Here is a 71,708-nt window from a genome sequence, read left to right on the forward strand (position 1 = left end):
ACCCTGACCTGAAAATGAAATGAAAACATGTGCCTTCCTATTTGGAGTTTACAGGATGGTCAAGGATGTAGCAGCGCAGCACTGGCTAGTCTAGAATCCTTTTATTGGGAACTAAGGAGACTTTTTAATCACATGTTTCATTTAGAGACAAATCTAATCTACAAATTACTTAAACATATCCATTCTAGTGACACAGTATTAGTCCCCATTCTAAAATGAATGTAATTAACATTAACCTACAATTCTTTCATATAATTATTAAATAATCATATTAATGATTACAAATGCAGCACAACCCAGCTTTTGATTTCCATATAACTAGAATAAATATTTTACTGGTATTAATTTTGAGTATCAGTCTCAGTCGTTCTGATTTTCTGCATTATAATTCACTATTTAAGAATGGACGTTGGATATTGCCTGTTTAACATACACTGATCAGCCATAACATTAAAACCACCTCCTTGTTTCTACACTCACTGTCCATTTTATCAGCTCCACTTACCATATAGAATCAATTTCTAGTTCTACTATTACTGACTGTAGTCCATCTGTTTCTCTGCATGCTTTGTTAGCCCCTTTTCATGTTGTTCTTTATTGGTCAGGACCACTACAGAGTAGGTATTATTTGGGTGGTGGATCATTCTCAGCACTGCAGTGACACTGACATGGTGGTGGTGTGCTAGTGTGTGTTGTGCTGGTATGAGTGGATCGGACACAGCAGCGCTGATGGAGTTTTTAAACACCTCACTGTTACTGCTGGACTGAGAATTGTCCACCGACCAAAAAAATCCAGCCAACAGCGCCCCGTGGCCAGCGTCCTGTGACCACTGATGAAGGTCTAGAAGATGACCGACTCAAACAGCAGCAATAGATGAGTAGGAGTGTCTAATAGAGTGGACGGTGAGTGGACACGGTATTTAAACACTCCAGGAGCGCTGCTGTGTGTGATCCACTCATACCAGCACAACACACACTAACTCACCACCACCATGTCAGTGTCACAGGCTAAAAGTATGTAGAGAAACAGATGGACTACAGTCAGTAATTGTAGAACTACAAAGTGCTTCTATATGGTAAGTGGAGCTGATAAAATGGACAGTGAGTGTAGAAACAAGGAGGTGGTTTTAATGTTATGGCTGATCTGTACAGTATATGCTTACAGACACACAATATTTCCATAAATGTGCACATTCAGACATTTTATTTAACATATTTTAGTGGAATATGTTCCATCACTGTAGACAATGTAGCCTGCATTCACCGACATGGTTCATAATCTATCATTTCTTTAATGGCAGCTCTGCGGACAAGAATCCTGCCAAGAAATGAATAGCATGACCAAAAATGCTGACATGGCTTACTATAAATGAAAGCCAATAGCCATCAATTAACATGATGTCTTCTGCAAAGTGCCCACTGATGGATAGTAGCTGTTGGTCGTTTTTTATCTTTGCTAGCGTTTCTCACACTATAAAATTAAAAAAGACAGTAAATCAGCACTTTTAAAAGTGTGATACGTTTTATCCCTGGTACATATTTATAGTATTTAAGCGTTACATTTAAACAACTGTGCAAAGGATGTTCTTTAAGGCTGACTGTGTCTTGATGACAGAAGGAGCCAGTTGCACCCATGTTATTCATATTAATAAATAAAGGACTAATTGTCATGTGATTTTCATTTCGGGTGCAACTGTAACCCTGTCTACATTAAAAAAAACTCATAAAAAGCTAGGGCTGGGCTTCCGACTGGGCTGGGCGGCTGCATGAACAATGATTGGCTGTTGTTCAGGGTTAGAGGGTAAGAAAGTCAGATCATAGGTCCTCATAACTGAGGAATAATGCTGATGGGGGTGTGGCCCTCCGTACACAGTGCCCGTCGGTGTATGAACTCGACTCGTGCAGGTGAAAAATGCAGTCTTGTACTGACCGTACGTGCCGGAGGGGGCGTATGTCAGTTGAGAGGCGTCCTCGGTCAGCGGTGAAGGGTCGAATCAGTATAGAGGACGAATTCAGGGTAATTGGACACGACTAGATTAGGGGAGAAAATTGGGGGGACAGCTAGGGCTGTCACTGTAACGTTAATGTTTTTAAATCGATAATTATAAAAGCTTAGTCAGTAATGTTACGTCATGTCACGTCACATCACTTTGCGACGTTTGGTTGCACAGGTGGGTCAGCTTCTCTAAATGCCCTCTGTCTCATGTGGCATGTAGCAGAATAGCCCCTGATAGTGCAATCCATGGTCTAGTCCTTCCACAAGTCCTGTCATAGTGCTGCCTTCAGTGCTGTCATGTGGGTGGCTCATCACATGCATAAAGTAATGTACCATAGTCAGTAATATGTTCAGTAAAATATAACAGCTACACCAGGGCGAATGAAATGTTAACACTGATGCCAAACTATGTTTTTATGGGACACGAGAACACATTAGCAAATTGCACGTAATAAATAGTCTACAGTCTGCAGGAATGAAGAGTGACTATGAGACTGTAAAAGAAGGGAGGGGGGGGGACCCTAAGGGTGCATTTACATGAGATTTTGTGCCAGCTGTGCTGTTTTTACCTATGGAGTGTGGCGCACTTTTGCCACGTTTGGCTCACAATCTTTGCGCTTGCCTTGGCGCTCAAAGTCTCAAAGCCAGTTTGCTGCTGACCTTTTCAAAAACCCTCCAATGAGACGAACTGTTTGATATGATGAGGTGAAAGAACGAACAATGCTTATCGTGAACAAAGCTTAACATGACTTATTGTATTAAAACAACAACAGCAGTAATACAGAGCAGTAATAATTAAGAGAAGTTTAATGTTCCTGTGTCATTCTTTTAATACATTAAACCTCATTAAGCTTTTTTAACGATAAGCAATTTAGACTCTTATGGAAAAGCTGATTCTCACAATTTCTCAGCACCTCGAGCTATAATACAAGTTTAAAAGTGAAACAGTGAAGAAAACACAGCTAAATATAGATGTATGTGGACGCTTTCAGAGTGGATTTGATGGTTATTCCACACAAATGCAGATTCGTCTCATATTCGCACTTTGATGACGTTTTACCACACCCTAATGCGCCCTACGAATGCTTAGCTGGAACACCTCTATAGGAGAAGGGAATGATGGCTAAACATATATGCAGTCAATTAGGACTGGTAGTTTTAGTCATGTCCTTTTCTCCCACGTTACATTATTTCATAACTCTGTTATGTGTTTTGAGTACTATACCTGCAGCAATGCATTATGCACACACTCAATTCATAAGCCTAAAACCAAATGAAACACAGCCATACATGTCAGACCAACTTACTCATTGATTAGAACAGACAAATAAATAATCAGCAGAAGACATCAGATCTAGGGAAAGAGTGTAATACAATTCTGGTACTATTTTTCTCATGATTGGTGCAGGATGTGCTTAGCTAATGTAAACTATTTGTCTTATATCCACCTAACGTGGAAAACGATCGGCTATGATGCTGTATGTGTGTTTAGTCCACCAAAGACCAAAATTACTGTCACAAAAGCATGACAGCCCTAGAAGAAATAACAACATTGTTAAAATAATACAGAGCCAGAGTTACTTTGAAGGTACTTTGTCCTAAAGGTGGCTTTCCATGGGTGAGACAATGCTCACTACTTAGAATTATAGATGTAAACTCTCATGGTTAAAAACAATCACCAGATAACTCAGATAACTTAGCAGATAGGTGTAAAGTCTGTGAGGATGCAAAGAATCATCAGAAGGACACAGTTAAAGAATCATGCCACTCTGCCTTGCCATTTACGTCTGGCAGAAGGAACATGAAGGTGCAGATGATTGAATTGTTGATTCCTCTTTGTTGAGCATTAATTCTCACAGTTTCTTCCTCGGGCGGCACGGTGGCTCTGTGTGTAGCACTGTCGCCTCACAGCAAGAAGGTCCTGGGTTCGATCCCCAGGCGGGGCGGTTTGTGGAGTTTGCATGTTCTCCCCATGTCTGCATGGGTTTCCTCCAGTAGCTCCGATTTCCTCCCACAGTCCAAAAACATGCAGTCTGGTTAATTGGAGAAACTGAATTGCCATATAGGGGAATAGGTGAATGTGTATGTGTATGTGCGTCTGCCCTGCGATGGACTGGCGCCCCGTCCGGGGTGTTACTGTGTGCCTTGTGCCCATTGAAAAGCCGGGATAGGCTCCAGCCCTCCCCGCGCGACCCTAATTGGATAAGCGGTTAAGAAAGTGAGCGAGTTTCTTCCTCACAGATGCCCACTTCTCTGTTGGCAACCTGGTTTACTCAGAAACTGTGATGTCACGCAAGATCCAGTCTGGCTTTTTGGGGAACTCGACCGGTGTTGATGCACTAATCAGCCATCGTGAGAGAACCGCCATGGATAAGCGAGCTGCCCCAGAGGGATGGATCCACACTGGGCATGAGCAGGGCTAGATGTTGGATTGGCGCCCCGCTTTCTCATTGCTGCCTCCGACTGCAGAGTTTTCTTTCTTTCCTCTTGTTGTAAGAAGCTTGTTGACACAGGGGCTCTGAGCAGCTTGCCATATTGTGTCATGTGTTACTTTGTTTGTTTCTATTATTCTGGCCCCACATTTTCCTTTAGTCCTGTTGTTTGTGGTAGTGTTGTTCTGCCTCGGTTAGGCGTCCTTCAAATTGGGTTCATTTTCGATGTCTTGCGAGTGCGGAGCTATTCGATATATTGAAGGAAGGGGGGGGTGGACGGAGCCCTGTGCTGGATCGGCACCATGTGCAGGGTTTTCCTGCCTCGCTGGATGAACCGCTTGATGCAAATGAAATGAAATTAATAAAGAAACCTCAGAATGGTGACATTGTTTTGCTTGTTGTTATGCATGACACTACTCGGGCTTTAAACAGAGAATAGAAGCAGCACTTATTACACATATTCAGCACAATTCACAGCAAACGTTCGCTTAGACTTTTTAAACATCATCTTGTTAGAAATCGAAGATGACCTTGTCAGACTAAGCAAGATTAAACAGAATTGAGTAACAAACAAACTTGTCATCCATGTCAGCCATGATTTTAAAAGTTAACATTTCCGGAAAGTAAAAGCAAAATATACCCTGTTTATTAAATGTGCACCAAGGTGTTAAATTCGGTATGTGAAAACACCCTGCGATAATTTGAGAGCAGATATGTGCTATCAAATCTAACAAACTAATTGTCTAAGATTTCCCCGTTGGGGAAGATTATTTAGTGCTATACAGAATACACTTAGCTATAGGTCTAAGCTGTTTAAAGAAAGCATGGATTGTTTCATAATCAGATATAAACACCATAAATACCTCTCTCTACACCTAAAATACCTTTATTCATACGTGCTTACGCTTAGGCCTCAGATTCTGATTGGTCTGTGGTGATACTGCCATTCTGTTCCCCTACAACCGACTGGTCCTGGGTATCTGTAACTTCCCCGCCGATAAACGTCGGCGCGCTTCCATCTTTTCCATCGGATTCCGAATCGGTGGGTTTTCCTGATTGATCTGTGAGATCGGGCCCTTCCCATTTTTCTTCATCAAGCCGGCTGGAAATTGACCAGTAAAGGTGAGATTCCAGTCGAGCAGCAGCCAACGCGAGCTCTCGTGCAGAGCAAGATGGTGTGTCCACCTATAGGGGAGATGGGATGTAGTTTGGTTCAATTGTTACAAGAAAAATACATACGGGTTTGTTGGCACATTGATAACTGGGTCATTTATTATTTATTTATTAGGGTTTTGTTGGGGGCGGCACAGTGGCTAAGTGGGTATCACTGTTACCTCACAGCAAGAAGGTCCTGAGTCTTTTCTGTGTGGAGTTTGCATGTTCTCCCTGTGTCTGTGTGGGTTTCCCCCGGGAGTTCCTCCCACAGTCCAAAAACATGCACTCGGGTTAATTGGAGACATTGAATTGCCCTATAGGTGAATGTGTGTGTGTATGTGTGTTTGCCCTGCGATGGACTGGCGCCCCGTCCAGGGTGTTACTGTGTGCCTTGCGCCCGTTGAAAAGCTGGGATACGCTAGTTACTGGTTACACATGATTCATCAGTTCACAATGGACAATACAGTCCATTACATCATGGAAAGATTCAGACATTCTGGCCCACTGTGTGCAAAATATAAAAGCCAATATTACATTTTTTATACCTCAAAGGTGTGATGGAAGGCACCGTAGTCCACATCGAAGAATCCCTCAGCCAATGACATCATCGGGCTAAACCTGTGACCCCACAACAACTCTTCTGCTAAATAGGAACTCCGTGCCTGACATGTCATACCTGTAAATCAACGAAAACAAACAAATAGCTAGACATATGATAGATGGATGGACTGACTAACTAATTGAGTATTTCATTGACTGGCCAACTGGCGGCTGGCTGACTGAATGATTGATTGAGGTAGGGGGCAGCACGGTGGCGCAGTGGGTAGTGCTGTCGCCTCAGCGCAAGAAGGGCCTAGATCGATTCCATGGTCAGCGTCCTTTCTAGGTGGAGTTTGCATCTTCTCGTGTCTGTGCAAGTGCTCTGATTTCCTCCCATAATTCCAAAAACATGCAGTTAGGCTAATTGGAGCAACTAAAAGTTGCCCTAGGTGTGAATGTGTGTGTGTCTCTGCCATGTGATAGACTGGAGATCTATCCAGGGCCTTTTCTGCCATTTGCCCAACGAATCGGACCCTCAGTGCCATTGCAAATGTGATCTCTGCTGACTGGTCGAGACATCTGCATGAGCGGTGGAGTGCAGTTATAGCACAGCCATCAATGTACAGGACTAGTAATCTGAAGGTTGCTGGTTCAAGTCCCACCAAGGCACTAGCAGCAGAAGAAAATGCATTTGGGAATTTAAGTGCTGCACAGCAACATGTGTTGAATTCACCTAATTTAAATTGCCCCTTAGTGTGAGTGATTGGGTGAATGTGTGTTACTCTTAGGAAGTAGGCTGCTTTCAAAATTATGACATTTAGGGGTCCCTCACCTGTAGCCTCCACCATGCCCTCCAGGATTACGACAATCTCGAAGTCTTCCTTCTCCAGCTGGGAATGAGACATGTCCCAGAACGGTGAGTGGGAGTCGATCTCGTGAGAGATGACCAGCGGCGACACCAGGAACAGACGATCGTCCCCGGTCTCGAAACCCACACTGATGTCTGTCTGATCAAGAGGAATAAACTCACCTAGAGAGGAAGAAGAGACATTATGAATGAAAAGGCGGTTTGTGTACGTTAGGCTCTTTTAATTAGCCATGAACTGGTCCTGTGGTGACCATGCCTTTCCATTAATTCCACATTGGTTTAATTAAGAAAGGCTTTACTGGGGTTGAATGGAAACACAGAGTACCACTCAGTTCACCTCTGGCAGTATCCAGGGATTCAGATTTCAGTAATGAACAGCTTTCAGAAGGCTTTCAGAATTAATCATTTAATCTCAGTTTGTTTGCTTGTTTGTTCGATTCTTGAATTCATTAATTAGGGTGTTTGGGTCACTGTGAGGGTGTGGAGTTCCTTATGGTGTTTCTAAGTCCTACTGCTAATAAGAAAGGGGGGGGGGGCTGAGGTGAAGATTTCTTTAGGGTTGTTTGTATTGTAAAATTTTGTTCTGGTGTTATTCATCTTTTGGCATGAGTAGAGAATATGTTTAACAGAGGTTCTTGCTCCACAGAGGAGGCAAGTGGGGATTTGATCTTAGTACATAAGCAACTGCTGGTGAATACAACACCAGAAAATGCAAGAAAATGCACCAGAAAATGCAAGAAAATGCATTTGGGAATTTAAGTGCTGCACAGCAACATGTGTTCTGTGGACTTGTGTTTGGTCTGGGTTTACCCCTCCTCCCAAAAATATGAGATAGATAGGTTAATTTAATATGCGGTGAATTCACCTAATTTAAATTGCCCCTTAGTGTGAGTGACCTCTAGCTGTAGCCTAGTGGTTAAGGTGCTGGTCCAGTAATCAGAAGGTCTCTGGTTCAAACCTCACCACTGCCAGGTTGCTGTTGGGCCCTTGAGCAAGGCCCTTAACCCTCAATTGCTTAGATTGTATAGTGTCACGGTACTGTAAGTCGCTTTGGATAAAAGCGTCTGCTAAATGCTGAAAATGTAAATGTAAATGTACAACACTAGGGTGACGTTACCTCTGTAGTTGCATAGACTCAGCCGCCACCAGATGGCACTCAAGTATTCATTACCGTTTGCTTTAAAAAGTGGCATCTTATAACAGTGCCATGTTGAAAAGGTACTGAGCTCTTCAGTCTGGACCATACTACTGTAATGTTTGTCTGTGAAGATATTGATAGATTGTATACACCTGGTAGCAAATGGTCTGGTCAAAATAGCTACATTCACTTAATAAGTGAATGTTCCTATACAATTGCCACTGTACTATATTGTATAGTCGTTAATCTATGAAGACGCTGCTGGAATCTCACCCTCCAGTGTCTGTTTGGACTTGATGAGCTTTGCTCTCATGTTGGCTCCCACAATATGCGAGGATCTCAGGTCGCCGACTCTGAACATGAGACACAGCTTATCATCCCGCAGAGAGATTACTGCGTTTTTGGAGAACACCAGCGTCTCTGCTCGCTTGTTTGGCTGGGAGATCTTCACAAACATGCAGCCAACCTAAGAGAATCGAAACACACGGGTGGTACAGAATCAGACACTGAGACTGCACTCTGTTAGACCCATCAAGTGCTCTAATACAGCTGCCAAACAGCAAGATTCCCAACTGTTTCCTGGATTTCAGCATAAATTCCTCACGAAACTGGGTCTGATCTTCATCCAAGTCATAATTGTAATTAATAACACAATTTAACTTATGTCTAACATGTACAGGGTGGGCCATTTATATGGATACACCTAAATAAAATGGGAATGGTTGGTGATATTAACTTCCTGTTTGTGGCGCATTAGTATATGGGAGGGGGGAAACTTTTCAAGATGGGTGGTGACCATGGCGGCCATTTTGAAGTCGGCCATTTTGGATCCAACTTTAGTTTTTTCGATGGGAAGAGGGTCATGTGACACATCAAACTTATTGAGAATTTCACAAGAAAAACAATGGTGTGCTTGGTTTTAACATAACTTTATTCTTTCATGAGTTATTTACAAGCTTCTCTTTGTTTACAGCCATTGACATGTCGCAGAGGTTAACATGTGAGGAGCGGATAGAAATTGTGTTGATGTCTGGTAAACGCAGTACCCCAGCATCTCAACGAGGATGACCCAGATCGGCGCACTGAATTTGCAGAATGGGCAAAACAAAAATTGGAACAGGACCCTCAATTTACACAGAACATTTTGTTCAGTGATGAGGCAAACTTTTATGTGAATGGTGAAGTTAACAAACAAAACCACCGCTATTGGTCTGACACTAACCCACATTGGATAGATCCCTCCAAGACTGTTGGAACACAAAAATTGATGGTATGGTGTGGTATATGGGGTACAAAGATAGTGGGGCCATTCTTCATCAACGGAAACCTCAAGGCCACTGGATATTTGAAATTGCTACATGATGATGTGTTTCCCTCTTTATGCACTGAAGCTGGCACGTTCCCTGAGTTTTTCCAGCAAGATGGTGCACCACCACATTATGGGTGTCAGGTCCGAGCATTCCTAGATGAACAGTTTCCTGGAAAGTGGATTGGTCGTCGTGGGCCAGTTGAATGGCCCCCAAGGTCTCCCGATCTGACCCCCTTAGACTTTTATCTTTGGGGTCATCTGAAGGCAATTGTCTATGCTGTGAAGATACGAGATGTGCAGCACCTGAAACTACGGATACTGGAAGCCTGTGCTAGCATTTCTTCTGCGGTGTTGCTATCAGTGTGTGAAGAGTGGGAGAAGAGGGTTGCATTGACAATCCAACACAATGGGCAGCACTTTGAACACATTTTAGAAGTTACGTTAAAACCAAGCACACCATTGTTTTTCTTGTGAAATTCTCAATAAGTTTGATGTGTCACATGACCCTCTTCCTATTGAAAAAACTAAAGTTGGATCCAAAATGGCCGACTTCAAAATGGCCACCATGGTCACCACCCATCTTGAAAAGTTTCCCCCCTCCCATATACTAATGTGCCACAAACAGGAAGTTAATATCACCAACCATTCCCATTTTATTTAGGTGTATAGATATAAATGGCCCACCCTGTATTTATCGTATTTATAAAGTCTTTTATCTATGCAGTATTCCACAGGTACAGGCCACACTTTAAGTGAATGAAGACGGATTATGAGACTGTAAGGGAAAGAGGGGAAAATGTTGGACTGAAGTTCAGGGTGGTTCCCTTTTTGTGCTGGACAACCAAAAGGTGGGTCTGAGGATTCATCAAGGAGGAGAAAAGGGATGATGGGTGAATATACCGTCAGTCAGTTAGCAGTCAGTAGGAGATACAGCCATGTCCTTTTCTCCCAAACTATCAGCTCCACTTACCATATAGAAGCACTTTGTAGTTCTACAATTACTGACTGTAGTCCATCTGTTTCTCTGCATGCTTTGTTAGCCCTCTTTCATGCTGTTCTTCAATGGTCAGGACCCCCACAGGACCCACACAGAGCAGGTATTATTTGGGTGGCGGGTCATTCTCAGCACTGCAGTGACACTGACATGGTGGTGGTGTGTTAGTGTGTGTTGTGCTGGTATGAGTGGACTGTCACTGCTGGACTGAGAATAGTCCACCAACCATATCCAGCCAACAGCGCCCTGTGGGCAGCGTCCTGTGACCACTGATGAAGGTCTACAAGATGACCGACTCAAACAGCAGCAATAGATGAGCGATCGTCTCCGACTTTACATCTACAAGGTGGACCAACTAGGTAGGAGTGTCTAATGGAGTGGACAGTGAGTGGACACGGTATTTAAAAACTCCAGCAGCGCTGCTGTGTCTTATCCACTCATACCAGCACAACACACACTAACACACCACCACCATGTCAGTGTCACTGCAGTGCTGAGAATCATCCACCACCTAAATAATACCTGCTCTGTGGTGGTCCTGGGAGAGTCCTGACCATTGAAGGGCAGGGTGAAAGCACGCTAAAAAGGCATGTAGAGAAACAGATGGACTACAGTCAGTAATTGTTGGACTACAGTCAGTAATTGTAGAACTACAAAGTGCTTCTATATGGTAAGTGGAGCTGATAAAATGAACAGTGAGTGAGAAAATATATATTTAAGAACTTTTAACAGCAACACTATTTTAGATCAGTCTAGGATATGGGTGATGGCCTACTACTTGACTGTAATTTGTTTTATAGAATTTTAAAGGTGTTGGTTCCTCAGTAATAAAAAAGCTTTCCAAGCACTGAAAGAGCAAAAAGCAACCCCAATTGTTTTGGTGTGCAGTTTCCATTTTTGCTTCAAAAAGGAATCAGTAAATCATTTATAATAATATATTATATATTAAATATAACCAGCTTCCACCAGGGCATTGCATCTACTGTCAATCTGCATCCCCGTCCCAAGAAACAGATGTGGATCAGTTTGTTCTGATTATGTATTACGTGTGTACGTCAGTCAGTGAGTGTGTGTATGTGCCGTGTGTTCTGCTGCCTATTTGTGCTTGTCCAGATGGGGATGTGCGTGTGTGCTGCCTGCTGAAGTGTGAATATGTCCCCAAAATAAATGGGTGAACCACAGCCTGGGGAGTGGACATTAAATCAGGACGAATTGACTCCAGATTTAACTGACTCTGGTTGCAGAGTGAGCGAGCATTAGTTTCTGAAAGAATATTTGAGTAATGGGAAAAAAAATACATTCGCTGGGGATTTAGAGAACAAAGAGGAAAATAGACAAAGAGGGCAAGATCAGGTGAGAAAAGAGATAAAAAGAGAGTTAAAAATGACTCATCTGGGTAGTCGGAAATAACACACACATGCGCGCACACACACACACACACACACACACCTATACATGCCATTTTGGATGAGCTGTAGAGGGATGAGAGGTGATTGCATCGCTTAGAGCAGAAAAAGCAGCTCCATATAAAAAATTACAGAAACAAAAAAAAAAAGATACAAGAGAGAAAATGAGAAGGTGGATCTTCTTCATGCTTGATTTAGCATGATAACGCCTAGCCACATTATACTCTGTCGAGTCACATTATTATGACCATTTCCTACTTTCGACGGCGGCAGCTCATAGCTCATGAAGGAAGTCACGTTTCGTGAGCTTGCTTGGCGGGTGTGGAAGGCACTCCCAACAGTTCTGGGCATGAATCCATCCTTGCAGATCATGTACACCCATACATGCCGGATGGGATCTTCCAGCAAGACAATGTGACATGTCACATGACTAGAAATGTCCAACATTGGTTGGAAGAACGAGTCTCTGACCGAGACTACCCTGGCCCCCTAATTCCCCAGACTTGAATCCAATTGAGCATCTGTGGTACCGCCTCGATCGTCGTGTTTGCTCTATGGATCCTCCCCCACACACCCTTCAGCAGCTGTCTATTCAAGTCAAGTCAACTTAATTTATATAGCGCTTTTTACAATAGACATTGTCTCAAAGCAACTTTAAGAAAATCCAGGACCAACAGATACAAAAAAAAAACCATGTTGAGCAAGCCGAGGGCGACAGTGGCAAGGAAGAACTCCCTTAAAATTACAGGAAGAAACCTTGAGAGGAACCAGACTCAGCAGGGACCTCCATCCTTCTTGGGTAGCCTGGAGAATACTTTAAATAAATAGGATTTACACAAATCATACCAACACAGAATTAAAATGAACTAAAAGTTATAACTAGCAATAAATAAATAAATAATAATCGAGTTATTATTCAGTCCAGTCTGCATTGAAGTCTGTAGTGACGGTTCTTGACATTCTTGGTGCAAACACGCCAGGTCCCGTCACATCCGGCAGGAATGGGATGCACTGCAGTCAGCATGCCTCCAGACACCTGTGACGACCTACCAGGACCTTACTGAGTCACTCCCAGACCGTCTGTGCTGCACACGGCGGTTACTCATGATATAAGCTGATGGTCATAATAATGTACTGTATATGTGTTACAGTAGTGTGTCTTTATAGTAAGAGAGTGCAGGTGCTAGACTGGCCTGTCTGTCTTCTGTTGAAAACATGGTGCGTTATGAAATGCAATATCCAACAATTGAGACCCTGGACTGTGCAGCAACTTGTTATATTACTTATGGCTGTTCTTACTAAAACATATATGAAAGAAACATAATATAATAAACACAGACCCAACTTAGCCACAATCTATAGGTGGCTTTACTCTAAAAGCTTAAGTGAATGTTAATGTAGCATGTAAATGACTTCAGTACTGTTTACTACTAACCATTTCGGATACCTTGAACAATTATAGTCCTAAACATTGATGAGTTGTGTGTTCTTACCATAAAAGCATTGACCATAGAGCCCAGTATAGCCTGCAGCAACAGAAGCATAGTGCCTACGGGACATTGGTCAGTGATGACACGATGGCCATAACCGATAGTGGTCTCTGTCTCGATGGAGAAGAGGAAAGCAGAGATGAATCCGTTAACGTTATTCACGCACGGGGTCCATGTCTCATCGCCCAAATGATCCAGATCTCCCCTAGACATAAAAAACAGAGTGAAAGAGACAGATCATTGTGCTGAGTAGTAAATGTTGGGATTTTTGTTAACTTAACCTAGCATTAGATTATTGTTAAGATAGCTTCAGCAATAGACTGGGATCGTCTGACCCGATGATTATATATTTAATCAAATTATCAATTAATACTAAAATAATTGTTATAATTCACTGGGGTCCTTTTATGCTGGACTGTGGTAGTGCTCGTTCAAACACCTAGATTTAGCTAGAGAGGTTGAAAGCGTGGAGAGTGGGAGCGAGTCGATTTCATGTTTTCTAGTACCCACCCACTCGAATGACAGCAGGTTAATCATAGTTGGGTATCAGTGCTTGCTTCATGTGTTTCACACGCATGTGTGTGTTTAACGGGGCACCTTAATAATTCCTGATAAAAATATCACATTTAAATACAGAGGGTGATCAATCTTACCACATCTTCACTCCTTTAGAAAATGTTCTCATACAAGTCCTGAATTGAGACTTTTAATTTTCTAAGAGTTGTGGGTGTATAAAGGTTTAATAAAGATTATTATGGGCTCTTTATGGATCTTATTGTAGTCCATCTGTTTCTCTGCATGCCCCCTTTCATGCTGTTCTTCAATGGTCAGGACCCCCACAGGACCACTACAGAGTAGGTATTAGTATGAGTGGATAAGACACAGCAATGCTGATGGAGTTTTTAAACACCTCACTGTCCCTGCTAGACTGAGAATAGTCCACCAACCAAAAATATCCAGCTAACAGAGCCACGTAGGCAGCGTGAATATGACCGACTCAAACAGCAGCAATAGATGAGCGATCGTCTCAGATTTACATCTACAAGGTGGACCAAATAGGTAGGAGTGTCTGATAGAGTGGACACTGAGTGGACACGGTATTTAAAAACTCCAGCAGCGCTGCTGTGTCTGATCCACTCATACCAGCACAACACACACTAACACACCACCACCATGTCAGTGTCATTGCAGGGCTGAGAATGATCCACCACCTAAATAATACCTGCTCTGTAGTGGTCCTGTGGGGGTCCTGACCATTGAAGAACAGCATTAAGGGGAACTAACAGAGCATGCAGAGAAACAGATGGACTACAGTTAGTAATTGTAGAACTATAAAGTGCTTCTATATGGTAGGTGGAGCTGATAAAATAAACAATGAGTGTAGAAACAAGCACCTTATCTTTATAATTAGAACTAGTGTCCACATACATATCCTGAGTGACCAATGAGTGGACACCTGATCTAACAGTCAAATAGCTACACAAACATTGATGGGGTGTAAGGTGACTGAGATTGTTAAGGGTGTGTGTACACACACCTGCAGTACGCGATAAGGTACCATATTGCTCCGAAAAAGAGCCAGGTGACGGCATAGGCCATGACGAAAACGAAGAGCGAACAGCGCCAGTTGAGATCCACCAGCGTGGTGAAGATGTCTGTCAGGTAACGGTAGGTTTCGCGCATGTTACCATGCTGCACGTTACAGCGGCCGTTCTTCTCTACATACCGCTGCCTCTTGCGCTTACTGCGTACTGGGGAGAGAGAGAGAGAGAGAGAGAGAGAGAGAGAGAGAGAGAGAGAGAGAGAGAGAGAGAGAGAAGGAGAGAAAAATGCAGCAAAAAAGCAAGCAGGTGCATACAGGAATAAAATTATCAAGGAGAGCAGAATCTCAGCAGTGCAATCGACCGGCCAGGCAGCTACACAGACATTACTGGCTGTGTCTGGGGGAGGACGGGATGGCTGAGGCCCTGCAATAGATGTTCATGGTATTACTGCTTTGCGGCCAGTGTTTCCCAGTGGACACTTTCAATCACTCACTCACTTACTCGCTCACACTAATGGGTCAATTAGAGTAGCCAATCCACCTATCGCATGTTTGTAGGACATAACCCCGTACAGTGACATAAGGTGAGGATCAAACCCAGGTTGACGTTTTTACCATGCATAAGTGCCCGTTTCTACATTTTAAAACCTCTTACCCCAGCCGAACCTTCCCCGCTCCTGCACCGCCCCCTGCAGCTTCTTGCGGTGCTGATTGGCTTGTGCCTCCCGGGCGGCCATCTTGTCCTGGAATGACTTGCTGTGATTTGTCGTGGGTTGTGGAGGCAATAATGTCTCGGTGGTTACCACGTTCCCGAGTTCTTCCGAAACGTTAAACACGCCAGTGGATGGGGCATCTTTGCTGGCATCCTCGGCGGGACTCTCTCCTTTCTCTGGGACGGGCAGGGAGAGGGACTCTGGACGAGAAGAGGGAGTGGAGTTTTCCTGTGCCATTGTGTGTGTGTGTGTGTGTGTGTGTGTGTGTGAGAGAGAGGCTTAACGGCTGAGTGTGTGCGTCCTAAAGTGTTAATTATGTTTTGGTGTGTGATTGTAAATTGCAGGATCACATCTGTGCCAGCTTGCTTTATGAAGAGACACTGGAAAGGAAAAAAACATGAAAGAGCTCCAGTTAGTAAAAGCAAAAGCATCTGAACTGTGATTTACATGATTCTTTAGAATAAATATTGACGTTATTTTTATTTAAACACGTAAAAATGCAACAAAGGGTGTCACTAGGAGAACCAGGGGGTTATGGGGGAATAGTGTCTCCTCTAATGCCCCACCACCACCAATAAATAAATAAATAAATAAATAAATAAACTGTTTGATTTTATCAATTTTAGTTCTATGAATTAAACATATAACATTCAAGACTGCATATTAGAAGAACATATTAGGTGCTGTGTCCTTTTAACACCGCTATCTGGCAACCCTTGTCAGAAATTACAGTCTAAAATATGGTGCTGTGTAGTCACAGTCCAGTCCACAGTTAAAAGCACCTACATCTGTACATCTGAGCAATGGGAGGAGGAAAAGCCAGCGGAAAAGATGGCAACAGAAGGCACCATACAACAATCCACCTGACCACATACAAAAAGTAAAGGATTTGGTACCAGGATTGATAACAAAACTTGCCACACGCTGCAACCAGAGCTGGATTCCGGATACATGGTATCGAATCCAGCTCTGCCTTGCCGGCTGAGGCTGAGCGGCCACATGAACAACGATTGGCCTGTTGTTCATATGGGCGGGACTAAGCCGGATGGGGTCTCTCTCTCATGACTGGTGCAATTACGACCTCTGCTGGCTGAGATGAGAAAAGAGTGCTCTTAGGGTGTGTCCCTCCGTACACGCAGCTAGGCTGCACTGCACTCGTCAAAGTGTAGGTGATGAGGCGCATACTGCATGCTGCCCACGTGTCGGAGGGGGCGTGGGTTAGCTTCGTTCTCCTCAATCAGAGCAGAGATTGGCATTGCTGGAGAGGAAGCATGATGCAATGGGGCAATTGGACGGGAGAAAAAGGGGAGAAAATGCATAAAGAAAATATAATATATATATAAAAAAAGGAAAGATTAAACTTTATTATTCTACATATGGCCTGATTCCAGTAAACTAAAATGAGCTCTTTATGGTTATTGACGGTTGCTTTAAAGCTATAGCAAAGAACACTTTTAACAGAATAAAACCTCTCAAGAAATTATAATATAATAAACAGGACCACTTTATTATTTTATTAATTTTCTCTGATGTTTTAGAACAAAGTACATTTAATAAACTACACATTTAAGAAGAAACGGCTGCCTTTGGCAAAGTGGTGTAACAGTGGGAGGGGTGTTCTACAGGCAGCATGCCAGTTTCTTTTAAAATAATATTAGACAAAGACCTGGATCCTTATCTGCTTTCAGGATCAGGGAGACAGAAGCTTCTGTTGATGTCTGAGGCAAAGTTCCTGAGTGCATTAAAGCTGGTGCCTAGCTGGTAGGCATCAATTAGCTTTATTTTGCAGATCCTCATGCAGTTGCTCAGCTGAGACTATAGTTAATGACAATTTGTAATAACAATTCCTGACCTGTCTAATGAGGCCTGACGAGTCAATACTGGCCTAACAAGTCCAAACTTTTGCCCAAGTCATATTTAAGGCTGATTATCACTAAGTATGTATGGCGCCACCAACACCTTGTGTAGATTAGGCCATCCGTCTGAACTGGATGACCAAGACAAAAGGGTATTGAATTGGAAAGCTACCCAGAAAGATTAAACCCAGGTGGGGCAGCCGGATATTCCGCTAGCACACCAGCTCCGAGATTCTGAACTCCTCGGTTCGAAACTCTGCATCGCCACCGGTCGGCTGGGTGCCAACTTGCAGGCAACCTCTGTGTAAGGACCCTGATTAGCAGATAGAAGCGCATTTGCAGAGTGCATGGGCGAAAAGAAGGGGTCCGCTAGGACTGCGCATGTGTCGGAGGAAACGTGAGTGGCAACATACCCCCCCTCGAATGCAATCAGGGATCCTCCAGCAGTGGAAGACAGATTGACTAGGCTAAATCGGGAGAAAAAGGGAGAACATGCATAAATAAATAGAAAAAAACACTGTATTAGATAGTTCTGTTTGTGTCTGTCCTTCTGTCTACTTTGATTGGACATTGCCCATGACATGCTATCGTAGTGTTTGTGTTGTCACAATGTTTTGTTGCACTTTTGCTTCAGGGGTTTAATATTTTCTTTGTAATATTCTAATCTCTTACTTATGGTCGTAACTTATATCGTAATTTTATTAGGGCATCGATTTTCCTGCAAATCTCTTTACCGGGTGCATCCGGATAAGTGTAACCATAATGCTGTTTTTAGAATTCTCAGCTGCCTCCAGTTCAGCTAGTTTGGTTTTGTTTAGCAGCCTGAACAGATTTGCAGCATGACTTTAAAACATCACCATTTTGGTAGCAGTTCACAGTCCTACATCTTTCTCGCCTACAGCGTCCTCCACAGTTAGACCATTTTTTTAACTGTGAGAGGCAAGGAAAGTGGTGGTCTTGTTGTCTGAGTGCGTTTTGGATGGATGGATGCTCTGGAAATTTCTGTGTAGCTAAATGTGGCCCTCTGAGGGAATAAAATGTCAGATTAACACAAAAAAATGCAAACACACACTGACATTTTGAGCACAAACACTGCCAGGTCAGATATAACTTGTCTGCAGGCTTTGTGTGTGTGTGTGTGTGTGTGTGTATGTGTGTGGGTGCATGTATTGAGCTCCTTTTGGAGATTAAATGGCCATAAGATGATAGCAATGCGTGACAACTGTGCTGGTTGCTGCAATAACACTCTTAGTTATTTTGATAAGACCTTCCAGTAGACCTTACAACATGACAGTTGGGACTTACATCTAACAAACACCTCTACTGCTGGCACTGCATCAGTGTTATTAATAGGACCATGTTGCAATTTAATAATCCTTTGGTATCAACTTAACTTAACCAAAACTCAACCCTGTGGACAATTATACATTCCAAATGCACCATCAACAGTAAAAAGCAAAGGTTTAGGTCCTCAGAAAAATCATGAAGCAGTTAATTTGATGACCTTAAATATAAAAAAAAAAATAAATGTAGCATGTGCAAAGTTTATAGACAGGGTTAGTTCACCAGGTTGCAACTGCTGGACCCTAAACCCTCAATTGCTTGTCTGCCATCAATGTTATTATAAAGGTATGGCCACCTTTCCTGTGTAAAGGAAACGATTTGAAAATGATCATTAGGAAAAGTGGTTTGATCAGCGGCGGTACTTTAACTGAAGAAAATTAAACGGCCGCTCAGGTGGCGCAGCGGTAAAACACACGCTAGCACACCGGAGCTGGGATCTCGGATACATCGTATCGAATCTCAGCTCTGCCATCCGTTGTTCATATAGGGGTGGGGTAGTAGTAAGTCGGACAGGGTCTCCTCGTAACTGATGCAACTGCGACCTCTGCTGGCTGACTGATGGCGTTGATCAGGGTGTGTCTCTCCGTGCACAGTGCTGATCCGCATTAGCACTCGCCTAGTGCGGGTGAAAAAATGCATACGGCTGCTGCCCACGTGTCTGAGGGGGAGTGGGTTAGCTTCGTTCTCCTCAATCAGAGCGGGGATCGGCATTAGTGGAGAGGAAGCATGATGCAATCGGGCAATTGGACGTGCTAAAGAAGTTGGGAGAAAAAAGGCATGAAGAAAACATGATTTCCATGATTCCAGCCAATGTTAAGGTTTAGTTTAAAGGTTGGTATCTTGTCAAACTATAACTATACACCTACAACACTTGCTAACATGGTTTGTGTATATAATAAAGATAGTGAACAGAGTAAACAGTATTTAAAACCCAGATACACTGCTACAACTGATGCACTGACAGCAGTAAAACAAACACTACTGAGTCACTAACATATGCTAACACTGATACTACCCAAATAATATCTAGCCCTTCGTATTGATGGATACTGACACCCATGTTATATGTGTATAAAATAAGCACTAAATGTACGTAGAAGACAGATGAACCCAATATTGGCTGGTAATTATTATACCCCAATCTTTATCCCCCAGTCTAGTCGTGTCTAATTACCCTGAATGAGTCCTCTATACTGATTCGACCCTTCACCGCTGACTGAGGACTCCTCTCAACTGACATGCGCCTACTCCGGCACGTACAGTCAGTACAGACTGCATTTTTCACCTGCACGAGTCGGGCACTGTGTACAGAGGGCCACACCCCCACCAGCATTATTCCTCAGCCCCGTGCAGGCGCCATCAGTCGGCCAGCAGGGGCCGCAATCGCACCAGTTATGAGGACCTATGATCCGACTTTCTTACCCTCTAACCCCGAACAACAGCCGATCGTTGTACATGCAGCCGCCCAGCCCAGTCGGAAAGGCAGAGCTGAGATTCGATACGATGTATTCGAAACCCCAACTAGCGTACTTCACCGCTGCGCCACCCGAGCGGCCATCATACCCCAATCTCTACCATATACAGGCATATCGTCCGGCCCAAGTGGGACATGAATCCCCAACACTCATCACTTTGCTACACAAATCTGTACCATATTTTCAGGATTCAAACACAGTTATGGTCATATTTTCAAGGTGATTTAGTTCCCTCAGAGTAAGCATGCATATTTTGTAATTATATATAATAATATTATACCTTGAATGAAGTATTTATTAATAATTGTTATTAAATTGAATGGCAGAATGGTGTATGGGTGTAAGCGGTATAGCAGCCAGGAAACCTGTCACCTGTGAACATACTGTCAGCACAACACAATACAAACAAGCTAGCAAAACATAAACGCATTTTTAAACAGAAATTATTCATTTTAGAGATAAAACGTGTACATTACCTGTCTTTATACAGTAACACGGCAGCCTATTATTTCCAAAGGGTGTTTTTAACAGGCCTGGTGTGTAAAAATCTGGCTAGTTTGGTCATTACCTAATGACAGGTAATAGGTGCCGTTGTATTCATTCAGCTGTTATACAGCCGTCATATCACAGATGTTTTGACCGTTGAAAGCCGTACAGCATCACTTCGCCTTCCTTCTCCCTTCCTACAACCGAAATAAATTCGCTTCTTTAAAACACTGACAGAAAATAACGATAAATGTTAATTTTCAGAAGGTTAATAATAAAAATGGAGGAAACGCCGTTAGTCAAACGAACACGAACGGAGCTCGAGCGCGACTGAGCGGCTGCGCGAGACCCAGAGAAAAAAAGGGGAGGGTTAGCGCGCGCGTTGCAGCACTGTGTTCTTTAAATGATGTCAAACCATCATTCAAATAATAGTCGCGATTATTCGATTATTTGGCTTAGGAATATAAACATATATACATACATACATTTACACTGATCAACCATAACATGCCCACTTACCATATAGAAGCACTTTGTAGTTCTACAATTACTGACTGTAGTCCATCTGTTTCTCTGCATGCTTTGTTAGCCCCATTTCATGCTGTTCTTCAATGGTCAGGACTCTCCCAGGACCCCCACAGAGCAGGTATTATTTAGGTGGAGGATGATTCTCAGCACTGCAGTGACACTGACATGGTGGTGGTGTGTTAGTGTGTGTTGTGCTGGTATGAGTGGATCAGACACAGCAGCGCTGATGGAGTTTTTAAACACCTCACTGTAACTGCTGGACTGGGAATGGTCCACCAAGCATCCCATGACCACAGATGAAGGTCTAGAAGATGACCGACTCAAACAGCAGCAATAGATGAGCGATCGTCTCACTGTGACTTCACATCTACAAGGTGAACCAACTAGGTAGGAGTGTCTAATAGGGTGGACGGTGAGTGGACACGGTATTTAAAAACTCCAGCAGCGCTGCTGTGTCTGATCCACTCATACCAGCACGACACACACTAACACACCACCACCATGTCAGTGTCACTGCAGTGCTGAGAATCATCCACCACCTAAATAATACCTGCTCTGTGGGGGTCCTGACCATTGAAGAACAGGGTGAAAGCAGGCCAAAAAAGTATGTAGAGAAACAGATGGACTACAGTCAGTGATTGTAGAACTACAAAGTGCTTCTATATGGTAAGTTCATATGCGTGTGAAGGCAATATAGTGTATGAGCGTTGTATTAGCCAAATCACTGGCTGTGTTCCAAATTACTCTTGGCTGTAGATGTAGTGGACTAGAATACGCTATTAGTCGGCTGCGTATGAATTATGCCAAGTATGCAGGGAGAGTGGGCGTGTTCATGTTCAGGCTCCGCCCAATATTCACAACACCGACTCCGCCTTCGGATTTGCGTCCGCTGATAACGGTAGCATCTCTATCCAGTGTAAACAAACGAGGTTATTTACTGTATGTTTACCGGGTTAAATAATCAGACTTGTGTTTATAATGTTATAAGTACATGTTATATATATATATATTTATATATATCTTAAAGCTTAGCAGGCTTTCTGTCGGCCCGACAGCATTGATGATGCTTGCACTATTAAAAGGATCCATCATGACGGATTGCCGGTGCTGGGATGCGGCCAGTAGGAAAAGCTACGAGGAGCTGTTTGATAAACTGGACACGAATAAAGATGGTAAAGTGGATGTCGTAGAGCTCCGGGCAGGTCTCTTAGCCATGGGCATTGCCCTCCGTACTGGTGCGGCTCAGGTAAGGTTGGACGAATTTATCCCAGCATGCATTTCGTCTGCACTGACAGTCAGTCATTGACACATGAGAGGACCAGTCCACTTAAGGCCACTTTTAGTCATTCAGATACTGGAAGGATGCTGATGCACTGTATACACTGTAATGACAGTTCATGTTGTAACCTAGTTGTTCATCTAAAGGTCATTGGTTCAAGCCCCACCACTGCCAGGTTGTCACTGTTGGGCCCTTAAGCAAGGCCCTTAACCTTTAATTGCTTAGACAGTATACAGTACTGTAAGTCGCTTTGGATGAACATTAATACCACCTCCTTGTTTCTACACTCACTGTCCATTTTATCAGCTCCACTTACCACATAGAAGCATCTTGTAGTTCTACAATTACTGACTGTAGTCCATCTGTTTCTTTACATACTTTCTTAGCCTGCTTTCACTCTGTTCTTCAATGGTCAGAACCCCTACAGGACCACCACAGAGCAGGTATTATTTAGGTAGTGGATCATTCTCAGCACTGCAGTGACACGGTGGTGGTGTGTTAGTGTGTGTTGTGCCTATTAGACACTCCTACCTAGTTGGTCCACCTCGTAGATGTAAAGTCACAGTTCGTTCATAGACGATCGTTCATCTATTGCTGCTGTTTGAGTCGGTCATCTTCTAGACCTTCATCAGTGGTCACAGGACGCTGCCCACGGGGTGCTGTTGGCTGGATATTTTTGGTTGGTGGACTATTCTCAGTCCAGCAGTGACAGTGAGGTGTTTAAAAAACTTTATCCACTCATACCAGAACAACACACACTAACACACAACCACCATGTCAGTGTCACTGCAGTGCTGAGAATGATCCATCACCTAAATAATACCTGCTCTGTAGTGGTCCTGGGAGAGTCCTGACCATTGAAGAACAGCATGAAAGGGGGGTAACAGAGCATGCAGAAAAACAGATGGACTACAGTCAGTAATTGTAGAACTACAAAGTGCTTCTATGGTAAGTGGAGCTGATAAAATGGACAGTGAGTGCAGAAATAAGGAAATAAGGAGGTGGTTTTAATGTTATGGCTGATCAGTGTATATAAAGCAATAATTTAAAATCAAGTAACATCAGTGCCTGACCTCATGAATGCTCTATTGACTGAATAGGCACAGATTTCCACAGACAAACTCTAAAATCTGGGAAATCTGGAAAATAAGTAAAATTGAAGGCTGTTAAAGTCGCCAAAGGTAGTAGCTGCATAATAATACCCATGGTTTTGGAATGGGATGGCTATTATAAAAGCTATTATAGCTATCATAAGTGTCCACATACTTTTGAGCCATATAGTGTTTGTCAGCACCTCGTTTTTTACATTTACATTTTCAGCATTTAGCAGACGCCTTTATCCAAAGCGACTTACAGTACAGTATACAGTATACAGTCTCAGCAATTGAGGGTTAAGGGCCTTGCTCAAGGGCCCAACAGCAGCAACCTGGCAGTGGTGGGGCTTGAACCAGTGACCTTCTGACTACTAGTTCAGTACTTTAACCACCAGGCTACAACTGCCTAAATTTTTGTACTAAATAAAATATCACTGCTCCATAAGCAAATTATGCTTGGGAAAACTAAATAAACTCCATAAATAAAAAGCTAATGTTTATTTTAAAGTAAAAGTGCATACTTTACTTTTATTAAATCTTAGTGGAATTTGAGTAAGAAATAAGAAAGGTGATGTAACACAGTGGTAAACATGCCTCTGTCCCAACATGGCTGTTTTGCAGATATAAAATTCTGCATTTGTTTATATTTACACAATAAAGATGCAGAAAATGAGAATTAATACTTTATTGATTCATATGATATTATATATTAACCATAAGAATCCTGGTGTTATATCCTACAATCTGTCCTGTTTTTTGCAAAGCTTTACTTCCTCCTAGACTGAAGAAATGCATTGGTACCCTTCTTTTAAAATTCCCAACACACATTTATGGAAACTGCACGGATGAGGTTCTTACTTTTGGCTGCCAAATCTGGTCTAGTGAACATCCTTATTCTCCTGGATCTTACTGCAGCGTTCAGTGATACGCTGCTGCATAGGTTGGAGACCTGGACTGGTATAACAGATGTGGCAATAGCTTGGCTTCAATCCTATTTCACTAGTAGGCAACAGTTTGTCTCTAGGCAGTTTTAGGTCTGATATCCTATCTGTCCCTTTTGGTGTCCCCCAGGGCTTGGTTCTTGGTCCTCTTCTTTTTATCATTTATCTGCTAAAACTTGGCGACATCATCCAACAGCATGGCGTGCAGTTTCACTGCTATGCGGCATAACTCCCAAGCTGAAAAATCTCCATTGGCTCCCTGTTCAATATTACACACAGTACAAAATATTTCTCTTGGTATATGAATCTTTATATGGTCTTGTAGATTAAATTATATTATTAATATTATTATTTAAAGATTAAAGATTATTTACACATTTCTAGAATTGGAAAAATCCATCTCTTCCATGGACGAAAATCCACTGTTCCACAGTAAAGGGGTACCAACTCATTAACATATTAATGCTTATGATACTAGAATGCAGTGTTTTGGTGTCCACATAGATTCTTCTCTGTGTTTAATGATCTGCATTTCTTGACAGAAAATACTCGCCACTGGAGACAAAAACAAGGATGGCCTGCTTGACTTCAGCGAGTTTGCCAGATACCTAAAGGAGCACGAGAAGAAACTGTGGCTTACATTTAAGAGCCTGGACAAGAATAATGATGGTAATATGCTTGGCATTGATCAGGTTTGCAGTGGTGCAGTTCGCTCATAGCCGTTTGATAAGTGTCGTAAGTGGGTGCTAATGGTGCCTATAGAGGAGGAGCAAATCAAACCTCACATGGTGCATAACGTTTTGCATTTAAATAAAACTCACCACAGAGGCAGAGACGGCATCTAATGTGTGTTAATTAACTTTATGTGCAATTACATTAGAGATGGGCACAGGGGGCAGAAAATGGTCTTTATCACATACACAGTATTACAAAGGGTGTCCAAATACTTACATAGTGTGTATGTAGACCGATCAGCCATAACATTAAAACCACCTCCTTTCTACACTCACTGTCCATTTTATCAGCTCCACTTACCATATAGGAGCACTTTATAGACCTACAATTACTGACTGTAGTCCATCTGTTTCTCTGCATACTTTTTTAGCCTGCTTTCACCCTGTTCTTCAATGGTCAGGACCCCCACAGCACCAGGTATTATTTAGGTGGTGGATCATTCTCCACCAACCAAAAATATCCAGCTAACAGCGCCCCATGGGCAGCGTCCTGTGACCACTGATGATCGTCTCTGACTTTACATCTACAAGGTGGACCAACTAGGTAGGAGTGTCTAATAGAGTGGACACAGTATTTAAAAACTCCAGCAGAATTGCTGTGTCTTATACACTCATACCAGCACAACACACACTAACACACCACCACCATGTCAGTGTCACTGCAGTACTGAGAATCATCCACCACCTAAATAATACCTGCTCTGTGGTGGTCCTGTGGGGGTCCTGACCATTGAAGAACAGGGTGAAAGCAGGCTAAAAAAGTATGTAGAGAAACAGATGGACTACAGTCAGTAATTGTAGAATTACAAAGTGCTTCTATATGGTAAGTGGAGCTGATAAAATGGACAGTGAGTGTAAAAACAAGGAGGTGGTTTTAATGTTATGGCTGATCGGTGTATGAGGCCCATGTGTATAATTTTGTAGTTTTATATTGTTTATTTTTGGCACTATGGTTGCATTGACTTTGTGTTTCTTTATCAAACTCAGACTGCAGTGTTGATGTTTGCTGTATTTCTTTGTCTACTGTTCCTAGGTCATCTGGATGCCTGTGAGATCAAACAGTCACTGGCTGAGTTGGGAATGGACATATCTTCAGAATCAGCACTGAAAATCCTACAGAGGTCAGATATGTACAACATTCATAAGGTGGCTCAGTGGGTAGCACTTTCGCCTTACAGCAAGAAGGTCCTGGGTCCAATTTATGTCTGTGTGGGTTTCCTTCGGGAGCTCCGGTTTCCGCCTACAGTCCAGTACAGACGTGCAAGTGAGACGAATTGGAGAAAATTGTCCATGACTGCGTTTGATATTAAGCTTGAACTGATTAATCTTGTGTAACCAGTAAGGTCACCTGTCTGATGAGGACTAAAAATAAGGGAGCTGTTGTATTTGTTCTGCAGTATTGACAGTGACGGAACCATGACCGTGGACTGGAACGAGTGGAGAGAGCACTTTCTGTTCAACCCTGCTACCGACCTGGAGGAAATTATTCGATACTGGAAGCACTCCTCGGTCAGTTTATGTTTTACTGAATATTGTTAAACTGATACTTGTGGTCAATAATGTTGTCTTAGTACTTTTTAAGTGAAGAAATGCATTGTTGGTAGTGTAGTTTTAGCAACATGATTAAAATAGCCATTGAGAAGGCATGTATCAGTGCCGGAGGTGTGCTGTACATCACTTAGCACTTTGTAGTTCTACAATTACTGCCAGTAGTCCATCTGTTTCTCTGCATACTTTGTTAGCCCCCTTAATGCTGTTCTTTAATGGTCAGGACCCCCACAGGACCACTACAGAGTAGGTATTATTCGGGTGGTGGGTCATTCTCAGCACTGCAGTGACACTGACATGGTGGTGGTGTGTTAATGTGTGTTGTACTGGTGTGTTGTGGTGAGTTTTTAAACACCTCACTCTCACTGCTGGACTGAGAATAGTCCACCAACCAAAAATATCCAGCCAACAGCGCCCCGTGGGCAGCATCCTGTGACCACTGATGAAGGTCTACAAGATGACCGACTCAAACAGCACCAATAGATGAGCGATCTGTCTGACTTTACATCTATAATGTGGACCAACTAGGTAGGAGTGTCTAATAGAGTGGACAGTGAGTGGACACGGTATTTAAAAACTCCAGCAGCGCTGCTGTGTCTGGTCCACTCATACCAGCACAACACACACTAACGCACCACCACCATGTCAGTGTCACTGCAGTGCTGAGAATCATCCACCACCTAAATAATACCTGCTCTGTGGTGGTCCTGACCACTGAAGAACAGGGTGAAAGCAGGCTAAAAAAGTATGCAGAGAAACAGATGGACTACACTCAGTAATTGTAGAACCAGAAAGTGCTTCTATATGGTAAGTGGAGCTGATAAAATGGACAGTGAGTGTAGAAACGAGGTGGTTTTAATGTTATGGCTGATCAGTATATACTCTATATATATTTATATATAGGATTGGTGCTCTGGTGTTATACTGTAGTACATAATAAACATTCTGCTGTCTATTTACTTTTGACCAAATACATTTGACCAAATAACTTCTCTATTGTCAGCATTATACTTTATGCCTCCCTAAGTTAGCAGCTGGACATTGGTGATAATCTCGCCGTTCCCGATGAATATACAGTCGAGGAGAAGATCACTGGCGGTTGGTGGAAACAGCTGGTCGCCGGGGCAACAGCTGGAGCAGTCTCTCGGACAGGCACCGCCCCTCTGGACAGAATTAAGGTTTTAATGCAGGTATGCACGTTTGATTGTATTACTTTTATTACTGGTACCTGCCTGCTGTGTAAATGTAATGTTGTGCTATAGGTTTTGCATAATGATTAGCCTAAATTTGAATCTTAGGTTCATGCATCCAGGTCAAATCAAATTACTCTGGTCGGTGCATTCACCCGGATGCTTAAGGAAGGAGGAGTGACGTCTCTGTGGAGGGGAAACGGCCTTAATGTTTTGAAAATCGCCCCTGAGACTGCCATCAAATTCATGGCATATGAACAGGTATGCTCTAAAGATCTACAACCCCAAATTAGAAAAAGTTGGGACAGTATGGAAAATGCGAATAATAAACAAACACAGAGTTTCTTACATTTACTTTGACTTTTATTTCATTGCAGACAAGATGAACCTGAAATATTTCATGTTTTGTCTGCTCAACTTTATTTCATTTGTTAATAAACATCCATTCCTACATTTTAGGCCTGCAACACATTCCAAAAAAAGTTGGGACAGTAAAGCATTTACCACTTTGTAATGTTGCCATTCCTTTTCACCACATCTAAAAGACGTTTTGGCACCGAGGAGACCGAGTGATTTAGTGTTTCAGCTTTTATTTTGTCTCATTCTTCCTGCAAACACGTCTTAAGATATGCAACAGTACGGGGTCGTCGTTGTCGCATTTTTTGTTTCATAATTCTCCACACATCCTCTATTGGGGACAGCTCGTTTTTGTCTTTGGTCCGGAGCACACGGCGTCTATTTTTTCCAAAATAGACCTGGAATGCTGATTCATCTGACCACAATACACGTTTCCACTGTGTGATGGTCCATCCTAGATTCCTCCGAGCCCAGAGAAGTCGACGCCGCTCCTGGACGTGGTTAACATAAGGCTTCTTTTTATGCACAGTAAAGTTTTAAGTGGTATTTGTGCATGTAACTCTGTATTTTCGTGCTTGACGAAGGTTTGCCAGAGTAATCCCTCACCCATGTGGTTATATCAGCTATTGTTGAGTGGCGGTTCTTGATGCAGTGCCGTCTGAGGGATGGAAGATCACGGGCGTTCAGGTTAAACTTGCACCCTTGGCCTTTATGCCTGATATTCCTTTCGATTCCTTGAATGGTTTAATGATATTATGCACTGTAGAGGGAGAAATATGCAAATCCCTTCCAATCTTTCTTTGAGGTTCATTGTTTTTAAACACTTAAGTCATTTCCCCACACATTTGTTGACAAACTGGAGATCATCTGATCATCATTGCTCATTAAAGACTCTAGGGTTTGGGTTAGGGTTAGGGTTCGTGGATTCTGCTTTTTATTAATAATTTTTGCCCCCGTCCCAACTTTGGAATTTGGAATGTGTTGCAGGCCTGAAATGCAGGAATGGATGTTTATTAACAAATGAAATTAAGTTGGGCAGACAAAACATGAAATATCTCAGGTTCATCCTGTCTGCAATCAAATAAAAGTCAAAGTAAATGTAAGGGACACTGCATTTTTATTTTATTTGCATTTTCCATACTGTCCCAACTTTTTCTGATATGAAATGCCCTAACTTCATTTTATTCAAATGTACTTTAAGTAGTCCAACCCTTGTTTTTTTCCTTTAGTATAAGAAGTATCTCTCACCAGAAAAGGATAAAATACAGACTGCACAGAGATTCATGGCCGGATCTTTAGCTGGAGCCACAGCACAGACCGCCATTTACCCTATGGAGGTAAATACCACGGTATTCCAAGTCTAAAAGTGATCTGTATAGTTTCTATATTAGACTATCTAATGTGCTTTTACTTCCAGGTAGTGAAGACTAGACTGACTCTGAGAAGTACCGGACAGTATTCAGGAATTGTCGACTGTGCCAGGATGATCCTGAAAAAAGAGGGCATCAAGACTTTCTATAAAGGTTACGTGCCTAACTTGCTGGGCATCATTCCTTACGCTGGCATTGACCTGGCTGTTTACGAGGTAAAGTCACGTAGTCTACTCCAAGAGTAGACCCAACAACCCTTGCACACGACGATCAGCCATAACATTAAAACCACCTCCTTGTTTCTACACTCACCATCCATTTTATCAGCTCCACTTACCACATAGAAGCACTTTGTAGTTCTTCAATTACTGACTGTAGTCCATCTGTTTCTCTACATACTTTTTTAACCTGCTTTCACCCTTTTCTTCAATGGTCAGGACTCTCCCAGGACCACCACAGATCAGGTATTATTTAGGTTGTGGATCATTCTCAGCACTGCAGTGACACTGACATGGTGGTGGTGTGTTAATGTGCTGGTATGAGTGGATCAGACACAGCAGCGCTGCTGGAGTTTGTAAATACCGTGTCCACTCACTGTCCACTCTATTAGACACTCCTACCTAGTTGGTTCACCTTGTAGATGTAAAGTCAGAGACGATCGCTCATCTATTACTGCTGTTTAAGTTGGTCATCTTGTAGACCTTCATCAGTGGTCACAGGATGCTGTTGGCTGGATATTTTTGATTGGTGGACTATTCTCAGTCCAGCAGTGACAGTGAGGTGTTTCAAAACTTCATCAGCGCTGCTGTGTTCTATCCACTCATACCAGCACAACACACACTAACACACCACCACGTGTCAGTGTCACTGCAGTGCTTAGAATGATCCACCACCTAAATAATACCTGCTCTGTGGTGGTCCTGTGGGGGTCCTGACCATTGAAGAACAGCATGAAAGGGGGCTAACAAAGTATGCAGAGAAACAGATGGACAACAGTCAGTAATTGTAGAACTAGAAGTGCTCCTATATGGTAAGTGGAGCTGATAAAATGGACTGTTAGTGTAGAAACAAGGAGGTGGTTTTAATGTTATGGCTGAACAGTGTATGTATATATAATAACTCTGTATATATGTGTGTATATACTGTATATATATATATATACAGTGTATCACAAAAGTGAGTACACCCCTCACATTTCTGCAGATATTTAAGTATATCTTTTCATGGGACAACACTGACAAAATGACACTTTGACACAATGAAAAGTAGTCTGTGTGCAGCTTATATAACAGTGTAAATTTATTCTTCCCTCAAAATAACTCAATATACAGCCATTAATGTCTAAACCACCAGCAACAAAAGTGAGTACACCCCTTAGTGAAAGTTCCTGAAGTGTCAATATTTTGTGTGGCCACCATTATTTCCCAGAACTGCCTTAACTCTCCTGGGCATGGAGTTTACCAGAGCTTCACAGGTTGCCACTGGAATGCTTTTCCACTCCTCCATGACGACATCACGGAGCTGGCGGATATTCGAGACTTTGCACTCCTCCACCTTCCGCTTGAGGATGCCCCAAAGATGTTCTATTGAGTTTAGGTCTGGAGACATGCTTGGCCAGTCCATCACCTTTACCCTCAGCCTCTTCAATAAAGCAGTGGTCGTCTTAGAGGTGTGTTTGGGGTCATTATCATGCAGGAACACTGCCCTGCGACCCAGTTTCCGGAGGGAGGGGATCATGCTCTGCTTCAGTATTTCACAGTACATATTAGAGTTCATGTGTCCCTCAATGAAATGTAACTCCCCAACACCTGCTGCACTCATGCAGCCCCAGACCATGGCATTCCCACCACCATGCTTGACTGTAGGCATGACACACTTATCTTTGTACTCCTCACCTGATTGCCGCCACACATGCTTGAGACCATCTGAACCAAACAAATTAATCTTGGTCTCATCAGACCATAGGACATGGTTCCAGTAATCCATGTCCTTTGTTGACATGTCTTCAGCAAACTGTTTGCGGGCTTTCTTGTGTAGAGACTTCAAAAGAGGCTTCCTTCTGGGGTGACAGCCATGCAGACCAATTTGATGTAGTGTCCGGCGTATGGTCTGAGCACTGACAGGCTGACCCCCCACCTTTTCAATCTCTGCAGCAATGCTGACAGCACTCCTGCACCTATCTTTCAAAGACAGCAGTTGGATGTGACGCTGAGCACGTGCACTCAGCTTCTTTGGACGACCAACGCGAGGTCTGTTCTGAGTGGACCCTGCTCTTTTAAAACGCTGGATGATCTTGGCCACTGTGCTGCAGCTCAGTTTCAGGGTGTTGGCAATCTTCTTGTAGCCTTGGCCATCTTCATGTAGCGCAACAATTCGTCTTTTAAGATCCTCAGAGAGTTCTTTGCCATGAGGTGCCATGTTGGAACTTTCAGTGACCAGTATGAGAGAGTGTGAGAGCTGTACTACTAAATTGAACACACCTGCTCCCTATGCACACCTGAGACCTAGTAACACTAACAAATCACATGACATTTTGGAGGGAAAATGACAAGCAGTGCTCAATTTGGACATTTAGGGGTGTAGTCTCTTAGGGGTGTACTCACTTTTGTTGCCGGTGGTTTAGACATTAATGGCTGTATATTGAGTTATTTTGAGGGAAGAATAAATTTACACTGTTATATAAGCTGCACACAGACTACTTTTCATTGTGTCAAAGTGTCATTTTGTCAGTGTTGTCCCATGAAAAGATATACTTAAATATCTGCAGAAATGTGAGGGGTGTACTCACTTTTGTGATACACTGTATATATATATATATATATATATGTGCTTCCTGCTACTTCCAGAGTCTGAAGAATGCCTGGCTGTCGCACTACGCCCGTGACACTGCCAACCCCGGAGTCCTGGTCCTGCTTGGCTGTGGCACAGTCTCCAGCACATGTGGGCAGCTGGCCAGTTACCCTCTGGCTCTCATACGCACCCGCATGCAGGCACAAGGTAGGTCCTGTGTCCCTTTTAAAAGCCCTGTGGAGTTCAGAGAGCCTCTCTTGAATGCTTAATAGAGGGTGAATGTGTTATCATGCCGCCCTAGTGTGAGGATGAGCTAGCGATGATGCAGACATGGCATTTCGGGAGGCATTTAGAGAGCTGGGGTTTGGCAGCTTAGCGAACGCGGGGGCACGTCGGTATGAAAGGTGACAATGTCTGTTTTTCCAAGCTGTCTTTAGGAATAATTAAATAAAAAAAGTGCTTTTTTAATTATTTTATATATACACTGATCAGCCATAACATTAAAACCACCTCTTTGTTTCTACACTCACTGTCCATTTATCAGCTCCACTTACCATACAGAAGCACTTTGTAGTTCTACAATTACTGACTGTAGTCCATCTATTTCTCTGCATGCTTTGTTAGCCCCCTTTCATGCTGTTCTTCAATGGTCAGGACTCTCCCAGGACCACTACAGAGCAGGTATTATTTAGGTGGTGGATCATTCTCAGCACTGCAGTGACACTGACAGGGTGGTGGTGTGTTAGTGTGTGTTGTGCTGGTATGAGTGGATAAGACACAGCAGCGCTGCTGGAGTTTTAAAACACCTCACTGTCAGTGCTGGACTGAGAATAGTCCACCAACCAAAAATATCCAGCCAACAGCGCCCAGTGGGCATCGTCCTGTACCCACTGATGAAGGTCTAGAAGATGACCGACTCAAACAGCAGCAATAGATGAGCGATCGTTTCTGACTTTACATCTACAAGGTGGACCAACTAGGTAGGAGTGTCTAACAGAGTGGACAGAGAGTGGACACGGTATTTAAAAACTCCAGCAGCTCTGCTGTGTCTGATCCACTCATACCAGTACAACACACACTAACACACCACCACCATGTCAGTGTCACTGCAGTGCTGAGAATGATCCAGCACCTAAATAATACCTGCTCTGTGGGGGTCCTGACCATTGAAGAACAGGGTGAAAGCAGGTCAAAAAGTATGTAGAGAAACAGACAGACTACAGTCAGTAATTGTAGAACTACAAAGTGCTCCTATATGGTAAGTGGAGCTGATAAAAATGGACAGTGGTTTTAATGTTATGGCTGATCGGTGTATATTATTTGTGTATATTGACATCTAGAAAACACATGTATGAGAATCTAACGCCGGTGTTTGTTGTGGTTGCAGCATCTTTAGGTAACTCGGAGCAGCTCACCATGCGGTCTCTGATAAAGAGCATTGTGGCAAAGGAAGGATTCTTCGGTCTCTACCGCGGCATCCTTCCCAACTTCATGAAGGTCATCCCGGCTGTGAGCATCAGCTACGTGGTGTACGAGTACACGAAATCATCGCTGGGAATCTCAAAGTGAACGTGGCCAGGCTGCGTTCACAAAATGCCGTGTAGGAAGGTTTCTGAGTCTGTTAAGCTCTTATGAAGCTTTGTGAATCAGATACTGACTGTAGCGATGTGTCGTCTGCTGAACTATTGAATCACTTATGTATTCCATACTGGTGAATCAGTAGTGTTTGGTTTGTGTGGAAACAGGGATGGAATGGTACTAGGTCAGATGCAGCTTACAATCTGCATGTTTTGTTTTAATGTATGATAGCCAAAAGTATGTAGACACACCCTTTAACTTAGTTGCCCCCCCCCCCCCCATTTTCCTACCCCCATACTACCTAGTCGTATCCAATTACCCGATTGTATTACGCTTCGTCTCTACTGATTCTGACCTCCACTCTGGCCGAAGAGAGCCATGACTAACACACGCCCCTTTGTGTATGGAGAGCCACACCCTGATCCCATTATTCCCATTCTCTGTGCAGGCACCATCTAATCAGCCAAGTTATCAGGAATCCCCTCCGGCACCCTCCCTACATAAGGGCCAATCATCATTCGTGTGGGCGCCCCGCCTGCCGGTAGCACAGCTGAGATTCGAACCGTCAAGCTCGAGATATCAGCTCTGGTGTGCTAGTGTGTTTTACCGCCGCACCACCTGAGCCCCGAGCTTTGATCTTAACCCCACTCGCCAACTTTGGGTTCAGTTGGAAAGCCTTTAGAAGAGTGAAGCCATAGGTTTGAAACAGGATGTCCAAAAAGCTTATACCCAGGTGTGCACATACTTTTGGACATTTAGTGTATTTCTTATATTTCTATTACTTATGTGCACAACATAAACCCAATAATGCCTTATGCTTGGTGATGTGGATGCAAACATTGGGCACATGTGATAAACACCTGGATAAAGGGGGGCACCAAACGCTTATTCGTCTACTACCAAGCTCACACAAAGGTACTCCAAGGGGGTATCACATGGAGCGTAGCGTGAAATTCCATACATGGTACGACTGTGTGAAAACCCACCATTGACCGGTGATAAAAAGCAGCAGGCGACTGCGAACTGAAGACCAAGGTGGTGCAAGCATCAGAGGAAGTACAATGTGGGATTGAAAATGACTAGATTGGTTAAAAGGCAAAAATAATAATAATAATAAATGTTGAATTATTCTAAATGACCTATAATGACTACTTAAAAAGTTCTGTTACCAAGTTTCGAGTTTGTAATTACCTTCTCTTAAAGTCTACGTGCACGTGTGTTATGGTGTACGAACAAACACTGTGTCCTTTCTTTCATGCTTGATAGCCTTTTTTGTGAGGTCTATCCGTATAGTAGAGACTGTCCTACTCTAGGAGTAGCACTAGTAGTAACTTTTAGTACCAAGCAACACTTGTTCTTCCAACAGTTAAAGCACCGTTTTCTGTCATTTTATTTCTTTTTCTTTTTTAAATAGCTACTTGCCAGGGTTTGTATTTAAATGTAGACTATTGTGCCTAATGGCATTGCAAGTGGGCATTGAATGACCTATCTGATGGACTTTATCGTCAGGACTGCTGGTCGACAAGACTTACCTTGTGATTGGCTTTTTTGTTGAATAAATAATATCATATCAACATTTAGTCCTAATATTTATCTTTTATATTTGCACATTTATGCTTATGAGATGATACTAGCACTTTTTCAATGAAGAAAATGAAATGATGAGTAGAAAACACATAAACCTAAAATCTTCCTTAATATATTATGATTTATCAAGGGTGAAAACAAGAAGCACAGTTGTGTAAGTACTTGTGCTCGTTTCACACGAGGTGGCAGTGTTTCTACAGGACTACTGTTGGCAATCAATCAGTGTGTGACTCTTGGTACACCATACTGCTCTTTTTTTGCCTTCCTAGATCAGGGTAGGAGTCTGCAACCATAGACGAGATACAACCAGGTAATAGAATAGAATAGAATAGAATAGAATGCCTTTATCCGTCATATATACATATACAATGTGGGGTTGAGAGCGCAGGGTCAGCCGTAGTATGGCGCCCCTGAAGCAGAGTATTAAGGGTCATGCTCAAGGGCCCAACAGTGGCGGCATGGCAGAGCTGGGATACAAACTCTCAACCTTTCGATTGATAGCCCAAAGCTCTCCCCACTGGGCTACCTACCACTGTCCCTAAATTCAGAGAAAAAGCAGCCAGAGAGGAGGGGTGGTGCAAGCAGCAGAGGTTTACCCAAGTTTGCCAAGGTCAAGAAGAAGGAAGGATCTGTCCACAGTCAAGCAGGCTTCACACTGCATTTACACTTGTGGCATTTAAGCAAAGCAACTTACAATTATTACCGAATACAATTTGACTGATTGAGGGTTAGGGCCTTGCTCAGAGGCCCAACAGTGCCAACTTGGTGATGGTGGGGCTTGAACCAGCAACCTTATGATTACTAGTCCAGTACCTTATTTAATAAAATTTTACTATCATGTTTTAAACTCAGGTTACATTCATGACAGAAACGGTAGTTTCACAAGATTCAACAAATCACAAGTTTGGGACGGGACAACTTTGTATCTCCAATTAACCTCACTCGCACGTCTTTGGACTGTGGGAGGGAACCGGAGCTCCTGGAGGAAACCCACGCAGACACTAGGAGAACATGCAAACTTTACACAAAAAGGACCCGGATCGCCCCACCTGGGGATCGAACCCAGGACCTTCTTGCTGCGAGTCACCGTGCCGCCCCAGATGTTAAGCCCCCACTGCCGATTGCCATGGGTTCGAAGGCTACAACACAAAAAGCATGGAGCAATTGTACTACAGGAAAGAAACACAATCACAAAACCTTAATTATTCTAATAAAGACTTTTATTTTCAGCTTTAAATATGCCAACAAACCATAAAAATACATAAAGGTCAGTAAAATGATCAGCCACATATCCACACGTGCACATCAGCATCGAGGTTTAGGATTGTAAACCGCCCTTGAAATCCAAACAAAACAAAACGAACAAAACGATACGACGGGTTAATCGTTGGTGTTGCTGTGATGCTGAGGTTTTTTTTTCCTGTTTGCTAGATCCTGAGAGTTAAGTTAGACGAGTTCGCTCAGAACAGACGCTCAATGCCGACGTAGATAAAAGCTTTCCAGTCTGCGGATGCTAGAAGCTGTGAAATAAACCCATCATTTTTATAAAAAATTCGAAATCATACATGTGACCGTTCGTAAGTCCAGGAGAAAACACCCTATAGCCCCAAATACAGAGATAAATTTATGTTGCTGTCATTAAAAAAATCTCTATTAATAAAAAAAAAAAAACTCAGTGGTGGATTAAGTGAGAAGCATACGGAGAATGATACGATATTGGCAGAGCAAAAGAGGACAATCGGCGGGCGTGACGTCCCACCTATATAACGTCATGATTCCACGTCTGTTGTTGAGAAGGTCTTTGTAACTAATAATAAGACTGGAGACACCATGATAAAAATAATGGCATTATTATAAACGAGATGGTTTTCGGCCTCACGTGAGTGTTTCCTGTGGATTACATGCACAAAACAACTAGATAATTGCAAGTAATTCGATTTCAGAAAGCACTGGAGGTTAAATGTAATTAAGATAATGTGAAACTTCAGAATCTACATTAACGTCCTTACTTTAGATTGTTATTGATGAAATGGTGCAGATAAAATACTTGAAAACATAATAAGAGAACCCTGTTTCAATATAATGCAGCTGGTAATCTGCTGAGTTTTTCACAACATGGCATCCCTAAGATTCATCAGTTCAACTTGAGTCCAATGTCAAACACATTGACACATCATGGACGATTTTGTATCTGCAATTCACCTCACTTGTACGTCTTTGGACTGTTGGAAACTTTGGAAACTGGAGCTCGCTGAGGAAACCCACACTGGGTTACACGAGGAGAACGTGCAAACTACACAGAAAGGACCCGGCCTGTTCAACTTGGGACTCGAACCCAGGACCTTCTTGTTGTGAGGCGACAGTGCTACCCAGCGTATCCCGTACTGTTGTGTGTGGCGTAATGGTACTCAAATACTCAAGGTGCATGGTGGTACATGAACCTAGCCATTGTGTGGATACCATAGCCTGAATAAACAGGAGGGTTGTAAAAACTGCAGAATCGAATATGAGGACGAATGATCGGCTATACGAGTCCTAATGCAAGCAGCCAAAGAATCATTTATTCACTTTGAAGTATTATTATTCATTATATTATTTATTGAACAGCACATAATGCCATCCTGCATTGTGCTGCATCTTTGATTACAAATCGGGTACATTTAGGGATTTGGCTGACATAGATGTGGGTTAGGGGTGTAACTCAAATTCACCACTGGCAGCCAGGTGGACCCAGGATTGGACGTCCAGCACCCTAAGCATTAAGCCATAAGTGTCTCATACTAGCGGACCAAGTAAGATGTCATTATAACACCAGTCTCCAAACTGTGTATTGCTTCATATGCAGTTTGGAATGTCCTGTGTTTTATAAGACCTATTTAATCAAATCTAAAATATCAGATCTTCGAGTATACAATGCACTAAATAATCAGATTAGTGGACTATCAAATATGTTAATGAACTTTTTCCAGTTTGACTATTGAAATATTGGACACTTGGCAACATCTGTATTACTAATGTGCATGTAAAACACACAGATGTGCTCACAGAAAATGCTCCATGATGAGAAATACTGTAAATCCAGACAGGGCAAGTTGTTGATGCTCTAAATAATGAGCTGCTGTAACAAAACACACGTGTAATATAAGAGTGATTGAAATTGCTTGCTTGAAATGAATGTAATGCATTTTATTGCTAAACTGGTCAGCCTTGCAAATGGCCTAAAATTGAAAAACTGTCAAGAGGACATCGTTGGTAAATGGACTTGCACTGCATGATAAAACCGCCTCTGATGGAAGAACAAAAGACGCACAGTAAAACAGATCATCGAAAGACCTTCTCTTATTCAATTCAGTCCTTCTAGCATCTGTAAACTGTAAAAAATGTAAAGAAAGTAAACTTACCAGAGGGAGGCGCGAATGACAGACGACTGAATGCTTTCGAAATAAAACCCTGGACACGATAAACCTCAAAGCAGTATATAGGCTCTCTCAAAAAAAAAAAGGAGAAAAAATACAAACAAACCAAAACATAACTATTCAATGAAGGTAAATACAAGGTGCATGCGACAGCTTTTCAACGTTTCGAGGTGAAGATGATGGTGGTGACGGTGATACTGATGGCGGTGTCATGATTCCTCGTTTCCGGAGTCGTCCTCGGCGTAGCAACAGTCCTCGTCGTTATTGTCCTCCAGGTCCTCGTCGTCGTAGTAATCGTCGTAAAACAAGTCGGAGCCCTCGTCGGTGGGAGGAGCGCGGGTGCGCACGCAGTACTCGGCCAGCGTGGTGGGGACCTTGACGCCGTCCCGCTCGGCTTCCGCTTTGGTGGCCTGAACTTGTTTTCTGGAATCAGCCGCAACAAACGCAGACGCGCTTTAAAAAACCTGCACTGGTGTATATACACTGTCGAGTCACTTTATTATGTTATGACCACCAGCTAACATACAGAGTAGGGCTGCACGATATTTCGTTTCAGCATCGACATCGCGATGTGTGCACGCGCGATAGTCACATCGCAGGACGTGCGATGTCACTTAATGCGAATTAAATCAAATACGTCATGCTAAAACTTTTTTGCTGCTCGACACAAAACGAAAATTCACACCGTTCTCATTTTCCATGACGTATCTACCAGTGTGTTCAAAAACCTAGTGAGCTGCCTTGCTGTACTACCTACATAGGCAGCTGCCACAGTAGAGAGGATCCTATTAAGTCAATGACTTAGAAGGCAGGTTATTGGAACGTGTCCGATTCCATCGGGTTTCTTGTTTAGCATTTAGCATCCTGCCATTAAAACCAATGGAATGAGGTGGGACGGCGCTAACTTGTCAACATAACATCTCGATTCGTGTACAGAAAACTGTTACATTTGCTGACAAGCCCAAACTTGCAAAGAAAAACACTCGTTAAAAATTAATAATTATTTATTTACGTTTGAGAGAAGAGATGCCGCAGTGTATTCTGGGATTGACTTCATCACTAAGGACGCTTTCGAGTCTCACTCGTTCTGCCTCAGCATTGTGCTTAGTAACTAAGGCATCTAAGTAACTAAGAAATCTCGGATTTGGAACAGGTGTATTAGCTGCTCTTTTGTTTGTATAGTTTTTTTTTAATAATGTTTACTACTTGAAGAGTTTTTGATTGTAAAATAAAATATTAAATGACCAATTTTGCCAATCCTGTTAATTCCCTCATGTGATATTGAAGCTTTCTTAGTTTAATGCTCAGTTTCAACCGAGTACAAAGATGTAGCTTGTCATAATCTTTTGTATCCCTTGTAGGCACCACCCTTTTTCACAGATGAGCCCCTTATTTAGAGTAAGATACATGCATTATTAATATTATTAATAATGTGGTGAAAATTCCTGCATTTTTTTAATATCGCAATATAATCGCAGGAAAAAAAAAAATCGCAATGTCAGTTTTTTCCAATATCGTGCAGCCCTAATACAGAGTAACCGCCGTGTGCGGCACGGACTGCAGCTAGACGAGCTGGGAGTGACTCAATAAGGTCCTGGTAGGTCATCACGGGTATCTGGAGCCATGCTGACTGCAGTGCAGCCAACAGACAGCGAACACGACAATCAAGGTGGTCCCACACACGCTCAATTGGGTTTAAGTATGGGGAATTAGAAGAATTGCTCTTCCAATCAAGTTGAATTGTCATGCTGGAAGACAATCAACATGTATGGGTGTATGTGATCTGCAAGGATGTATTCGTACCCCTCCGCACCTTATATACCCACCACCAAGCCAGCTCTCGAAACTTGACTTCCTTCGTGAGCTATGCTCTGCAGCCGTCAAAAGTAGGAAGTGGTCAATAATGTGACTCGACAGCAGAGTACGTGTGTGCAAGATTAAACAAATGGAGCAACTGGCAACCATGCACATTTCTTATTCTTTTATTTAACTGCACGAAGGGCGGTTGATTCACAGATAGCTGTGCATGACCCTGTGTATTCGATACTGCTCTCTGTGAGACCCTGTCTCTGTCAGGTAAAAAGCAGCAGCCAGCAACTGCACACATGACAGTGGCTCTCATCGGTCATGATATGTTACAATTAGGAAATTGGAAATGACTAAATTGGGAGGGGGGAAAAAGGGCAAAATGCAGGGGACAACCCTGGTCAACCCAACAAAGGTGTATGTCAGCCAAATTAGTGTCATAAATTAGAGATCCGTACCATATCGATCACAGTAAAACAAAAGTGGCATGTCTAATGTATCCATTTCATTATTAATAATAATAATAATAAGTCAGTAAGTCAGTAATACATGGTGGCACCTGTAATTAAACATAGCAGCATCTCTAAAATACCCCAATATTTTACTTTAATGAATTACATCCATGATCTTGAATCATAGTGCCTGCATGGTCATCAATAACCCCAATATCATAATAAATAATTTAAAAAAATTAAAGATCTGAAGCTTACCGAATTATCTCAGCATATTCCCTGTCTTTTCCTTTACTGTCTCTCCACTTGCGGTACATGACTGAGGCATCGACGTTAGCAGGAGAGAAAGTGTTGGGTTCGTTCAACAAGGATATGACACTCAGTAGAATAGTCCTGAAAAACAATAAGGACAATCCAGATGTGTAAAAGGTGTTTTTTCTACAACAGATGCATCTCTGCCATGTGTAGGCACTATTGCTAATGAATCCCTTCATATATTAAAACTAGCACGGCATTTAGCAAACGCCTTTATCCAAATCAACTTACAGTACTGTAACAGTATAGTAACAGTATACAGTCTGAGCAATTGAGGGTTAAGGGCCCTGTGCACCATGGCAGTGGTGGGGCTTGAACCAGCAACCTTTTGATTACTAGTCCAGTACCTTTACCACTAGGCTACAACTGCACTAATATATAAAGATACTCAGGAGAATTCAATTGATTCTTTTACACAATACAATCACAGTATTACATTTTACATTTTCAACATTTAGCAGACGCCTTTATACTGTAAGCTTCTTACAGTAGTGTTACAGGGCTCGTTCACATGCTCAACGGCCCAACAGTGGCAACCAATGGCAACCTGGGGTTTGAACCAGCAACCGTCGGATTACTGGTCCAGTATCTTAACCACTAAGCTACAGCCGCCCCTAAAACCAGACTTGAGCTCACGTAGTTGATCCACAATGAGGATCATTTCATTTAGCACATTTCAAAGCTGGTACAATGTAGTCTTACCTGACGTTTTGTGTGGGGTTCCACCTCTCCGAGGGCAGCTCTCCACTCTGTGGGTCATCTACTGGAGGGTGAAGGATTGAGATACATACATCCCCATTCTGAAAAACATAAACCAGCGATGGCATTCTTTTACAAGGCTGAATATGATCATATGCATATATCACACAAGGCCATAAATGTGAAGATCTGCATTGCTAAACAAATAGTTTCTAAATATCAGACAAGTAGTGCGTCTGTGTGACTGTCCATCCATTAAATCAAAAGAGCATTAGTGACGTGCTGATATTTGACTATTCCAGGACTAATATATTAGAGGACTTAAGCGGGGTTGAGGTCAGCGCCTTGTGCAGGCCAGTGGAGTTCCTTTTCAGCAAACTTGTCAAAGCATGTCTTTGTATGCCACTAAAAAGTGACATCCAACAGTTGGTGCATCAACAAAGGAGGATGTTTTATCCAACTGAATTTATATACTGTAAATTATGCCACCCACAACTGCACAACTTGTCAAGGGTTTAAATCCCGGCTAGTCTGGGTTAAACATACAGACATGATCGGTTATGCTTTGGTGTGGACGCCCTGTGATGTACTGCTCTTGTCTGGGGTGTGTTACTGCAATGTGCCGAGTGATTCTGGGACAATCGGAACAACATAAAGCAGAGGTAAAACATGAAAATGTTGATTTTATACATGCGCTACACTTGGTAATTAGGAGGGATGTCTACATACATTCGGCCAGTGTACTTCCACATTAAAGAACTACATTAAACATTTACCAATCAAATACCACAACATGTAATTAAATCCTCTGCGATGAACTGATGTTCTGTCCTGGCTGTTACTGCACTGATCACAGTGATTCTGTGGAAACCAGACCAACTCTGACCCTGACCAGGGGCAAAACATGAAAATGAATAGACAAAAGAATAAACCCTTGTGTGCAGTGCTTCACAGCTTTGAAGTTAAGCTAGGGATTGCCAGGAGGGTGTTAAAGCAAGTTTTAAAATGTTAGTTGATTGTGTAAGTCTCGCGCCCCTTTCTGGTTGGTGCCATGACTTGGAAAACTGCTTCTGAGAATTGAAAGTCAGTGTCAGCAAAAATGTACAAACATGCCCCCCAGAGGGTAGAGTCATAATTCCATGCTGAGAAATGCTACCGGGTTGGTTTAGAGCTGTTGACCTGGTTCATACACACACACACACAAATACAGCGCACTGATGAACTGCCTTCACGTCTCACCGTGAACATTGCACAGCGTGTACTGTGTATTACTGTGTTTATCATCTTACATACTTTGTCAGTGCTATGAGCCCTGATGAAGACATCTGGGTAATGTTATCTTACTAGCTACGCAGTCACAAAAAGGTCTCACAATCTATTAACCCTTCTTAATGCCATTTAATGGTTTTTAATGGACAGTGGTAGCCTAATGGGTAGAGCTTTAAGCTATCAATCAGAAGACCGTCGGTTCGAATCCAGGCTTTGCTATGCAACCGCTGTTGGGTTCTTGAGCAAGGTCCTTAACTCTGTCTGCTCCAGGGGTGCCGTACAATGGCGGACCCTGCGCTCTGACCCCAGCTTACAAAGTCTACTGTACTTGTGTATATGACAAATAAAAGCTTTCTTCTTCTTTATTGATTTGGGAATACATCACATTGCAGGTACATGTTTTTGTTTTACACTGTCCTGAAGAGTCCTGTCAGTAAATATCTTTGGTCTAGCAATGTCTCGGTCTTTATTGGTCAATGTCAATATGCAAAAGAATTTGGCCCAATAGATCAACAACTATGTTATTTATGCAAATAAATTCACTATTAAACATAGAATTACACTGTTAGACATAAATCTGAGTGTTGTGTCATGTAATGAAAAGTCAGTAGGTACTTGACTTGAGTATAAAGGCAAATTCTTACCTCATAGATGTTAGGGTGCCACATTTTCGTGAGGAATCTGAAGGCTGGTGGAGAGTAGGGGTAATCGATAGGAAACTTGATACGTGCCTGGAAACAAACATCAAGCAGAATAGACAAATACAAATTAACAGAATTGCATAAATAAGTGAGATGCTACTGAGAGAATCGACTCCAATCACCAGTCTTGGCACAAAGCCACACATTCCAACAGTATAAGTTCTAAACTATTTCGATTCCGTTACTGCCTCAATGGAGCAGAATGGGTTGTTGGCCGAGCAGAGCAATCACTGGGAGCCACTGGGACGGACAGTCACTCATGACCAATATAAAAATAAATAAACAAACTTATCAAACCAACACATTTTAACGTTAAAACAACTGGATTGATCTGTCATTAAACAAGACTGATCCACACTCTCGAACTCACTGTCGAGTCCAATCTTTTGTCTTACAAAAACCCAGCTAATATTAAGTGACTGGCAGTGAAATAGGAAACAGGTCAACGACTTGATACAGATACCTGATCAGTCTAAAACTTTTAAACAAGAAACGACTGTCAGCAACTAGGATAAACTTACCAGTGCATTTAAACCATGAGTGTAGCAATGTTAACACCTGGTTGCCTGAATGCTTCCTTCACTTACGTGTTATTTGAATTTAGGGTCTCTGATCTTATAACCACTAAACACCTTTGGGGATTAAGTGGAACGTCAATTGCCAGGTCTTCAAAAATACTAACAGGGCACAAATTTCTACAGACACACTACCACATCTATTAAAAGCCGTCCTAAATTCAATTAAACTGATGAACAGTTGGGCCTTGTATAATTCTAGATAAATACTTTAACCCAATCATCTGGCCATTATAATGTGACCCTTATCAGTCACTCAGGTCTTTATGCTGCCCATGTGTGCTGCATTTAACACATGCACTGCGTACCTACCGTAAGCTCAACATTTATTATATCTCTAATGTTACAAAATAAGCCCATTTATGCACTATTTTAGGGGTGGATCTAATGTTCTGGCTCATTTGTGCACGGCTAAATATGTAAACCTGTTCTATATTGCTTTTAAATCTTAAAGAATAGCCTTCTAAATAATTCAGAATTTAAACTTTGAATGTGGGTGCTGCATATGATGGGCATTTAACTGTGAATTACAGTTAGCCAGCCTGTTAATGGTAAATGTATAGGCCCATCTGCCAAGCATAAACAATTACGATCCTTTAAAACCATTGATTATTAAGCAAGTACATTTACATTGCTTAAGAAATACCATTTGGTTGTCATAAAGACTTGAATGTGATTTAAAAGTACAATACAAAATGTGTGCAAAACCATCTGAATTTAAATGAATCGTGATCACACACCAACAAACCTGATTGTTTAATATTAATAATATACCTTTGGCACTAAACTATGTTTTGTATTGTACTATTGTGGGGTTAACATGGTTTGGTGAATGACTGCTGTTGGCAGACTGTATGTAAATATCTTCTAAACTAATACTCATTCATCAGTGTAGTATGATTGTTTAGCATGATACTGTTACAGGGAAACATAGAAAAAAAGTGTGAATGTCAGAAATGACATCATGGAATATAGCCGATACAGATACCGTTCTTAAATGCCAGTATCGGCCCTGAAGTATTCATGTTTTCATCTTGATAATTTGCTTAAAATTATCATAATTTCCCCCCCTCAAACCAATTATGTGATTCACCTGTCTCTCAGTTCAGGTTGTCCACCAGCTTGTTGTGAATAGAGTACAAGTGGTAGTACTGGTTCTGGTGCGGCACCCCACCAGCCTTGCAGGTTCATACACATTAACAAACAGAAGCGTAGACAGAAACGTCACTGTTCAAGTCAAAACACAGCCCGATATCCATTCACAGCTGCAGGAGGCAATGACGCTGCAGTATCGGCCAAGCCCATTTTGCTTATAAACAGCAGCAGCCAAAACTGAACTTGGTGTGACACAGCTTTACGTTGCCCAAACAATGACTGAGCCAAGTTCATTAAATATAATGTAATAATAATATTAAACCCACTAATATCTACTTACTTAGCTTTTTCAATCTAAAATTACCTACATGGAAAGTCTAATTACATTAAAAAAAATTTAAAATTGTATAAAATCCAATAAGTAAATTTATGGCGTGTCTACAACGTATTGCAAACAGTAGTACCCAACACGCAGCCTTAGAAGTAACTTATTGTTTTGTTTGAGTCACCACAAGATTTTACCGCAATTTTTTAAACCATCCAATTGTGTATCGGCCACTAAGTACAGAACAAAGGTGCTGGTGTTTGACAAAAGTTGTCTCGTAGCTAATCATTAGTTATTTTTAGCAGTTGTTACAAGCACATGACACCACTTGGTTAGCTACTGCTTGCACCTTCCCGTGAAAACAGCAACAGTCCATCTGTTAATGTACAACCTCCTGCTGAGTCCAATCAGATTGGATCAAAGATAGCTAGAACTGGTGATTTGGCAAAATAGGACAAAACATTTGTGTGCTCTTTCGCAATGCTTTTATTACCCTTGTTTTAAAAGACTATTGTTAAATCACTCACTAGAGTATTAACTAGGTCAAAAAATCTGTATTAGTGTAACTAGGGCTTGAAAACAAAGGACAAGCAAAATAAAAACAACGCAGCTGTTGACAGCAAACAAAAAAGGAATTCCTTGCTGATCAAACACGTTTCTCTTAATAGCTGATAAACACTGTAAAGCTATTGATGATTTCATCAGTCAAGATAATAATCCTATTTGGGATTTAATTTAAACCTAGTCGCTTGTCATTTGGCTTACTTTTTCTATGGATTAGTTTGTATGTTTGTTTGTTTGTTTGTTTGTTTATTAGGATTTTAATGTCATGTTTTACACTTGGGTTACATTCATGACAGGAACGGTAGTTACTCATTACACAAGGTTTATCAGTTCACAAGGTTATACTGAACACAGTCTTGGACAATTTAGTGTCTCTAATTCACCTCACTTGCATGTCTTTGGACCATATTGATTAGTTAATTGCCACCACATTAAAAATTAAATAAAATACACACACACAAAACATGCATTTGTTTTTTTTATTCAGTGTTTATTCTGCCAACAATCTATAGGCCTAGTATTAGATCTTAACCATATTGCATGAGTATTTGTGTACTTTAAACATTATCTAAACCTTTAATACTTATCAATATGATAAATTTCATATGTATGGTTGAAATGTATAGTGATTTTATTTTATTAAAACATACTTAACCCTTACAAATCCATACTGTACATGTTTCCTGTTGTTTACAGGTACAATGAAAAACACATTGTGCGTCTTATAAAAGTCAATATATTCAGCGAAGATGTATAAACACAAACTCCCATTGATAAATTAGAACAAAGAAAGAATGTGAAATGTTTCATTACAAAGAAGTTTGCTGTTTAGGTTTGATTGCATTGTTGAGAGAGAAAAGGGAACAAAGAAAACCCATCCTGTCTATTTCTTGTCTGTTACAATGTCTTAACATCTTGATCATTGTTATTGTACGTTAGTAAAAACTCTATAGTGTGTTGGCTTTGTTTACCATATCTGTCTAAAGATTCGATTTTAATTATGTTGATCGTTTTAATAAAAGAAAAAATGTAAGGAAAGTGTTTTGTTTAGGTCTATCTGACACACATATGTGGAAGTAACAGTATTTTGTTGCGCCTTGACTGCATTGTTGTAAGAAGAGGAACAAAGAAGGAAACCCTTGATAGCCAAGAACGTCCTTAATCCACGACTAGTTGTCAACGATCAAACAGTCTGATCTTCAACCAAACAAACAGCCTGGTTAAACGTTGTTCATGTAAACCGTTTAATAATGGACACCGAGTATCTACTGTATTGTAATACTACTAAACACGCAATTCAAATAAACCTGATTTGGTTTCACACTACGCACATCAAGCGATCTGCTATATCAGGTTAAATATAGACCCAGAGCACTGCTAAATATAGCAGCCCAAACAAGTTAGAGCTTAAATCACACCTCATACGAACGAACAAACTAAAAACACGTTCAACTTACCTTGAAATAACCCCCTTCGTATAGCGTATTCGGGGGTCCAAAAATGGCCACTTCCCAGTTATACAGATCAGCCTCGTCTACCAGAGTTATTTTGAATCCCTCCACTGGTTCCTCTTGAAGACTTTTCATTTCCAGCATTAAAGCTTTTTGCGAGCTGGCGACGTGAGAGGTTCCGTGCTGAGCCATGACTGCCCAAATCCGACTATCAAACTAAACTCACCTGGCTAACGTCTCAAACTAGCAGCCTATGCTATGCTAGCAGGCTTTGTGTGGGAGCTCGCTAGCTCTACCGGCTACACAGAACAACTCTTTTGTTAGCCTCAAGTTCCGGAGTCGCTTTGCTTTCCGGCGAGCTCAATTTCTCACCGAATTAAACCCGCTTTTCCAGAAAATTCGCCCAATTTTAACTATCTAACATGTTTTGCTGCGTGTCCGTAAAAAAATATCAAGTCAACCCTGGTGGAAAAGCTAACAGCGTTAGCTACCAAACTGACTCCGACTTGTTTTCCGAAGCGAGAAAGCTTCACACACGAGCAAGTAAAGATTAAAATAAGTAAACGTTGACTTTATTTAACTTTTTATATACAGGGGAAAAAAATTAACACCGAATTTGAAAGCCCAATTACGCGTCAATGCGACTTAAATTGAGAACACAACTGGTTTAGTTGAGTGACTGTAGGCAGTTGGTCGAACTGGCTCTGCTGTTTTTTTAAGTGGGTTCCACTCAGTAATATAGTTGCAATGCATTCTGGGAATTGAAGTTCATCAAAGGTAGTAGCAAATCGACTTGTGACCAGTGATCAACATTTTAATCATTACAAAATAGTTCTCCAATATTAAATGAACCTTGCTGACCAGGCACCTGTCTACTTAATTGTATTATTCACAATTAAGTAGTAGATATTTGAATCAACAGGCTATAATTGTCCCATCTAGGGACCTTGAAAAATGATTGATTGGCTTTCCTTTGTACAGATGTTTTTGTGTGTAATGTCTTTTTGTGCTTAAGCTCTCCACCGCAGCATCCTTAAAAAAATCCTCAAATAAATGTTTAGGTCAAATATTTTGTGACCTTCTGATAACAAGAGCTGTTTCTAGAGCTGTCAATCTAACTTTTCTGGCTTATCAGGATAACAAAAGCTGTTTTGGCAAGATGTCAGCTCTGATGTTTTCAGTTTTTTAACTTAGTTTCACTAAGTTTGCAATCAATATTCGTAACTTTTCCCCTCATTTTAGATTATGGATTTTAGGGGATCTTAAAGTTATATTCTTATATAGAATGCCTTTATTTGTCATATATACTGTACATATACAGATGTACAGTACAATGAAATTCTTTCTTCGCATATCCCAGCTTGTTTGGGATCAGAAGCTGGGGTCAGAGCGCAGGGTCAGCCATCGTACGGCGCCCCTGGAGCAGACAGGGTTAAGGGCCTCGCTCAAGGACCCAACAGTGGCTGCATAGCAGAGCCTGGATTTGAACCGCAATTCTTCCGGTTGATCAAGATAGCAGTAGTCGTTATCTCGACATCTATTTTGGATGAAACAAAGATTCAATGACCAGAAGATGTTTAGATGTTTGGAGGAAAACAACTGTTGTGTTCAATGCCAACAACACTATAACGACTAAAAAGCGTGGTAGTGGTCGAATTGTGCTCTGGGCTATTTTGCTACCAGTGAAATGGGCACATTGCAGGAGTAATAAAGAAGGTAAAATAAAACCAAAGTACATGGATGGAGTTAAGTGTTCCAGCATTGCCAAGACACATCAATATTGTTTTGGAGTAGATTAATTGGGCCTTTCAAACGTCCTGATCCTTCTCCGATTAGGACTATTTGGAGTGTGCCAGAAACTTCAGATTTGGTGTAACACTTTGAACTATCAATGTAAATGTTAATGGCTATCAAAATCAGCTGAGTGAAGTAAAAAAAAAAAAGCTAAGAAAGATATAACTTCATATTATCTGTGCTGTATGTCTATATTGACATTTAAATGTTTAGTCACACCTATGGGTGTTTTGTATATGAACATTTGCAGGTTAAATGTATAGTCATTTATTAATATGTAATTTTGACATTTATATAAAATTAATTATATAATTATAGAGCTATTTTGCGCCTGGACATGGCACTAATTCACTTGTGTACAAAATAGTAGTAATTCTTTACGGCTTTTATTATGGAAGCAGGGAGAAATCTTCCCTATCTTAGCAACAGTAATGTTCCGATTCCATGTATTTTTGAGTCGACTCCGATTCCAGGTATTGTTAACCAATTGAGTCGATTACAAAGATTCGGTTCCTGTCTTGGTCCTAGAATCAAAACACGGAAAGGAAACAGTGCAATATTAATTCATTGCAATTAATTGTTAAAAAAAAAAAAAAAAAATGTCAAAATATAGATAGCATGCTCCTCATCGAAAAAGATCGAATATAAAATAAAATTAAAAATTAAATTGCGCCATATTGAGGATGTATTTCTCGCCAGATCAGGGTGGCGAGGTTATTAAAAATAAATAAATTAGGGAGGTGTGTGTACAAACTACCTATTAGTCACATTACAGCATAGTAAACAAACAAACATTCTTGCTTATTGCATAATACACGGGTAGTACGCAGTGTGTACTATGCTATTTAGGAAACAGCCGTTGTTTTGCACAAATTGAGTCGATTCAATTTAAATCAAGTCGGCACCAAAGCTTTAGAGTCGACTCTCAATATTAAATACATTTAACAAGACAGTTGACTCCGGTTTTTGATTCTTGATTCCAAATACCCTGAATAGAAGAATCGACTCTTTTTCGAAGTGAATCTTCAGTTCTAGTTAGCAAAACTGCCAGCCGCTCACTCAAGCTAAATGTTTTGCACTGTTTTTTTAGATGCTTTCGGGAACACTGGACCAAGATTTGACTTTTTAATATGAATAGAAACATAGTGAAATAACAGAGATCTTGATAGACTTGGGTAAGTGTTATTTATGTATTTTTTTTGCTATCTCTTGTGGTGCCGAACGAGCTAGGTTTGGGTCAAGGCTAGATTTTTGGCTGCATCCCAAATGGATCTGTTTTGAATATATCGCGCCCTACATAGGATGATGGCGCTGTATTTACATGTTCCATCTAGTGCAGATGTATAGGGAGGTAGGGTGCCATTTGGGATTCATCCTTTAGCGATAGTACTGAACGTCCTCTGTTCTAGCCAGCAGCTAACACATCCGGTTGAAATAATTATTATATTATTAAGACAGTTTTCTCTTTGTCAACATTAATATTCAGCTTTGTACTAAAAATTCGACTAAATAAGAATTTGGTACGCAGTGTGGCTCTCGAAGAAGGTTGATAATTTTGCTAGTCAGCAATACGGTCGCCTTGTTAAATGCCTAGCTGAGTCTGGTTAAACGTTTACATTAAGACCGTCTTTACCATGAATACTAGCATACTAAATAGTATCCTAAAACAGTAACGACTTCAGTGGTGATGTACTTATTTTACACACTATGTAGTAAGGTAGTATGCGGTTTGAGATGCAGCCTAGGTAATAATAAAGGCATTAATGCAGATGAATACAGTACATAAGACGATGGTAATTAAAACAAATACACAACATAGTTTGTAAAACAATTTAATACATTAATTTTATTTTTAATTTAATGTATGTATTTATTAATTAATTTGTTTATTATATTTAAGGCACAACGTTGTCAAATATCTACAAAGCCACTGAAGAACTAATTCCCCCCTTTGGTTGATCAATCATTCAGTTTACCAGAATAATTTTTAAGCCTTTTTAGTGAATCATATCCAGATTTGGTTTTAAACCAGCCCTAAAGGCTTTAGGACTCAATTGATATGTTTCCATTTTTATTATACAACACAGTGATATAATTTCCACCTTTTATTATATGAGAGCTATGTTTTAAACATGCACCTTACCTGGGTATTGACTGGAAACTAGGTAAAAATTAGGTAATTATCATTTGAATGTATGCGTATACTAAGGACAAAAGATACCGGGCAGGGAAAATAAACATTAAAACAGAGAGACACCAATATAAAGCATTAAATTCAACTTTTCGAAAGTAAGGTAAGTTTATCTGACAAGTACCTGTATTTAACATACACTGATGAGCCACAACATTAAAACCAGCTCCTTGTTTCTACACTCACTGTCCATTTTATCAGCTCCACTTACCATATAGGAGCACTATTTCTATCTATTTCTCTACATACCTTTTTAACCTGCTTTCACCCTGTTCTTCAATAATCAGGACCCCCACTGGACCACTACAGAGCAGGTATTATTTAGGTGGAGGATCATTCTCAGCACTGCAGTGACACTGACATGGTGGTGGTGTGTTAGTGTGTGTTGTGCTGGTATGAGTGGATCAGACACAGCAGCGCTGCTGGAGTTTTTAAATGCCGTGTCCACTCACTGTCCACTCTGTTAGACACTCCTACCTAGTCGGTCCACCTTGTAGATGTAAAGTCAGAAACGATCGCTCATCTATTGCTGCTGTTTGAGTTGGTCATCTTGTAGACCTTCATCAGTGCTCACAGGACGCTGCCTGTGGGGCGCTGTTGGCTGGATAATTTTGGTTGGTGGACTGTTGTCAGTCCAGCAGTGACAGTGAGGTGTTTAAAAACTCCAGCAGCGCTGCTGTGGTTTATCCAGTCATACCAGCACAACACACACTAACACACCACCACCATGTCAGTGTCACTGCAGTGCTGAGAATGACCCACCACCCAAATAATACCTGCTCTGCGGAGGTCCTGTGGGGGTCCTGACCATTGAAGAACAGCATGAAAGGGTGTTAACAAAGCATGCAGAGAAACAGATGGACTAAAGTGCTCCTATATGGTAAGTGGAGCTGATAAAATGGACAGTGTGTGTAGAAACACGGAGGTGGTTTTAATGTTACGGCTGATCAGTGTATAGTTGTAAAGGTATGCTACAGTGAGATGTGTGGAATGATTACTCTACAACAAATTAAAGCCAAATATTACTTAACAATATATTACATGTATGTTGAAACAGTGTTCACAGATACAGCTTTTTTAATGTTGACATAATTGTTACGTATTTAAACAACTATGTTTGATTTGTGGGAAGAACAGACAACGCCTTTTGGAGTTTCTTTATGCTTTAGAAAACAGAGAAATCTTCAGTTCATACAGGAGTGTGCAGCTCTTATAAATAAAAAATATGAAAATTACATTGTCAGTGTTTAGTTAAAAGTGTCACATATTGAAACAAGGAATTGTCTGTAAATTTAAATAATTAGGAAAAGAACGTGCTTTGTATATCCAGGTAGAGAGTCATAATAGAAGTCATTGTTGTGTAAATTAGAAGGGAATCATTTTCATAATGGGCTTTGAAGCAGAACAGTGATACATCCGATCTTGATGCCTCCTGTACTAGAAAGTTTCACTTCAGGTTTTTTTTTTTTTTCATTTTAATATTAAAACATTCTCCTATTTGCCTAAAGAACTAGGTGTGTGCGCGAATAATAGATATTAACACTGTATCCTCCTCTTAGTTTCTTCCAGCTTTTCTCCTCTCAGCGCTGGAAAGATGAACGGATTGTCAATCAAAGAACTCTGCTGCCTCTTCTGCTGTCCACCTTGCCCGAGCCAAATCGCAGCGAAGTTGGCCTTCCTGCCCCCAGAGCCCACTTACACTTTACTGCCTGAACAGGACACTGTCCCAGCCGTGAGCTCGGACCTGAGCGCCTCAGGCCTGCGGTCTCGGTTGGGTCGGAGCGGGCGAGGAGCCGGAGGAGACCGAGGAGGAGAGGGCAAATGGAAGCTCCATCTGTCGGAGCGAGCCGAGTTCCAGTACTCCCAAAGAGAGCTGGATGGAACAGAGGTCTTTCTCACTCACTCCAGACGTGGAAACAAAGTGGGCTGCATGTACATCCGCTGTGCCCCCACGGCCAGGTAGAAATCAGACACGGGCTGAACATATCACGTACACATACACCGATCAGCCATGACATCAAAACCACCTCCTTGTTTGTACACACACTGTCCATGTTATCAGCCCCACTTACCATATAGAAGCACTTTGTAGTTCTACAATTACTGACTGTAGTCCATATGTTTCTCTGCATGCTTTGTTACCCCCTTTCATGCTGTTCTTCAATGGTCAGGACCCCCACAGGACCACCACAGAGCAGGTATTATTTAGGTGGTGGATCATTCTCAGCACTGCAGTGACACTGACATGGTGGTGGTGTGTTAGTGTGAGTTGTGCTGGTATGATTGGATCAGACACAGCAGCGCTGATGGAGTGTCACTGCTTGACTGAGAATAGTCCACCAACCAAGAACATCCAGCTAACGGCGCCCCATGGGCAGCGTCCTGTGACCACCGATGAAGGTCTAGAAGATGACCAACTCAAAGAGCAACAATAGATGAGCGATCGTCTCTGACTTTCAATCTAAAGGTGGACCAATTAGGTAGGAGTGTTTAATAGAGTGGACAGTGAGTGGACACGGTATTTAAAAACTCCAGCAGAATTGCTGTGTCTGATCCACTCATACCAGCACAACACACACTAACACACCACCACCATGTCAGTGTCACTGCAGTGCTGAGAATGATCCACCACTTAAATAATACCTGCTCTGTGGTGGTCCTGTGTGGGTCCTGACCATTGAGGAACAGGGTTAAAGCAGGTTAAAAAGATATGTAGAGAAATAGATAGACTACGGTCAGTAATTGTAGAACAAGTGGAGCTGATAAAATGAACAGTGAGTGTTTTAATGTTATGGCTGATCAGTGTATGAGCACTGTTGCCTGTGAGCACCTCTCTCAAAAATAGGTGCTAATGTTTTGGAAAAAGCTCTTTCTGTTCTATCAGGGCTGTTTTGATTTCTGAAAACTTCCTTTAATTCAAAAGCCTACATAATTATGAGTAATTATAGTAATTATGATATCTAAATTTTTTCTGAGCAGTTTATATAATGACAGTCTAGAGCAGGGGTCACCAACCCGGTGGACATGTTCTAAAATAGTACTAGTGACTATAGAGCTCCGTCTAAAAATTGTATTTGTGTTGCTGTTCTTTTTGAATCAATAACACTTGCATTGATGTAGATTTGAAAATGACAATAGTGAATATAACATTTTAAAAACAGAAATGTTGTATGTTTATATGAGCTCTTGTCTGGGTGCAGGCGTGCGCATAACGCTGAGACAAGCAAGCTACTCATGCGCAGCTACGACGGGGAGTGAGATGCGGTTTATAATAATAATAATAATAATAATAATAATAATAATAAAACGTCAGAAAAGCGAAAGAAAACGTAATATTTTCACAATGATTGGGAGGAAAAGTGTTTCATTCGTGGGGCGACGGCAGAGAGCGGCACAATGTGGAGTTTGCATGTTCTCCCCGTGTCTGTGCGGGTTTCCTCCGGGAGCTCTGATTTCCTCCAACAGTCCAAAACATGCAAGTGAGGTAAACTGGAGATACAAAATTGTCCATGAATGTGTTTGCCATTAAACTTGAACTGATGAATCTTGTGTAACCAGTAATTACCTGTTCTGTCATGAATGTAACCAAAGTGTGTAAAACATGACGTTAAAATCCTAATAAAATATACAACTAAGACTCGGTTCGTCATTGTAAGCTTTTAGAAATGTATTGAAATGACATTTCAGTGAAACGACAGTTAATCGAACAATGAACTCATTGACTTCTTTAACCTGTTAATCACATCTGGTGCTTATCTGTGCAGGTACACTGTGCTCTTTTCTCACGGTAATGCCGTGGACCTCGGTCAGATGAGCAGCTTCTACATCGGCCTCGGCACTCGCATCAATTGCAACATCTTCTCCTACGATTACTCTGGTTATGGAGCCAGCACGGGAAAACCATCCGAGAAGAACCTGTATGCCGACATAGACGCCGCCTGGCATGCGTTGCGCACGAGGTGGGGATAACTCTACAGGATGTATGACACAGATACACTAACAAGTCACATCATTATGACCACTTCTTACTTTCGTAGCTCATGAAAGAACACACATTTCGTGAGCTGGCTTGGTGGGTATATAAGGTGTGGAAGGCGCATTCAACTGATTTGGGTATGAATCCATCCTTGCAGAGCACGTACACCCATACATGCCGATTGTTTTCCAGCAAGACAATGTGACAAAGTACTACCCTTCACTGGCTTCCTGTAGCTGCACGCATTCAGTTTAAAACAAATGGACCAGACCCAAGCTATCTTCGCGGTCTAATCAAACCCCGCTCTGTACCACGCAACCTCCGAGCCACTAGTCTCGCTCGACTTGAGCCTCCACCCAGGACTAAAGGAAGACAAGCATCAAGGCTCTTCTCTGTTCTAGCACCCAAGTGGTGGAATGAACTTCCTCTGTCTGTCCGAGTCTCTTGCTCTCTTTAAAAAACGATTAAAAACCCACCTTTTTACTTTTTTTTTTCCATTTCCAAAAAAAAAACAAAAAAAAAAAACACTTTGGTTCTAACAGGTTTCAGCAGATTTGTGTTCTTCGACTGTTGTCTACTTAAACTTGAGAAATGAAATGTTCACTATGGAAGCACTTCTGTAAGTCGCTTTGGATAAGAGCGTCTGCTAAATGCAGGAAATGTAAATGTACCCTGGCTCCCTAATTCCTCAGACTTGAACCAAGTTGAGCATCTGTGGGACCACCTTGATGGTCTTGTTAGCTCTTTGAATCCTCCCCCGCGCCCCCTCCAGCAGCTGTGGGATGCACTGCAGTCAGCGTGGCTCCAGATACCTGTGACAACCTACCAGGACCTTAATTATTCACTCTGGATATTAGCTGGTGGAAGTCACCAGAAAGCCACTATATGCACAGATTCAAAGTCCTGCATTCAAGCCATCAAATCACTCAATATTGACCACCCCATCATCGAAGAAATACTGCATAAACTGAAAGCACTGGAAGAATCAAATAAAATACTGAGGTTTTGCTGGATACCAGGCCACAAGGGTATAAAGGGAAACGAAGAAGCAGATACTATAGCCAAAAGAGCAGCAGAACAACCAGTCACACCAATATACATACCACCAACAGACTTAAGACCCCTCATAAGGAGCTATATACAAGAAAAATGGCAAGAGGACTGGGATTTACAAGAAAATAACAAACTCGGGGAAATCCAACAAAACGTACGACCAAACAAAATTAACTATACTCAGAAGAGGGAGGACCAAGTAGCCCTTACACGATGCAGAATAGGACACTCAAACCTTACACACGGACACCTACTAAAAGGAGAACAGGCCCCAAAGTGCCCTCATTGCTCAATTACATTAACAATTAAACATATTCTATGCGAATGCGAGTTTTGCTAGAAAAACAGCTCCTAAGATTTTAAAATTTCTTAAAAGCATAAAACTAAAACAACTCTTATAACCTAAACCTCTTTAAACATCTTTCATGTAGTTAAAGTATTCTGAAAAAGATACAAATGGCACGCCATAGAGATGGCTCTAAATATAGAGCTTATAATGGCGATAAAACACAAAAACACAAAACACATTAGCTGGTGGTTATAATAATGTAATTTGACAGTTAAATTATAAAGAATATCTGGATTCTATTCTAGTGTCACGTGTGACTGCTAAAGACGTCTACAGAATCCATGAACGTTTACATTGCAAACAGTGAAGCATGACGATGTGTTGACACTGGTTTTAACTCTCCCTTTAATTACTTTTCAGGTATGGCATCAGCCCTGAGAACATAATCCTCTATGGCCAGAGTATTGGCACGGTGCCCACAGTAGACCTGGCATCGCGGTATGAATGTGCTGCCGTGGTCCTCCATTCCCCGCTCACCTCTGGCATGAGGGTGGCCTTCCCTGAAACGAAGAAGACCTACTGCTTCGATGCCTTTCCAAAGTTAGTACTTCAGCTATGTTACACTCTTTTGGTAGACACGTGTGCCTGTTTGCTTTTAGAGACAGCTCCAAAAAGGTTAGGGTATAGGGTAGGCCCGAAAACCTAGTGAGCACTCTACATAGATGCATTTCACATAGACATCATGCTACGCTCGCTCCCAAGAAGAATGCTGTCTAAATTCTTAAATGGCTTGGAACTCTGAGTAAATGAATAAAAGAGGATGCTTCCTCGGTGGTGGAGGCAATCCCAGCATTCAGTGCAGCACCACTTTTCTCACAAAAATGACTAATATAGAGGATGGATGCGGAGCAACGAACTGGCTTGTCAGTGACAATTTAACCTTTTAGGTGCACAGAGGGAGATGGTAGCTGGCGGGTTGTGCCACCTCAGCCCATTGGAATAAATGGCCTGATTTTAACTGTGTTAGCTTAGTAAATAAAACTGTGGGGACATAATCATACATAGTGGGTCTGATTAACCTGCCTTATAAGTTTGATTAGAAGTCTTAATAGAATCTTTTCTACTTAGGCAGCTGCACAGGTAGGCGGTAGGCAGCAAGGCAGCTCAATAGGTTTTCAGACAGACTGCTTTTTGTGCAGGTGCCTTGACCAGCCAGCAGAGGTTGCTATTGCAGCAGTAATGAGGCATCCCTAATCGACCTTTTCCCTCCCCCCTATAGACACACAGCCAATCCCATACCATATCCGTGTATGCCCCTGGCTGGTCGATCGCACAGCTGAGATTCGAATTGGTACATGAAATGATCCTGGTCAGGGTTGCAGGCTCCGGTTTCAGCAGGAAACACTGAACACAAGTCTAGTGGGCAGAGCTTTGGGCTGTCAGTCGGAAGATTGTCCGTTCAAATCCAAGCTCTGCTATGCAAGGCCCTTAACCCTGTCTGCTCCAGGGGCGCCGTACAATAGCTGACCCCGCGCTCTGACCCCAGCCTCCAGACAAGCTGGGATATGAAAAGAATTTCATTATATATGACAAATAAAGGCATTCTTCTATCATAGGGCTTTGGTCAGAGCCCCCCAGCCATAGACATCACATCATGTAGACACACAGATTGCCTATAGCATAGTGGGCTAGTGTAATATACCGCTGTGCCACCCCAGTACTCTAATTTGGAAACATTTACTTTCTTATTTCAATTTATTTTCTTATTTTCTTATTTTTGTGTGTTATACCGGTTAATTTATTAAAAAATAAAAGAATTCACTGGAATTAACCAACCCCTCCCCCTCCTCTCTCACACAGCATCGAGAAGGTGTCCAAGATCACGTCTCCGGTGCTGATCATCCACGGCACGGAGGACGAAGTGATCGATTTCTCTCACGGCCTGGCCCTGTTCGAGCGCTGCCCCAAGGCCGTCGAGCCTCTCTGGGTGGACGGAGCCGGCCACAACGACATCGAGCTCTACAGCCAGTACCTGGAGCGCCTCCGCCGCTTCATCGGCCAGGAACTGACCGCTCAGTACGCCTGAAAAGCCAGCAATACACACGCGCACACACACACACACACACACACACACACCTTCCAGGACCTGCGAGTTCGTACTGAAATGAGGACAAGTGGCCACCTATGTCAAGGTGAAATGAAGTGCCAGTGTGAACTTACAGGCCTGTTATTAAACGTTTCCACTTTTTGAAATGAACTTTACATTAAAAAAAAATATATTTCAACAGCCGAAAGGGGACGTTTTGAATCCAACAGAGCAAAAAAAATCCGTCATGAACTTTATTCGCAGTTTCTTGTTTTTTCCCCCTATTTGATGCATAAGTGCAATTCCAAGTCTATAGATCTGTATGTTTTGGTTCGTTCGATGTATTTTGGGCTTAAGGACGATTTTCCTGTCCCAACGGACAACCAGGGTGTCTGTTTTTTTTTTCCCCTTTGTCTATATGATCTCTGCTGGACAGATTGGGTGGTTTGCATGTGTGCTGGCCTGACCTTCTGGAGATTCTACATGGGTCGGGTGTATGTGTATTGATTTATTAGGGACTGTTAACAGGAATTTTTAAAAACACTTATTGTCGACTATTTGTTTTGTAGGGTGAGTGATATATACCTGAAGAATATACACAGAATGTTTTCACAAAACATGGAATGATTGGATAAGGATATTTGCTAATAAATCATTAAAAAGCCATATTATTTAAATATGTTCAATTTGTTTTCACCAGCGCTGTCAGAGAAACCAGAATGGCAGAAACCTGTTAGTTATTGGAAGTTATTTGGTTGTGTTTGTCCCCCTTTTGCTGCCAGAACAGCGTTGACCCGTCGAGGCATGTACTCCACTAGACCCCTGAAGGTGTGCTGGGGTATCTGGCACCAAGATGTTACCAGCAGATCCTTTAACTCCTCTTAAGTTGTGAGGTGGGGTCTCCATGGATCGGACTTGTTTGTCCAGCACGTCCCACAGATCCTCGATTGTAATAAGATCTGGGGGATTTGGAGGCCGAACTCGTCGTTGTGTCCCTCCAACCATCCCTGAAGCATTTTTGCTCTGCGGTAGGGCGCATTATCCAGGGAATACCGTTTCCATGTCTACAACAATGCTTAGGTCGGTGCTACGTGTCTAAATAACATCCACATGGATGGCAGGACCAAGGTTTCCCAGCAGAACATTGCCCAAAGCATCACACTGCCTCAGCCGGCTTGCCTTCCTCCCATAGTGCATCCCGGTGCCATGTGTTCCCCAGGTAAGCACTGCACATACACACGGCCATCCACGTGATGTAAAAGGAAACGTGATTCATCAGACCAGGCCACCTTCTTCCATTGCTCCGTGGTCCAGTTTTGATACTCACGTGCCCTCAGTTGGTGCTTTCGGCAGGGGTCATATTCTGACACCTTTATATCAGAACCAGCATTAACGTCTTCAGCAATTTGAGCTACAGGAGCTCGTCTGTTGGATCGGACTTTTTACTTTTGTCAATTTAAGAAAGTCTGAGGTACTTGTGGTGCAGTGGTGATTTGCACTATACCACTAGCTCTGTAATCTAGGGTTCGAATCACCAGGGGGGCTATCTTACATACAAACAAGATTGCCTACATCTGGGAAAAGAACGAACAACTCGCATATTCTTGTTTTGAATGTGTTCTACACGTGTCCCGACTTCTCTAGAAATGGGGTTTGTAGATTGTGCCGGGCCCGGTGTTTTGTTTTGTATTGATTTTAAGGAATACAGCTTTTTCACAAAACAAGTAGTTTGGCAGCATTCAATAGGACTGAAGTTACTGTGAATATAACAACACTTTCTTGATCGAAAACTGTGTGGTTTTATTTATAACCGTAACACGTCTTGCAGAGCTTAGACTGCAAATAATGACGGCCAGTTTTCTGTCATGAATGTAGCTTTCAATTGGTTTTCCGCATCACCGCTTCCATTATGGGCTGCAACTTATGTTCCTGTGTGTCTGTCTATATCTTTTTCCCTCAGTCTGCAGCCATGTAAATCATATCACAATTAACTTACAAGACATTCGCTAGTACAGTATTTATATAAAAAAAAAATACATCATACCAGTATCATTCACGGCCAATCCTAAGGGACTGGGTGATCAAATGAATCAACTTGGTCAGACAGATGAACAAATCAATGGTAAGCCAAGCATAGAAGTAGGCATTTAGACTGTGCTGTAAATCTCACACTGGTTATAATGCTGAGATCCTAGCGGTTAAGGTACATGACTAGTAATCAAAAGGTTACTGGTTCAAGCCCCACCACTGTCAGATTGCCACTGTTGGGCCTTGTTAAGTCCCTTAACCCTCAATTGCTTAGTCTACAGTACTGTAAGTCGCTTTGGATAAAACTATCAGCTAAATGCTAATAATGTGAACGTAATCGACTTGTCCATCTGGTAGTAAATGCATGGTACGAATTATGAGGGGTGACCCTCCTAATTATTACTTGGACCCCCCTCAAAATAAAGAGGTAAAAAACATCATATCATATACTGTATAATGTATGTGCTGTAAACTTGATGACAGCTTGAATTGTTCCAAATTTCTTCAATATTAGGTTAAATTGTAAATTGTATGGGTTTGTTTATGCGACTTTTTGTCAGTCAGGAAAAAATATGATTTACTAAATATGATTTAATATATATTCAATAGATTTCAATTTTAAATTATATTTAATATATTATATATTAATTAATATCTTTATTAAATATTAAATATTATTTTATTTCCTTTGGTATCATTAAAATATCTATCTATTAAAAGCCTATACAAACTAAAAAAATCACATATGCAATAAAAAATAGCAAAATCACACAAAATAAAATTTTAAATATATTAAATAATATAGTAGTAATAATAATATAGTAATTAAATAAAATATATTAAATAATATATAATATAATATTAAATAATATAGTGTATAAAATGTATTATTTATTTAATTGTATTATTATTTATATATTTAATTTTATTTATTATTAAATTTATTTATATTGCCTTATTTACATTACGGTACACACAGTTCCAGCGTTCTACCGCAGGGCGGCGCTGTTTCATCACTGTTCATTTAATCTTGTGTTGCTTAGGGTTTTTCGCAGCGTCTCGTTTGCATTGATTAATATTAATAAATTAATATTTGTCGACGCCACCCATCAGTTACGAGTAAATATGTTGTTTTTTTCTTTAAATTAGCATCTTTAAAAATGCATACATTTGTTACAAATATTTTATTATCGAACGACGTTACTTATAACGTATTAGCCACGTTATGTATTTGCTTATGGGGTTTATATGTGGAGTGTTCAGGTCGTTTTTAAACTCTTTTAAAGCGTGTTTAGGTCGTTTTTGAAGGATTTATTCGACTTAAGTCGTGAGTCTTAAGTTGTGAAACGAATTAACGACGTAAGTCAAAGTGTTTCTGTATGTACAGTAGAGCTAGTAATGCCCATCTCCACCACTACTCAGGTTTACCACTAGATGGCACTATAAATCTGTCATTTAGTTCAATCCATAATTCTGCAGAGACTTATAAAATAGATAAAACGCAGCACAAATTCAGAGTTGAATGAAATAGTCTAAATACTAAATACTCTAAATTACATCTATTTAGTAACATTTAATATAAATGAGTAAAACATTTACCTATTTAAAAATACTGTGCATTTTACAATACATTTAGGATAGCCTTGGGTGAAACAGCCGAGTCACTGTTTCTCAGTGCTGTTGTAGAGGAGAAAGAAACACTGCAGCCAAAAACCAGCTCAAGCTTAAATTAAACCAGCCCAACAGACAATGACTTTCAAATCATACAATTATTTTATATTGTTTCCTGTCACCCAGCATAATACGTTTATAGAATTTATGCCTAGTGTTAAGAATGGGGACAGAACACACAAGGCTGATCCTGCTTTTTCTTTGTTCATGTAATCACCACAAACTTTAGTGATTTGCAAGCAGGTTCTTCTTTCTTTCAAACCGGCCTTCTTTATATGGGCACAAAGTAGTCAGCAGCTATAATCAGTCATAATTATTTACAAAAAATTAGAGGACCATGCCAAAAACATAAATGGTGTTATAGAACTTGCTAGCCTGCCCTGCTTATAGCACCTTTGAGATTCTAACCTGGATCTCAGGTGTTAGAACAGCCTAGCCATTGGGAGGTGCTCTTGTCAGTGTGCTCACAGTGCTGGTCCCAAGCCTGGATAAAATAATGAAGATTGCAGACATCCCTAGTCTCCCGGAAGTTCCGGGAGTCTCCCGCATATACATAGCGGCTCCCTGATGCCCGCAAGTCAGAAAAAATTTCCCGGAATCTAGAACGAGCGGCCAAGAGCGACACACACACACACGCGTGCACGCATATTAAATCCGTTAGCTGATATACAATCTAGTGCACTGTGTAGGGAACATAAATCAATTATCTGATATACAATTTAGTGCACTATGTAGGGAACATAAATCAATTGTCTAATATACTGTCTAGTGCACTATGTAGGGAACATGAATGCGTTATCTAATACACTATCTAGTGCACTATGTAGGGAACATTAATCCGTGATCTGATATACAATCTGGTGCACTGTGTAGGGAACATAAACCAATTGTCTAATTCACTATCTAGTGCACTACGTAGGGAACATAAATTCATATCTAAAATGCTATCTAGTGCACTATGTAGGGAACATAAATCCGTTATCTGATATACAATTTAGTGCACTATGTAGGGAATTTAAATCTGTTAACTAATACACTACCTAAAGCTTTATGTAAGAAACATAAGTCTATTATCTAGTACACTATCTAGTGCACTAAGTAAGGAACATAAATTCTTTTCTAATATACAATCTAGTGCACTATGTAGGGAACATAAATCTATTATCTTTCACACCCTCTAGTGCACTATGTAGTACACATTAATGTGTTTGTGACGCAAACAGTTAGCTTAGTAGCTCAGTTAGCAGCTCCTAAAAGTTCTGTTATCACCCATACATATCCTTTGGTGTGTGCGAGAGGGGGTCGGGGTCGAGGTCCAGGTCCGGGGGTACCTCACTAATTCGAGTTTTTGCAACTTGGGACGTCTGAGATTGAGTCAAAAAATAAGGTGTCTGTCTGTCCGTCCATCCATCCATCCGTCGACCTTTCATAGTAGTGCTGCCACTTGGGATTAGACCCTTGACCCCCAGCAATAGAGGGCTAGCGTAATTTACCACTGTGCCACCCAAGGCACTTGGGTGGCACAGTGGTAAATTACGCTAGCCCTCTATTGCTGGGAACAGGGCACCTGTTCCAAGTAGTCACAAAAAAGACAAATGTACTTAATCTAAACATTTGACTATAACTGTATAGAATAAACATTACATAATCTGATAATCAATTTTAAATCACATTTCTTTTGAAATCATGTACGCAGTCTCACATCTTACCACTATGTATAAAACAGCGATGCTAAAACAGTTAATTAAAACTCCCAGATTTTCAAACCAGTGTTTAAAGGATGAGTGAAAATGCAAAAACCGCAAAATGTTACTAACAAAATTCCATTTAAAGCTAAGATGCCTACTGGGAAAGAAAACCACTCCATTATAATTGTGGTTTGTGAGCTTTCACTTCTTATTAGTCGTGTTATTGTACTTAGCTCGGCCTGGAGTGTGCTTTCATTCCCAGCAGTGAGGACGGCATAGACTTTTCTGCTTTAACACCTTTAAACATCATTGTCTCATCATGTCATTATCACATCTTTCATAAACAGGTCTTAAAGCATTATGTGCGATAACTATTGGGGTGAGTAACATGCTCCTAACATACTCCTTTGAGGATATGTTCATATTTTGGACAGAGCAGACAGATGGTTTATTTCTACACTCACTGTCCATTTTATCAGCTCCACTTACCATATAGGAGCACTTTGTAGTTCTACAATTACTGACTGTAGTCTATCTGTTTCTCTGCATGCTTTGTTAACCCCCTTTCGTGCTGTTCTTCAATGGTCAGGACCCTCACAGGACCACAACAGAGCAGGTATTACTTGGGTGGTGGATCATTCTCGGCACTGCAGTGACACTGACATGGTGGTGGTGTGTTAGTGTGTGTTGTGCTGGTATGAGTGGATCAGACACAGCAGCGCTGCTGGAGTTTTTAAACACCTCACTGTCACTGCTGGACTGAGAATAGTCCACCAACCAAAAACATCCAGCCAACAGCGCCCCGTGTGCAGCGACCTGTGACCACCGATGAAGGTCTACAAGATGACCGACTCAAACAGCAGCAATAGATGAGCGATCGTCTCTGACTTTAGATCTACAAGGTGGACCAACTAGGTAGGAGTGTCTAATAGAGTGGACAGTGAGTGGGCACGGTATTTAAAAACTCCAGCAGCGCTGCTGTGTCTGATCCACTCATACCAGCACAACACACACTAACACACCACCACCATGTCAGGGTCCCTGCAGTGCTGAGAATCATCCACCATCTAATAATACCTGATCTGTAGTGGTCCTGTGGGGGTCCTGACCATTAAAGAACAGCAAAAAAGGGGGCTAACACAGCATGCAGAGAAACAGATGGACTACAGTCAGTAATTGTAGAACTACAAAGTGCTTCTATATGGTAAGTGGAGCTGATAAAATGCACAGTGAGTAGTTTGTAGTTAATACACAGCATCATCTGAGTGATCTCTGATCCAACTGCTGCTTACACCCCCACTGTTCTGGCCAAGATCGCAGACTATCACACGCCCCCTCAGACACAAGCACTGTTGCCGGCTGCTTCTTATCTGTACCGTGATTTATGTAGAGTCATTCTATGCTCCATGTGACCCCCCTCCATCTCGCTTTTCCCACGTACTAGTGTTCCTACATACTGGTGACTACATTTGTTGGACGGCGGGCTTGGTCAGTAGCACTGCGAAGAAGTGCCTATCAATTCTGGCATTGCTAATCCATGACCGTCCCATAATAACCATTCCGGCCAATGAGAAATCAGCTTTTCCCCTAACATTTGCTGTTTATACTAGTGAGTGCCACGATAACGGAGCAACATAGAATCCAGTGTGTCTCAGAGAAAACATGCAGAAGTTAGATTGGCTCTTCTATATCACCCCTAGGTTTAACTGAGTGACTGAACGTGTAAGTGTGTGATGCCCTGCAATAGATTAGTGCCGATTTCTTGGTGTGTTTTTGCATTGTACCCAGTGTTTGTGACTAAATGATGTGAAAGTAGGTATTATTGTGTGCATGTGTATGCATATATGAATATGAATGAATGAATGTTTATACACTGCCTGGCCAAAAAAAAGGTCACACACTCTAATATTTGGTTGGACCGCCTTTAGCTTTGATTACGGCGCGCATTCGCTGTGGCATCATTTCCACAAGCTTCTGCAATGTCACAACATTTATTTCTGTCCAGAGTTGCATTAATTTTCCCCCAAGATCTTGTATTGATGATGGGAGATTTGGACCACTGCACAAAGTGTTCTCCAGCACATCCCAAAGATTCTCAATGGGGTTCAGGTCTGGACTCTGTGGTGGCCAATCCATGTGTGAAAATGATGTCTCATGCTCCCTGAAGCACTCTCTCACAATCTGAGCCCGATGAATCTTGGCATTGTCGTCTTGGAATATGCCCGTGCCATCAGGGAAGAAAAAATCCATTGATGGAATAACCTGGTCGTTCAGTATATTCATGTATCAGCTCAGCTGACCTCATTTTTTGGACACATGACGTTGCTGAACCTAGACCTGACCGACCGCAGCGACCCCAGATCATAGCGCTGCCCCCACAGGCTTGTACGGTAGGCACTAGGCATGATGGGTGCATCACTTCAGCCGCCTCTCTTCTTACCCTGATGCACCCATCGCTCTGGAACAGGGTAAATCTGGACTCATCAGACCACATGACCTTCTTCCATTGCTCCAGAGTCCAATCTTTATGCTCCCTAACAAATTGAAGCCGTTTTTGCCGGTTAGCCTCACTGACGAGTGGTTTCCTTAAGGCTACACAGCTGTTTAGTCCCAATCCCTTGAGTTCCCTTCGCATTGTGCGTGTGCAAATGCTCTTACTGTCACTATTAAACATCCCTGAGTTCTACTGCAGTTTTTCTACGATTTGATTTCACCAGACGTTTAAGTGATCGCCGATCACGATCATTCAAGATTTTTTTTCGACCACATTCCTTCCTCGAAGATGATGTTTCCCCACTGACTGTCCTTCCACTTATTAATAATGCGTTGGACAGTTCTTAACCCGATTGTAGTAGTTTCAGCTTCTCCTTAGATGTTTTCTCTGCTTGATTCATGCCAATAATTTGACCCTTCTGAAACAGATTAACATCTTTTCCACCACCACAGGATGTGTCTTTCCACATGGTTGTTTAACAAATGAGAAGCTACTCACTGCATCAGTTAGGGTTAAATAACTTGTTGCCAGCTGAAACATAATCACCCATTTAATCAAGATTAAAAAAATTTATTTGACTGTTTGTGCCACGTAAATCTGTGTCTCTACACAGAACTTTACAAACACTGCTGTTAAATGGATCACACTGGACTGTTTATAGCAGTATGTATAAACTCCGGGGTGTTCTGTCGACACCGGATCTGGTTTTATACGGCCCGCATCTTCTGTTTTAAACTGCATTACTTGTGACCCGCCAGCGCAGTCAAACAGAAAAAAGTAATAAATTATCGTCGCTGTCCGATGAAAAACTACTTTTAGCGGTTTTCACTATTTTTAGGTGTTGATGAAAAGATGAATGAAATCACACAGTCTTTGTAACGAGTATTTTCATTGGCTGCAAGACCTGTCCATAAAAACTGCGTAGCTCCGCCTCCTTCCCTCAGGTACTGTTTGAGACAGAAGTGAAACTGCGTAATGTTTCGTCTCTACAGTTTATTCAGGTTATTCTATCACATGGCTATAAACACGTGTTGTTTGTAGTTTTTTTAAAAACACATTTGTATCTGATATTTATATGGACTAAGCGTGTACATGGACTGTATTAACACTTTTTATAGCTACAGTCAATAACTTCTATATGTCTGGTAACTTGATTGTTTTAGGTATTTATAGGTGTTTAAATGGTAATTTAGAACAGTATTTCCCAGTCATTTTTCTGCACAACACAGTATTAAAAGCTTTTCTTAATAGATCGATGAAATAATCATATCTGTGTTTTGTTATTGATGCATAATGTTAGATTAAAATATTTTGAAAGCATGATTTATGCTTATCATCAGCATATGCAATTTGTTGAGGGGGTCCAACTTTTTTTTTTTTTTACTGGGGCCCATGAGCTCCTAGTTACACCACTGGTGTTGCATCTAGAAATGGTTCTTGCAATAAAAATGTGCATAACTGTTCAAATTTTGCTTAATTATTAGTTTGCGATTAATTGCGATTAATCGCGATTAATTTGGCTCTTTATTGCGATTAATCTCGATTAAAACATTTACTCGCATGACAGCCCTAATATACAGTATATATAATATATATAGTTTTCTGATTTGTTGTAACGTTCCCATGTGACCATTTTGAATTTGAACATGTGCAAGCAATATATTACAACAACGTGTATCAGTTTTAAGTGGAAATTTCACGCTATGCCGCCTGAAACCTGGGAATCCATCAGAACGATCTGTGTTGAATTAACTCTGAATTCACCGTGCTGTGTCTGTCTGGGTTTGATGGAGAAAGACAGAGTGCTTAGCCATGCAATAAATCATGTAGGCCAAAGCTTCACAAAATACCAACCTGAAGAGGTTACACTGACCTCAGATTATTTCTGCGGCATGATTACTGTGCTATAGTTTTAGATTAATAATAGTAATAATAATAATAATCATTTATTATATTGTACAGTAACCTGGGTGGGCGGCATAGTGGCTTGGTGGGTAGCACTGTCACCTCACAGCAAGAAGGTCCTGGATCAGATTCCTAGGTGGAACGGTCCGGGTCCTTTCTGTGTCGAGTTTGCATGTTCTCCCCGTGTCTGTGTGGGTCTCCTCCGGGTGTTCCGGTTTCCTCCCACAGTCCACAGACATGCAGTCTGGTTAACTGGAACTACTAAAATAATCCGGTGTTTGTGTGTGTGTGTGTTTGCCCTGTAATGGACTGGCGACCTGTCTGGAGTGTTTTCCTTTTGCCCAGTAAATCGGACCCATCACGACACTAAATAGGATAAAGCGGTGCAATTTGGTATGTTCACCAAATAGATTTTTTACTATGTGTGTGGGTAGGCTGCAGAAGGTAGGTTGGCCAATCTAAATGGCTTCTAGGTGTGAATTGTGATGGATTGGTGACAGAATGTGTTTAAGGTTTAGGTGTCAGACCCACCACAACTATGCTTGAAGGCAGGAGAACATGCGAATCTTCACACTTCTTTGGTGGGACCGGGCCCACAGCGAGCCTGATCAGCTGATGGTTTGTATAGCTTCAACTATCCAATAAGGTGTGTGTATGTGTGTTTGCCCCGTGATGAACTAGAGACCTGTCTGGAGTGTTTTCCTTTCACCCAGTGAATCGGACCCATCCCAACACTAAATAAGATAAAGCTTTTTTTTTTTTTTTTTACTATGTCTGTGGGTGGGTTGCAGAAGGTAGGTTGGCCACCCTAAAGTGTGTTGGATGTGTGCCAGAATGTGTTTAAGGTTTAGGGTGGTGTCAGACCCACCGCAACCCTGTTGGGGAGGGGAGAACATGCAAATCTTCACAATAATAATAATAATAAAAACTGTGCAAAAATGCACTTCTTTTGTGCATTTTGTGCGGACCCACTGCGAGCCTGATCAGCTGTTGTGTGTATAGCTTTAGCAATCCAAAAAGGTGCGCGCGTGTGTGTGTGTGTGCGCGCGCGCGTGTGTGAATGCGTGCGCGCGCAAAAGACAGAGAACCCTGCATCGCATTGGCGCTCGCTCGCGTTCCAGCCGCTCGGTTACCTACTGGAACGCTTCGTGTTTACACAAACGCACGACTGGGGGACTGAGCCGAACGAGGAGGACTGTGTGGATGAAACTGGGAGATGCGGTGCTGGATCTGGATCTGGTTCTGGTTCTGGATGGAAGCCAAAACCCGCACCGCATCAGCCCGCGATCACTGAATCCGGTGCGCAAACGAGCGCGGCGACTGCGACTGCTGTTTCCCATCGGAAAGAGGTGCAACCGAATTTCCACATACATTTCAGCCTGGTGCGTGTGAACGGATTTGTGTGAACGGCTGCACAGTGCTGCGTTTGGGGGTCGCGGTGTATGCGTGCGCCACACCTACCGCCCCGCATCTCTCTGTACTGTTCGCGTACCGAGCGCACGTGCAGCGCAGCGCAGCGCGGTGCGCCTGCAATCAGACTCGCGCCTGCAATCAGACGCTTCACCTGCAAAGCGGTGCGGGGAAACATGCGTCCCTGTCGGATCTTATAGGCTGATCAAACCGAACCAAACCCCGCGTGTATTCATTCACCCGCATCTGAGACGCAGGAGCTCGAACCTACGACGCGCAAGTTGGCAGGTGAGCGCGCATTTCTTATCATCTAAAAGCCTCTTGACATGAGTGCTGGGAATGTGCGGTGCTGTGCGGTGCGGTGATTGTCTGGACGGTGCAGGGGTTCGTTTTGTGCACTTCAGTGTCCAGTCCAGTCCATCCTGCAGTGCTGTGTGCTGTGGTCTTGTTATAGTCCCAACATACTGTATGTTCCGTGTAATATGTATTTGTGTTTAATTGTATTAAAAGGTTTGGGTGGTGTCAGACCCACCGCAATTCTGTTTGAAAGGCAGGAGAACATGCAAATCTTCACAATAATAATAATAATGGGACCAGGCCCACTGCAAGCCTGATCAGCTATGGTTTGTATAGCATCATACAAACAATCTAAAGAGGTGTGTGTGTGTTTTTGTGTGTTTGCCCTGCGATGAACTGGCAACCTGTCCGGAGTGT

At 41.8% G+C, this 71,708-nt stretch overlaps 5 protein-coding genes across 6 annotated transcripts in view; 3 read left to right on the top strand and 2 right to left on the bottom strand.

The window, feature by feature from the left end:
* Positions 1-5,298: 5,298 nt before the first annotated feature.
* kcnj9 (potassium inwardly rectifying channel subfamily J member 9) lies at positions 5,299-21,049 on the bottom strand. 2 transcript variants are annotated; one of them, XM_062987404.1, is made up of 8 exons: positions 20,736-21,049; positions 15,527-15,964; positions 14,866-15,079; positions 13,332-13,533; positions 8,403-8,595; positions 6,956-7,153; positions 6,129-6,259; positions 5,299-5,613 (listed from the first exon to the last, which is right to left on the bottom strand). In XM_062987404.1, exons 2-8 carry the CDS (start codon positions 15,819-15,821, stop codon positions 5,335-5,337), a joined length of 1,512 nt encoding a protein of 503 aa, XP_062843474.1. In that variant the 5' UTR covers positions 15,822-15,964; positions 20,736-21,049; the 3' UTR covers positions 5,299-5,334. The 2 variants fall into 2 exon arrangements, with proteins under 2 accessions (XP_062843474.1, XP_062843475.1); XM_062987405.1 differs by lacking the exon at positions 20,736-21,049 and adding an exon at positions 19,327-19,341.
* A 1,126-nt stretch (positions 21,050-22,175) lies between these two features.
* Positions 22,176-34,418, top strand: LOC134302484 (mitochondrial adenyl nucleotide antiporter SLC25A24-like). The gene is made up of 11 exons (XM_062987598.1): positions 22,176-22,212; positions 22,301-22,519; positions 25,130-25,256; positions 26,355-26,442; positions 26,719-26,830; positions 27,901-28,059; positions 28,168-28,320; positions 29,646-29,753; positions 29,834-30,001; positions 32,633-32,783; positions 33,964-34,418. The coding sequence occupies exons 2-11, from the start codon at positions 22,334-22,336 to the stop codon at positions 34,143-34,145; spliced, it is 1,434 nt and encodes a 477-aa protein (XP_062843668.1). The 5' UTR covers positions 22,176-22,212; positions 22,301-22,333; the 3' UTR covers positions 34,146-34,418.
* Positions 34,419-36,943: 2,525 nt separating this feature from the next.
* Positions 36,944-48,969, bottom strand: cdc34b (cell division cycle 34 homolog (S. cerevisiae) b). Its single transcript, XM_062987819.1, has 5 exons — positions 48,416-48,969; positions 44,343-44,429; positions 42,433-42,530; positions 41,674-41,808; positions 36,944-39,580 (listed from the first exon to the last, which is right to left on the bottom strand). Exons 1-5 carry the CDS (start codon positions 48,599-48,601, stop codon positions 39,367-39,369), a joined length of 720 nt encoding a protein of 239 aa, XP_062843889.1. The 5' UTR covers positions 48,602-48,969; the 3' UTR covers positions 36,944-39,366.
* Positions 48,970-51,233: 2,264 nt separating this feature from the next.
* abhd17aa (abhydrolase domain containing 17A, depalmitoylase a) lies at positions 51,234-60,464 on the top strand. The gene is made up of 5 exons (XM_062987482.1): positions 51,234-51,378; positions 53,954-54,353; positions 56,159-56,353; positions 58,133-58,312; positions 59,573-60,464. Exons 2-5 carry the CDS (start codon positions 53,989-53,991, stop codon positions 59,796-59,798), a joined length of 966 nt encoding a protein of 321 aa, XP_062843552.1. The 5' UTR covers positions 51,234-51,378; positions 53,954-53,988; the 3' UTR covers positions 59,799-60,464.
* Positions 60,465-71,115: 10,651 nt separating this feature from the next.
* The window catches only part of sema6ba (sema domain, transmembrane domain (TM), and cytoplasmic domain, (semaphorin) 6Ba), a 147,108-nt gene continuing 146,515 nt past the window's right edge, over positions 71,116-71,708 (top strand). The window contains exon 1 of the mRNA XM_062987555.1: positions 71,116-71,282. The gene's annotated coding sequence lies outside the window, so the exon portion shown is untranslated. The remainder of the gene's footprint in view (positions 71,283-71,708) is intronic.

Source organism: Trichomycterus rosablanca, chromosome 25 (genome assembly GCF_030014385.1).
Source record: "Trichomycterus rosablanca isolate fTriRos1 chromosome 25, fTriRos1.hap1, whole genome shotgun sequence".
Taxonomy (NCBI): Eukaryota; Metazoa; Chordata; class Actinopteri; order Siluriformes; family Trichomycteridae; genus Trichomycterus; species Trichomycterus rosablanca.

What these genes read in the sequence shown, in the direction of transcription:
- LOC134302484 (XM_062987598.1), top strand. Translation starts at nt 22,334, where the DNA reads ATGATGCTTGCACTATTAAAAGGATCCATCATGACGGATTGCCGGTGC. An exon ending in TTGACCTGGCTGTTTACGAG is followed by an intron (nt 30,002 to 32,632) that starts GTAAAGTCACGT and finishes TGCTACTTCCAG; the next exon opens with AGTCTGAAGAATGCCTGGCT. An exon ending in CACCCGCATGCAGGCACAAG is followed by an intron (nt 32,784 to 33,963) that starts GTAGGTCCTGTG and finishes TTGTGGTTGCAG; the next exon opens with CATCTTTAGGTAACTCGGAG.
- abhd17aa (XM_062987482.1), top strand. Translation starts at nt 53,989, where the DNA reads ATGAACGGATTGTCAATCAAAGAACTCTGCTGCCTCTTCTGCTGTCCA. An exon ending in TGGCATGCGTTGCGCACGAG is followed by an intron (nt 56,354 to 58,132) that starts GTGGGGATAACT and finishes ATTACTTTTCAG; the next exon opens with GTATGGCATCAGCCCTGAGA. An exon ending in TGCTTCGATGCCTTTCCAAA is followed by an intron (nt 58,313 to 59,572) that starts GTTAGTACTTCA and finishes TCTCTCACACAG; the next exon opens with CATCGAGAAGGTGTCCAAGA.
- kcnj9 (XM_062987404.1), bottom strand. Translation starts at nt 15,821, where the DNA reads ATGGCACAGGAAAACTCCACTCCCTCTTCTCGTCCAGAGTCCCTCTCC. An exon ending in GCGGGGAAGGTTCGGCTGGG is followed by an intron (nt 15,080 to 15,526) that starts GTAAGAGGTTTT and finishes CTCTCTCCCCAG; the next exon opens with TACGCAGTAAGCGCAAGAGG. An exon ending in TACCTTATCGCGTACTGCAG is followed by an intron (nt 13,534 to 14,865) that starts GTGTGTGTACAC and finishes TTTTATGTCTAG; the next exon opens with GGGAGATCTGGATCATTTGG.
- cdc34b (XM_062987819.1), bottom strand. Translation starts at nt 48,601, where the DNA reads ATGGCTCAGCACGGAACCTCTCACGTCGCCAGCTCGCAAAAAGCTTTA. An exon ending in ACGAAGGGGGTTATTTCAAG is followed by an intron (nt 44,430 to 48,415) that starts GTAAGTTGAACG and finishes GTTTGTTTCCAG; the next exon opens with GCACGTATCAAGTTTCCTAT. An exon ending in GGCACCCTAACATCTATGAG is followed by an intron (nt 42,531 to 44,342) that starts GTAAGAATTTGC and finishes TATGTTTTTCAG; the next exon opens with AATGGGGATGTATGTATCTC.